The sequence below is a fragment of the Hyperoodon ampullatus genome (assembly GCF_949752795.1).
Source record: "Hyperoodon ampullatus genome assembly, chromosome: 7".
In the NCBI taxonomy this organism is placed as follows: Eukaryota; Metazoa; Chordata; class Mammalia; order Artiodactyla; family Ziphiidae; genus Hyperoodon; species Hyperoodon ampullatus.
This window is the reverse complement of record NC_136920.1, coordinates 11,454,202-11,526,290: the sequence shown is the minus strand read 5'-3', so window position 1 is coordinate 11,526,290 and position 72,089 is coordinate 11,454,202. Positions and strand designations below refer to the sequence as shown.

At 37.5% G+C, this 72,089-nt stretch overlaps 1 protein-coding gene across 1 annotated transcript; it reads left to right on the top strand.

The window, feature by feature from the left end:
• Positions 1 to 26,779: 26,779 nt before the first annotated feature.
• LOC307055245 (organic anion transporter 7) lies at positions 26,780 to 66,696 on the top strand (the record flags this gene model as incomplete). Its single annotated transcript, XM_079707302.1, has 10 exons — positions 26,780 to 27,181; positions 27,867 to 27,970; positions 49,619 to 49,773; positions 49,876 to 50,044; positions 51,196 to 51,319; positions 61,899 to 62,014; positions 62,684 to 62,898; positions 64,508 to 64,616; positions 65,083 to 65,286; positions 66,636 to 66,696. The coding sequence occupies 10 exons, from the start codon at positions 26,780 to 26,782 to the stop codon at positions 66,694 to 66,696; spliced, it is 1,659 nt and encodes a 552-aa protein (XP_079563428.1).
• Between the last annotated feature and the right edge of the window lie 5,393 nt (positions 66,697 to 72,089).

Here is a 72,089-nt window from a genome sequence, read left to right as displayed (position 1 = left end):
CTCAACCTCTTAGAATGGCTGTGATCGAAAAAAATTTATGTTTTAAGGCAGGACAAGAAATTTTAAGCATAGCATATTCCCTGCCCATATTGGACTCTCCTTAGTAGGCAATGTGCTTCTGCATTATACATTAACCAGACCTCCTGAAAGGAGGGAATGCATGCTTGATTTAGCAGGTCATGGTGACCTGCTGATTGCTTGGTATGTGCAGAACTGAACTATGTATCTTTGGTGAACTTGATGTAAAATGTCAGTGTGTCATTTTGATGTAAAATTCTTTGTCTCAAAAATGTATGTGACTGTGCCTTTGACTTCTAACAAACGGGATGGGCTTCAGAATTTTCTGGAAGCCTTTCTCCTGGTTATAATGCTCAGCTTGGCTCGAATAAAATTCTTCATTTCTCCCTTTTGATTGAAGATTGATTAATTTTCATCAGCAGCTATCATCTGAAAATGAGAGATAATAAGTTATGTTCAGTAAAGGGAATACCTGTACACTGTTGATGCTGATGTAAATTGGTACAGCCACTACAGAAAACAGTATGAAGGATCCACAAAAAATCCAAAGGGAATGAAAACAAGGTAATGAAAAGTTAACTGCACTCTCATGTTTATTGCATCATTATTTACAATAGCCAAGATATGGAAGCAACCTAAGTGTCCATCAACTGATGAATGGACAAAGATATGATATATGTATAAAAAATGGAATATAATTCAGCCATGATAAAAATGGAAGTGTTGCTATTTGTGACAGCATGGATGGACCTTGAGGACACTGTGATAAGTGAGATTAAGTTAGACAGAGATTGACAGATTCTGTAGGTAACTTAGATGTCAAATCTAAAAAAGAAAAAAGAAATTCATGGAACAGAGAGTAGGATAGTGGTTATCAGGGGACAGGGGAAATGGGGAAACGTTCAATGTTACAAACTTGCAACTAGTAGATAAAGTCTGGAGATGTAATGCACAGCTAGCGATTATAGTCAACAATACTATTTTATAAATGTCAAACTTGATAAGTTAGATCTTAATTGTTTTCAACACAAAAAATAAATAATAATTTTGTGACATGAATAAAGTGTTAGCTAACACTATGCTGGTAATCATATTGCAATATACAAATGTATCAAATCAACATGTTGTGTACATTAACCTTATACAGCTTATATGTCAATTATATTACAATAAAGAACAAGCAAACAAAAACTTGAAACAATCCAGACGGACTTCCCCAGAAGATTGGTTAAACTAACTTTTGCATATACATTTTATGTACTCACCAATAAAAAGAAAACAAACTATAGATAAACATAGCAACTTGGATGGATATCTGTATAATTTTGCTTAGTGAAAAAAGCCAATTCCAAAAGATTACAAATCAAATTATTTCTTTTTTAAAATTAAAAAATTCTGCTTATTGAGATAAGATTTATATAAAATCGTGTACATTTAAAATGTACAACATAGTGATTAGATATATGTACATGTTGTGAAATAATTACCACAATAATGTATGTTAACACATCCATCACCTCACATAGTTATATTTTTTTTGTTGAGCACTTAAAAAATCTAATTTTTAGGAACTTTCAAATTTACAGTAAAATATTGCTGACTCTAGTCAACATGCTGTACATAACATTCCCAGAACTTATTAAGTGTATAACTGGAAGTTTGTGCCCTTTGAACACATCACTCAATTCTGCTTCCCCTGGCAACCAACCTGGTAATCACTTCCTTGTTTCTAGGAGTTCAGGCTTTTTAGATTCCACATATATGGAAAGTTATACAGTGTTTGTCTTTCTCTTTATGACTTATTTCACTTAGCATAATGCCCTCAAGGAGTCATCCATGTTGTAAGTGGCAGTATTTCTTGAGTTTTCACATGGCTGAATAATATTCTCCATATTATTTATCTATTATATCTGTATCTATTATATTTCATCTATCTATATCTCATAGGTGGTACATACATATATTTTTCGAATTCACTTATTGGTGGATACTTAGGTTGTTTCCATGTCTTGGGTATTATAAATAATGCTGCAATGAACATGGTACTGCAGATATCTCTTTAAGATAGAGATTTCATTCTTTTGGTTAGGTACCCAGAAGTAGGATTGTTGGATCATATTGTGTTTATATTTTTAATATTTGGAGGACCCTCCATACTGTTTTCTTTAGTTGCTGTTCCAATTCACATTGCCATCAGTTGTCTACATGTGTTCTTTTCCTCTACATCTTCACCAGCACTTAACATCTCCCCTCTTTTATACAATAATTGTTCTAACAGGTGTGAGGTAGTATCTCACTGTAGATTTGATTTACATTTCCCTGATGACCAGTGATGTTGAAATCCTTGTCATGCATCTATTGGCCTCTTGAATATCTTCTTTGAAGAAATGTCTGTCCAGGTCCTCTGACCATTTTTAAATCAAATTGTTAGGTGTTTTTTTTTGTAATTTGATATATAGTTTATGTGCAATATTATGTCATTGTCAGGTGTATAGCATAGTGTTTCAGGGATTTTAAAGATTTTTTTCCATTATAGGTTATTACAAGATATTGGGTATAATTCCCTGTACACAGTAAATCCTTGTTGCTTATCTATTTTATGTATAGTAGTTTGTTTCTGTTAATCCCATACCCCTAATTTGTCCCTTTCCACTCCCTCTCCCTTTTGGTAACGATAAATTTGTTTTCTATGTCTGTCAGTCTGTTTCTGTTTTGTATATACATTTGTTTGTATTATTTTTTAGATTCTACTTATGACTGATATCATATAGTATTTGTCTTTCTCTAAGTTACTTCACTAAGCATGATATTTTCTAGATCCATCCATGTTGCTACAAATGGCAATATTTCATTCTTTTTCTTGGCTGAGTAATGTTCCATATATACATATGGAATATATCTTCTTAATCCAGTCATCTGCTCATGGGCATTTGAGTTGCTTCCATGTTTTGGTTATTGTAAATAGTGCTGCTACAAACATTAGTGTGCCTGTATCTTTTCCAATTAGTGTTTTGCTTTTTTGGGGATATATACCCAGGAGTGGAATTGCTGGATCATATAGTAGTTTCTTTTCTAGTTTTTTTTTTTGAGGAATCTCCACACTGTTTTCCATAGTGGGTGCACCAATTTACATTCCCATCGGCAGTGTACAAGGGCTCCTTTTCACCATATCTTCACCAACATTTGTTATTTGTGGTCTTTTTGAGGATAGCCATTCTGACAGCTGTGAGCTAATACCCCACTGTGGTTTTGATTTGCATTTCTCTAGTCATTAGTGATGTTGAGCATCATTTCATTTGCCTGTTAGTCATCCATTTGTCTTCTTTGGAAAAATGTATGTACAGGTCTTCCATTTTTGTTCAGATTGTTTGTTTCTTAAGTGTTACAAGCTGTTTATATATTTTGGATACTAACCCCAAGTCAGCTGCATCAATTGCAAATATTTTCTCCCATTTTATAGGTTGTCTTTTTGGTTTTTGATCGTTTCATTCACTGTGAAAAAAGATTTAAGTTTCATTAGGTCCCATTTGTTTATTTTTTATTTTATTTCCGTTACTCGAGAAGGTAGGCCAAAAAAGATCTTGCTGTGATATATGTCATAGAGTGTTCTGCCTATGTTTTCCTCTAAGAGTTTTATAGTATGTGGCTTTACATTTAGGTATTTAATCCATTTTGAGTTTAGTTTTGTGAACGGTGTTAGGAAGTGTCCTTATTTCATTCTTTTACATGTAGCTGTCCAGTTTTCCCAGCACCACTTATTGGAGAGGCTGTCTTTTCTCCATTGTATATTCTTGCCACCACTGTCAAAGATAAGGTGACCATATTTGCATGGGTTTATCTCTGGGCTTTCTATTCTGTACCATTTGATCTCTATTTCTGTTTTTGAGGCAGTACCATACTGTCTTGATTACTGTAGCTTTATAGTATAGTTTGAAGTTGCAGAGCCTGATTCCTCCAGCTCCGTTTTTCTTTCTCATGATTGCTTTGGCTATTCAGGGTCTTTTCTGTTTCCACACAAATTGTAAAATTTTTTGTCCTAGTTCTGTGAAAAATTCCATTGGTAATTTGATAGGGATTGCACTGAATCTGTAGATTGCTGTGGGTAGTATAGTCATTTTCACAATGTTGATTCTTCCAATCCAAGAGCATGGTATATCTTTCCATCTGTTTGTATTATCTTTGATTTCCTCCATCAGTGTCTTATAGTTTTCTGCACACAGGTCTTTTGCCACATTAGGTAGGTTTATTCCTAGGTATTTTATTCTTTTTGTTGCAATGGGAAATGGAAGTGTTTCTTAATTTCTCTTTCAGATTTTTCACCATTAGTGTATAGGAATGCAAGTTATTTCTGTGCATTAATTTTGTATCCTGCTACTTTACCAAATTCATTGATTAGCTCTAGTAGTTTTCTGGTAGCATCTTTAGGATTCTCTATGTACAGTATCATGTCATCTGCAAACAATCACAGTTTTACTTCTTCTTTTGTGATTTGGATTCCTTTTATTTCTTTTTCTTCTCTGATTGCTGTGGCTAAAACTTCCAAAACTATGTTGAATAATAGTGATGAGAGTGGACAACCTTGTCTTGTTCCTGATCTTAGAGGAAATAGTTTCAATTTTTCACCATTGATAATGATGTTGGCTGTGGGTTTGTCATATATGGCCTTTATTATGTTGATGTAAGTTCCCTCTATCCCTACTCTCTGGAGGGTTATTTATCATAAATCAGTGTTGAATTTTGTCAAAAGCTTTTCCTGCATCTATTGAGATGATCATATCGTTTTCTCCTTCAATTTGTTAATATGGTGTATCACACTGATTGATTTGCATATATTGAAGAATCCTTGCATTCCTGGGATAAACCCCACTTGATCATGGTGTATGATCCTTTTAATGTGCTGTTGGATTCTGTTAGCTAGTATTTTGTTGAGGATTGTTGCATCTATATTCATCAGTGATATTGGCCTGTAGTTTTCTTTGTGACATCTTTGTCTCATTTTGGTATCACGGTGATGGTGGCCTCATAGGATGAGTTTGGGACTGTTCCTCCCTCTGCTATATTTTGGAAGAGTTTGAGAAGGATAGGTGTTAGCTCTTCTCTAAATGTTTGATAGAATTCACCTGTGAAGCCATCTGGTCCTGGGCTTTTGTTTGTTGGAAGATATTTAATCACAGTTTCAATTTCCAGTGCTTGTGATTGGTCTGTTTATATTTTCTGTTTCTTCCTGGTTCAGTCTTAGGAGGTTGTACTTTTCTAAGAATTTGTCTATTTCTTCTAGGTTGTCCATATAGTTACTTGTAGTAGTCTCTCATGATCCTTTGTATTTCTGCAGTGTCAGTTGTTTTTTCTCCTTTCTCATTTCTAATTCTGTTGATTTGAGTCTTCTCCCTTTTTTCCTATAGAGTCTGACTAATGGTTTATCAATTTTGTTTAACTTCTCAAAGAACCAGCTTTTAGTTTTATTGATCTCTGCTATTGTTTCCTTCATTTCTTTGTCATTTATTTCTGATCTGATCTTTATGATTTCTTTCCTTCTGCTAACTTTTGGGAGGGGTTCTGTTTTTTTATTCTTCTTTCTCTAATTGCTTTTGGTGTAAGGTTAAGTTGTTTACTTGAGATTTTTTTGGTTTCTTAAGGTAGGATTGAATTGCAATAAACTTCCCTCTTAGAACTGCTTTTGCTGCATCCCAAAGGTTTAGGGTCATCGTGTTTTCATTGTCATTAGTTTCAAGGTATTTTTTGATTTCCTTTTTGATTTCTTCAGTGATCTTTTGGTTGTATAGTAGCGTATTGTTTAACTTTCATGTGTTTGTATTTTTTGTAGTTTTATCCTCCTAATTGATATCAGTCTCATGGTGTTGTGGTTGGATACAATTTCAGTTATCTTAAATTTACCAAGGTTTGATTTGTGACCCAAGATGTGATCTATCCTGGAGAATGTTCTGTGTACACTTGAGAAGAAAGTGTATTCTGTTGTTTTTGCATGGAATGTCCTATAAATATCAATTAAGTCCATCTGGTCTAATCAGTCATTTAAAGCTTGTGTTTCCTTATTTATTTTCTGTTTGGATGATCTGTCCATTGTTGTAAGTGGGGAGTTAAAGTCACCTACTATTATCCTATTTTTTTCTGAATTTTTGAATTTTATTTTATTTATTTTTTATACAGCAGGTTCTTATTAGTTTTCTATTTTATACATCTTAGTGTATGTATGTCAATCCAAATCTCTCAGTTCATCACATCACCACACACCCCTGCCACTTTCCCAATGGTGTTAAAAAAAATGTAAATTGTGAAATAAAATAATTTAAGAATTAAAAGGCAACCATTAATGAGAAAACTATTCATAATGCTTATAATAAATGACATATTTATTTTAATTTTTAAATTTTATTTTATTTAGTATTTATACAGCAGGTTCTTATTAGTTATCTATTTTATACATATTAGTGCATATATGTCAGTCCCAATCCTCCAATTCATACCCCATACCCCACCCCACCACTTTCCCACCTTGGTCTCTATACATTTGTTCTCTACATCGGTGTCTCTATTTCTGCCTGCAAACTGGTTCATTGGTACCATTTTTCTGGATTCTACATATATGCGTTAATATACTATATTTGTTTTTCCCTTTCTGACTTATTTCACTCTGTATGACAGTTTCCAGGTCCATCCACGTCTTTACAAATGACCCAATTTCGTTCCTTTTTAAGGCTGAGTAATACTCCATTGTATATATGTACCACATCCTCTTTATCCATTCCCCTGATACCAAAACCAGACAAAGATGTCACAAAAAAAGAAAACTAAAGGCCAACATCACTGATGAACATAGATGCAAAAATTCTCAACAAAATACTAGCATATAGAATCCAACAGACATTAAAAGGATCATACACCATGATCAAGTAGGGTTTATGCCAGGAATGCAAGGATCCTTCAATATACATAAATCAATCAATGTGATAAACCATATTAACAAACTGAAGGAGAAAAACCATATGATTATCTCAATAGATGCAGAAAAAGCTTTTGACAAAATTCAAAACCCATTTATGATTTTAAAAAACCCTCCAGAAAGTAGACATAGAGGGAACATACCTCAACATAATAAAGGCAATATATGACAAACCCACAGCCAACATCATTCTCGATGGTGAAAAACTGAAACCATTTCCACTAAGATCAGGAACAAGACACGGGTGCACACTCTCACCACTGTTATTCAACATAGTTTTGAAAGTTTTAGCCACAGAAATCCGAGAAGAAAAAGAAATAAAAGGAATCCTAATAGAGAAAGAAGATGTAAAACTCTCACTGTTTGCAGATGACATGAAACTATAGAGTTTCCTAAAGATGCTACCAGAAATCTACTAGAGCTAATCAATGAGTTTGGTAAAGTAGCAGGATACAAAATTAATGCATAGAAATCTCTTGCATTCCTATACACTAATGGTGAAAAATCTGAAAGAGAAATTAAGGAAACGCTTGCATTTACCATTGCAACAAAAAGAATAAAATACCTAGGAATAAACCAACTTAAGGAGACAAAAGACCTGTATACAGAAAACTATAAGATGCTGATGAAAGAAATTAAAGATGATACAAACAGATGGAGAGATATACAATGTTACTGCATTGGAAGAATCAGCGTTGTGAAAATGACTATACTACCCAAAGCAATCTACAGATTCAATGCAATCCCTATCAAACTACCAATGACATTCTTCACAGTACTAGAACAAAAAAATTCTCAATTAGTATGGAAACACAAAAGACCCCGAATAGCCAAAGCAATGTTGAGAAAGAAAAATGGAGATGGAGGAATCAGGCTCCCTGATTTCAGACTATACTACAAAGCTACAGTAATCAAGACAGTATGGTACTGGCACAAAAACAGAAATATAGATCAATGAAACAGCATAGAAATCCCCAAGATAAACCCACGCATATATGGTCACCTTATCTTTGATAAAGGATGCAAGAATATACAATGGAGGGCTTCCCTGGTGGCGCAGTGGTTGAGAGTCCACCTGCCGATGCAGGGGACATGGGTTTGTGCCCTGATTGGGGAAGTTCCCACATGCCGTGGAGTGGCTGGGCCCGTGAGCTATGGCCACTGAGCCTGTGCATCCGGAGCCTGTGCTCCTCAACGGGCGAGGCCACAATGGTGAGAGGCCTGCATACCACAAAAAAGGAAAAAAAAAAAGAATATACAATGGAGAAAAGACAGCCTCTTCAATAAGTGGTGCTGTGAAAACTGGACAGTTACATGTAAGAGAGTGAAATTAGAACACTCCCTAACACCATACACAAAAATAAACTCAAAATGGTTTAAAGACCTAAATATAAGGCCAGACACTATAAAACTCTTAGAGGAAAACATAGGCAGAACACTCTATGATGTAAATCACAACATGATCCTCTTTGACCCACCTCCTAGAGAAATGGAAATAACAACATAAATTAACAAATGGGCCCCAAAGAAACTTAAAACCTTTTGCAGAGCAAAGGAAAACATAAACAACATGAAAAAACACCCCTCAGAATGGGAGAAAATATTTGTAAATGAAGCAAGTGACAAAGGATTAATCTCCAAAACATACAAGCAGCTGATGCAGCTCAATATGAAAAAAACAAACAACCCAATCCAAAAATGGGCAGAAGACCTAGGTAGACATTTCTCCAAAGAAGATATACAAATTGCCTACAAACACATGAAAGGACGCTCAAAATCACTAATCATTAGAGAAATGGAAATCAAAACTACAATGAGGTATCACATCACTCTGGTCAGAATGGCCATCGTCAAAAAATCTACAAACAAATGCCAGAGAGGGTGTGGAGAAAAGGGAACCCTGTTGCACTGTTGGTGGGAATGTAAATTGATACAGCCACTATGGAGAACATTATGCAGGTTCCTTAAAAACCTAGAAATAGAAGTACCATATGACCCAGCAATCTCACTACTGGGCATATATCCTGAGAAAACCATAATTCAAAAAGATTCATATAGCCCACTGTTTAATGCAGCACTATTTACAATTCCCAGGACATGGAAGCAACCTAAGTGTCCATTGACAGATGATAAAGAAGATGTGGCACATATATACAATGGAATATTACTCAGCCATAAAAAGTAATGAAATTGAGTTATTTGTAGTGAGGTGGATGGACCTAGAGACTGTCATACAGAGTGAAGTAAGTCAGAAAGAGAAAAACAAATACCGTATGCTAACACATGTATATAGAATCTAATAAAAAACGAAAATGTTTCTGAAGAACCTAGGGGCAGGGCAGCAATAAAAACGCAGACGTAGAGAATGGACTTGAGGACACAGGTATGGGGACGGGTGAGCTGGGACAAAGTGAGAGAGTGGCATGGACATATATACACTACCAAATGTAAAATAGACAGCCAGTGGGAAGCAGCTACATGGCACAGGGATATCAGCTTGGTGCTTTGTGTCCACCTAGAGGAGTAGGATAGGGAAGGTGGGAGGGAGATGCAAGAGGGAGGGGATATGGGGACATATGTATACGTATAGCTGATTCACTTTGTTATACAGCAGAAGCTAACACACCATTGTAAAGCAATTATACTCCAATAAAGATGTTAAAAAAAAAAGAAGAGGGTCTCAGCTGTAGGAATGATGTGGTTTTCAGGGGAGACAACAGAAACCAAGTTCAGCTCCTTTGGGGCAAAAATTCACCTAGCCCTGGGTGTGTAACAGCCAAGGATGCCTCCATCCATCTTTCAGAGTGTCAACCTCTCACTTGAACCTCAAAATAAACTGAATTTTGTGGACTGTGTGGATCACCACCACCATGGTTGTGGAGAACAAGCTGGTGATGTTGCAAAAATCAAAAACTGAGTAATTTTGTCTCTGCATCCCCAAAAAAGAACAGAAAATGATTATTTGTTGGAATGTTGGTTGTGCTTTAAAAAAGGAAACTAAATGAAATATAAATGACTGATTCCAAACAGCCAATAAGGAAAGACGAGATGAGATGTTTGGGATCCTGGTGATTGATCTTTGTGCTTCACTGCTGACCTGCTTTAGGCCCTTAATTTCCACCATGTATACTCTTTAGAGATGTGATCTGTGACTGTGTGGTGCAGGTTGGTCTGTTCTCCAGCTTTTTTGCCTTCTCCCTGGTGAAGATAAAATGCAGAATAAAGCTGATCCTAAAACTGAAAACAAAAATGATTGTATTTTGTTAATTATTTTAATCTAAATTCAGTGTAAACAATAAAACACTTGTTTTCTGTTTTTTCCACAGAAAAATCATAAAGCAGTTCACTTCTGTGTGTCTCAAATTCCATTTTCTGGAAATGACTGAAGACCCTGTAGCAGGCTTATTTTAGCTTGTTTAGAGACCATGTACATGCCAAAGTCCAAAGTTGACTTCACAGAAATCACTGAGGCCAAGCACATTCAGAGAGTAAAACTTTAAACAGATTTAATGGTCATCAGATAGAAGTATCTTTGGTAAATTATTTTCTCTGTGACTTTTCTAAAGAAGAAATACCTCCTGATTCCAAAAGGACTGGGGAAATTGCTTCCACTGCTCTGTTGCAGTAGTGAGGTCACAGGAATCATTGATGAGAAACTGGTGTGAGGTCACATAGACTTAGTGTCAATTAGTGAAAGGAAATGTTTTTCTCCCTTTGAAGTTGTAGCTAAAGTCATCCTGAGGATCACCTGTACACAATGGCCTTTGAGGAGCTCCTGGATGAATTTGGTGGCCTGGGGAAATTCCAGATCCTTCAGCTGGTTTTAATTCTTCCTTCTCTCATGATAGTAGTTTGTCATCTACTATTGGAGAATTTCACTGCAGCCATTCCTGGTCATCACTGCTGGGTCCACATCCTTGATAATGGCACTGTCTCTGATAATGACGCTGGGATCTTCAGCCCTGATGTCCTCCTGAGAATCTCCATCCCGTTAGGTTCTAACTTGAAACCAGAGAAATGTCATCATTTCCTCCTCCCCCAGTGGCACCTCCTTCACCTGAATGGGACCTTCCCCAACATGACTGACCTGGACACGGAGCCCTGCGTGGGTGGCTGGGTGTATGACCGAAGTTCCTTCTCCTCCACCATCATGACTGAGGTAAAGTCCCCATTTACCTCTTCTGAGTACATGGTGTGGGTGTTTACAATAGCATAAAATAAACACAGTTCAACTGTTCAGTTACTGAGTAGATAATGTAGCCACCTCTCTTTCATTCTTTTAGGAAAAGTGATTGCTTATCTATTTAATTGCCAAGCACTTATAGCACAATTGGTGACAGTGAAATCAACAAACTAGACATGAATTTTTCTATCACAAAGTTTTAAATTTAATGTGAATGTTGATGGTTGGATAAGTACTTGATATAAATTGTGGAAAATTATTCTTGGTCATTTGCTCTCAACCTAGTTGCAAATTGCAACTATTAGTTTTTTTAAAATTCCATGTCCTGGCTACTTGTCTGAGAAACAAATCGGAATGCATTTCACTCTGGGTGTGAAATCTGGGAATCAGTGTTGAAAAAAAAAACTTCAGTGGGGCTTCCCTGGTGGTGCAGTGGTTGAGAATCTGCCTGCTAATGCAGGGGACACGGGTTTGAGCCCTGGTCTGGGAAGATCCCACATGCCGCGGAGCAACTAGGCCCGTGAGCCACAACTACTGAGCCTGCGCGTCTGGAGCCTGTGCTCTGCAACAAGAGAGGCCGCGATAGTGAGAGGCCCACGCACCACGATGAAGAGTGGCCCCTGCTTGCCACAACTAGAGAAAGCCCTCACACAGAAATGAAGATGCAACACAGCAAAAATAAATAAACTAATTAATAAACTCCTACCCCCAACATCTTCAAAAAAAAAAAACAAAACTGGGCTTCCCTGCTGGCGCACTGGTTGAGAGTCTGCCTGCCGATGCAGGGGACACGGGGTTTGTGCCCCGGTCCGGGAAGATCCCACATGCCGCGGAGCGGCTGGGCCCGTGAGCCGTGGCTGCTGGGTCTGCGCGTCCGGAGCCTGTGCTCCACAACGGGAGAGGCCACAACAGCGAGAGGCCCGCGTACCGCAAAAAACAAAACAAAACAAAACAAACTTCAGTGGTTTCAATGTGTGCAAATATTGAGGTCTACTGAGATAGGCAGTGCTAGGTGAATGTAAAGATTGGCCCCAAGATAACCTAGGAGAGTTAGCTGAGGAATTCTAGAAAATATATGCTTAAGCTGAGACATGAATGATACAGATGAGTAGATGTAGTAAAGGAAGCCAGAGGGTGTGTTCACTGAGGGCTATTGGAGTCAGTGCACATTGAGGGATTCAAGATGATGTGAAGCCCTTCTGTACTGGCTTCCTTCTCTTCCGGTGGCACCTCGTATGTGATCATCAGTCACAGAAACCAGTGGTTCAATCCCGATTCATGGCTGGAATGCTGGTGTGGGGCCTCATATATGGCCATCTCTCAGACGGATGAGTGTCTAGCTCACTGCTGCCCTTCCTCTGTGGTGTTTTCACAGTTTATGATTAACTGTTTCATAAAGAAGTCTTTATTGAGCTCCCCTAGTATATAATTTAAATTGTTGTGGGTTGCCTTGGTTCCCAGGGAGCTATAGATGGAAATGCAGAATTAGACTCATTGTGATAAATGCCATTTTGTTGCCACAGAGCTCTCTGTACTGGAGACAGAAATGACCTCTTTATAAGATCTGGGTGCATTTCAGAACAGCATTTAGAGGCAAGTTGCCATAAACTTCATTTATAAAGATGAGAAGGAGTTGCCAATGGGAAGTAGAAGGAATGCAGGCCTTTGCCATAGCTTCTATATTAAGTACCTTACAGATTCAGTGAGCTAAATGCTGTGGTTTCCTACATCAGTCATCATGTTGAGGTTACCCCCACTGTAATTAGTATTCATTCTATAAAACCTGATGCTTTGTTATTTGGTACTGAAGTTGAATTAAGACATGTTGTGGCTATAATCTGGATGTTTGATTCTGTAAAAAAAAAATCCTCGTTAGAGGTAATACTTGCAAACATGTAAGGTAATTAATCTGTAGACCCCTGGTGTTATAACTTGTGTGTGAGAGGTTTGGGTTATTCTGTGCCTGGCAGTAATCATTTGAAAGTAAGAGGACAACCATGGCAGCCATACATGCAAGTCTCCTGTAGGGGAAGTGAAAGGCTTAAAGTATCCCTTGTTGTCTGTAAGCCTAACATCATTTAATCTTACAGCTGAAAATTGTGGACTCTGAATGTATCACCTCAGTGTAATTCATAAAAGATTTCAGGGTCAGAGTGCTCATATTGGCCAGTCTTCCAACTGAACCCTTTATGATGATTCACAATAAAATGCTGATTGATCTCTTTATATGGGCATAGGGTGATAGATATGTGTGGCTGTGGGTGGAAGTGGGTTATGACAGGTAATGAGTGTGGAAACTTAAGGAAAGAAGACAGAGCCTTATAGCTAAGCTAAAGATTTTAAACTAAAAATAGGTTAAAACTTCTGAACACCATCATGAAAAGGAAAAACAAAGTGGGATTATATCAAACCAAAAAACTTAGCAAAGCAATGATCAACAAAATGAAAAGGAAACCTACAGAATGAGAGAAAATATGTGAAAGTCATATAGCTGATAAAGAGTTACTATCCAAAATTTACAGGGAACTACTAGAACCAATGGCAAAAATCCACAAATAACCTGATTTTTTAAAATGGGCAAAGGAAATCAATAGGTATTTCTCCAAAGGTCACATAGAAATAGTGAACAGGTATATGAAAAGATGCATAACATCTCTAATCATTAGAGAATACAAATGAAAACAATGAGAAGTACCCTTATGCCAGTTCAGAAGGCTAATATATCCAAAACACTGTTTTCAAGAATGTCAAGGGGCTTTGTCTTTATCTTTTTTTCCAGGAGTTTTACTGTTTCAGGGTATTGTGTAAGTCTAATCCATTCTGAGTGAATTTTTTCAATTGTGAATATAGGGGTCAAACTTCATTCTTCTCTATGTGATTATACAGTTTTTTCAATACCATTACTGAAGACACTGTTATTGGCTTCTTTACCACATATGGTATCTGAAGACTTAATTTCTGGGGTCATGATTCTTTTCTATTGGTTTATGGTCTATTTTAATGCCAGTACCATACTGTTTTATTACTATAGCTTTGTAGTATAGTTTGAAATCAAAAGTGTGATGCTTCTAGCTTGGATCTTCTTTGTGAGGATTGCTTTGACTATTTGGGGTCATTGGTGATTTCACATAAATTTTAGGATAGTTTTTCTATTTCTGTGAAAAATGTCATTAGAACTTTGAAAGAGACTGCACTGAATCTATAGATGGTTTTGCATAGTATGGACATTTTATTTTTATTTTATTTTATTTTATTTTCGCGGTACGCGGGCCTCTCGCTGTTGTGGCCTCTCCCGTTGCGGAGCACAAGCTCTGGACGTGCAGGCTCAGTGGCCATGGCTCACAGGCCCAGCTGCTCCACGGCATGTGGTCCGGGAATGAACCCCCATCCCCTGCATCAGCAGGCGGACTCTCAACCACTGCGCCACCAGGGAAGCCCCTGGACATTTTGAAAATACTAATTTTTCTAATATGAACATGGGTCATCTTTCCATTTATTTGTGTCTTACATTCTTTCATCAAAGTCTTGTTGTTTTCAGTGTCCAGATCTTTCATCTCCTTGGTTAAACTTATACTTAATTATTTTATTGTTTTTGATGCTATAGTAAATGGGACTCTTTCTTTTTTTTTTTTTTAACATCTTTACTGGAGTATGATTGCTTTACACTGGTGTGTTAGTTTCTGCTTTATAACAAAGTGAATCAGTTATACATATACATATGTCCCCATATCTCCTCCCTCTTTCATCTCCCTCCCTTCCACCCGCCCTATCCCACCCCTCTAGGTGGTCACAAACCACTGAGCTGATCTCTCTGTGCTATGCGGCTGCTTCCCACTAGCTATCTATTTTACGTTTGGTAGTGTATATATGTCCATGCCACTCTTTCATTTTGTCCCAGCTTACCTTTCCCCCTCCCCATATCCTCAAGTCCATTCTCTAGTAGGTCTGCATCTTTATTCCCATCTTGCCCCTAGGTTCTTCATGACCATTTCTTTTTAGACTCCATATATATGTGTTAACATACGGTATTTGTTTCTCTCTTTCTGACTTACTTCACTCTGTATGACAGTCTCTAGGTCTATCCACCTCATTACAAATAACTCAGTTTCGTTCCTTTTTATGGCTGAGTAAGATTCCATTGTATATATGTGCCACATCTTCTTTATCCATTCATCTGTTGATGGAAACTTTGGTTGATTCCATGTCCTGGCTATTGTAAATAGAGCTGCAATGAACGTTTTGGTACATGACTCCTTTTGAATTGTGGTTTTCTCAGAATATATGCCCAGTAGTGGGATTTCTGGGTCGTATGGTAGTTCTATTTTTAGTTTTCTAAGGAATCTCCATACTGTTCTCCATAGTGGCTGTATCAATTTACATTCCCACCAACAGTGCAAGAGGGTTCCCTTTTCTCCACACCCTCTCCAGCATTTATTGTTTCTAGATTTTTTGATGATGGCCATTCTGACTGGTGTGAGATGATATCTCATTGTAGTTTTGATTTGCATTTCTCTAATGATTAATGATGTTGAGCATTCTTTCATGTGTCTGTTGGCAATCTGTATATCTTCTTTGGAGAAATGCATATTTAGGTCTTCTGCCCATTTTTGGATTGGGTTGTTTGTTTTTTTAATGTTGAGCTGCATGAGCTGCTTCTAAATTTTGGAGATTAATCTTCTGTCAGTTGCTTCATTTGCAAATATTTTCTCCCATTTTGAGAGTTGTCTTTTCATCTCATTTATGGTTTCCTTTTTCATGCAAAAGCTTTTAAGTTTCATTAGGTCCCATTTGTTTATTTTTGTTTTTATTTCCATTTCTCTAGGAGGTAGGTCAAAAAGGATCTTGCTGTGATTTATGTGATAGAGTGTTCTGCCTATGTTTTCCTCTAAGAGTTTGATGGTGTATGGCCTTACATTTAGGTCTTTAATCTATTTTGGGTTTATTTTTGTATATGGTGTTAGGGAGTGTTCTAATTTCATTCTTTTACATGTAGCTGTCCAGTTTTCCCAGCACCACTTATTGAAGAGGTTGTCTTTTGTCCACTGTACATTCTTGCATCCTTTATCAAAGATAAGGTGACCATATGTCTGTTGGTTTATCTCTGGGCTTTCTATCCAGTTCCATTGATCTATATTTCTGTTTTTGTGCCAGTACCATACTGTCTTGATTACTGTAGCTTTGTAGTATAGTCTGAAGTCAGGGACCATCACTCTGATACCAAAACCAGACAAAGATGTCAAAAAGAAAGAAAACTACATGCCAATATCACTGATGAACATAGATGCAAAAATCCTCAACAAAATACTAGGAAAGAGAATCCAACAGCACATAAAAGGATCATACACTGTGATGAAGTGGGGTTTATACCAGGAATCCAAGGATTCTTCAATATATGTAAATCAATCAATGTGATACAGCATATTAACAAACTGAAGGAGAAAAACCATATGATCATCTCAATAGATGCAGAGAAAGCTTTCGACAAAATTCAACATCCATTTATGATAAAAACCCTCCAGAAAGTAGGCTTAGAGGGAACTTTCCTCAACATAATAAAGGCCATATATGACAAACCCACAGCCAACATCGTCCTCAATGGTGAGAAACTGAAACCATTTGCACTAAGAGCAGGAAAAAGACAAGGTTGCCCATTCTCACCACTATTATTTAACATAGTTTTGGAAATTTTAGTCACAGCAATCAGAGAAGAAAAAGAAAGAAAAGGAATCCAAATTGGAAAAGAAGTAAAGCTGTCACTGTTTGCAGATGACATGACACTATACCTAGAGAATCCTAAAGATGCTACCAGAAAACTACTAGAGCTAATTGATGAATTTGTCAAAGTAGCAGGATACAAAATTAATGCACAGAAATCTCTTGCATTCCTATACACTAATGATGAAAAATCTGGAAGTGAAATTAAGAAAACACTCCCAATTACCACTGCAACAAAAAGAATAAAATATCTAGGGATAATCCTTCCTAAGGAGACAAAAGACCAGTATGCAGAAAATTAGAAGACAATAATAAAAGAAATTAAAGATGATACAAATAGATGGAGATATATACCATGTTCTTGGATTAGAAGAATCAACATTGTGAAAATGACTCTACTACCCAAAGCAATCTACAGATTCAATGCAACCACTATCAAACTACCACTGGCATTTTTCACAGTACTAGAACAAAAAATATTTCACAATTTGTATGAAAACACAAAAGACCCCAAATAGTCAAAGCAATCTTGAGAAAGATAAACGGAGCTGGAGGAATCAGATATTTCTTTGTTAGCATGTAGAAATGCATTTGATCTCTATATGTTGATTTTGTATCCTACAAAGTTACTGAATTTGTAGATTAGTTCTAGCAAACTTTTTTGTTTGAGTTGACAGGATTTTCTATGTACAAGTTCATATCATCTGCAACCATAGAGAATATAATTCCTCCTTTCCAGTAAGGATACATTTTACTTCTTTTTCTCACCTGGTAGCTCTGAGTAGGAATTCCAGGATTATGTTGATAGGAGAGGTGTGAGTGGGCCCACTTTTTTCCCCTGAACATAGAGGGAAATATTTCAAAGTGTCACTACTGTGTATGATGTTATCTGAAGACCAGTTGTATATCATCTTTATTATGTTGAGGTATGTTCCTTCTATACCCAGTTAACTGAGCACTTATATTTTTATCACAAATATGTAGACATTAACAACACACTCTTGAACAAACATTACACTGAAGAGGAAATTAAAAGAGGGTTTTAAAAATATCTGAGACAAACAAAAACAAAATCAAAGCACACCATAATTTCTGAGATGTGGCAAGATACTAGTAAAAGTGAATTTTATAGTAAGAAATGTCTATGTTAGAAAGAAAAAATATCTTAAATAAACAATCTAACTTTATACCTCAAAGAAGTAGAAAAAAGAACAAACTAAGCCCAAAGTTAGTAGAAGGAAGTTAACAATCAAGATTACAGCAGCATTAGATGCCCCAACATTCGAATTATAGGGGTCCCAGAAGAAGAAGAGAAAAAGAAAGGAACTGAGAAAATATTTGAAGAGATTATAGTTGAAAACTCCCCTAACATGGGAAAGGAAATAGTTAATCAAGACCAGGAAGCACAGAGAGTCCCATACAGGATAAATCCAAGCAGAAACACGCCAAGACACATATTAATCAAACTATCAAAAATTAAATACAAAGAAAAAATATTAAAAAGCAGCAAGGGAAAAACAACAAATAACACACAAGGGAATCCCCATAAGGTTAACAGCTGATCTTTCAGCAGAAACTCTGCAAGCCAGAAGGGAGTGGCAGGACATATTTAAAGTGATGAAGGAGAAAAACCTACAGCCAAGATTACTCTACCCAGCAAGGATCTCATTGAGATTTGACAGAGAAATTAAAACCTTTAGAGACAAGTGAAAGCTGAGAGAATTCAGCACCACCAAACCAGCTTCACAACAACTGCTAAAGGAACTTCTCTAGGCAGGAAACACAGAGAAAGAAAAGACCTACAATAACAAACCTAAAACAAATAAGAAAATGGTAATAGGAGCATACATATCGATAATTACCTTAAATGTAAAAGGATTAAACGCTCCAACCAAAAGACAGACTGGCTGAATGGATAGAAAAACAAGACCCGTATATATGCTGTCTACAAGAGAACCACTTCAGACCTAGGGACACATACAGACTGAAAGTGAGGGGATGAAAAAAGATATTCCATGCAAATGGAAATCAAAAGAAAGCTGGAGTAGCAATTCTCATATAAGACAAAATAGACTTTAAAACAAAGACTATTACAAGTGACAAAGAAGAACACTACATAATGATCAAGGGATCAAACCAAGAAGAAGATATAACAATTGTAAATATTTATGCATCCAACATAGGAGCACCTCAATACCTAAGACAAATACTAACAGCAAGAAAAGGGGAAATCGACAGTAACACCATGATAGTAGGGGACTTTAACACCCCACTTTCAACAATGGACAGATCATCCAAAATGAAAATAAATAAGGAACACAAGCTTTAAGTGATACATTAAACAAGATGGACTTAATTGATATTTATAGGACATTCCATCCAAAAACAACAGAATACACATTCTTCTCAAGTGCTCATGGAACATTCTCCAGGATAAATCATATCTTGGGTCACAAAATTAGGCATGGTAAAGTTAAGAATATTAAAATCGTATCAAGTATCTTTTCTGACCACAATGCTATGAGACTAGATATCAATTACAGGAAAAAAATCTCTAAAAAATACAAACACATGGAGGCTAAACAATACACTACTTAATAACCAAGAGATCACTGAAGAAATCAAAGAGGAAATCAAAAAATACCTAGAAACAAATGACAATAAAGCAAGATGACCCAAAATCTATGGGATGCAGCAAAAGCAGTTCTAAGTGGGAAGTTTATAGCAATACTATCCTACCTTAAACAACCTAACCTTACATCTAAGCAATTAGAGAAAGAAGAATAAATAAACCCCAAAGTTAGCAGGAGAAAAGAAATCATATAGATCAGATCAGAAATAAATGAAAAAGAAATGAAGGAAACGATAACAAAGATCAATAAAACTAAAAGCTGGTTCTTTGAGAAGATAAACAAAATTGATAAACCATTAGCCAGACTCATCAAGAAAAAAAAGAAGACTCAAATCAACAGAATTAGAAATGAAAAGGAGAAGTAACAACTGAAACCACAGAAATCCAAAGGATCATGAGAGATTACTGCAAGCAACTATTTGCCAATAAAATGGACAACCTGGAAGAAATGGACAAATTCTTAGAAAAGCACAATCTTCTGACACTGAACCAGGAAGAAATAGAAAATATAATCAGACCAATCACAAGCACTGAAATTGAGATTGTGATTAAATATCTTCCAACAAACAAAAGCCCAGGACTAGATGGCTTCACAGGGGAAATCTATCAAACATTTAGAGAAGAGCAAACACCTATCCTTCTCAAACTCTTCCAAAATATAGCAGAGGGAGGAACACTATGAAACTCATTCTATGAGACCACCATCACCCTGATACCAAAACCAGACAAGGATGTCACAAAGAAAGACCACTACGGGCCAATATCACTGATGAACAAACATGCAAAAATCCTCAACAAAATACTAGCAAACGGAATCCAACAGCACATTGAAAGGATCATACACCATGATCAAGTGGGGTTAATCCCAGGAATGCAAAGATTCTTCAATATACACAAATCAATCAATGTGATACATCATATTAACAAACTGAAGGATAAAAACCATATGATTGGAATTCCCTGGTGGCACAGTGGTGGAGAGTCCACCTGCCGAAGCAGAGGACACGGGTTTGTGCCCCTGTCGGGGAAGATCCCACATGCCGCGGAGCGGCTGGGCCCGTGAACCATGGCCACTGAGCCTGCGCATCTGTGGCCTGTGCTCCGCAACAGGAGAGGCCACAACAGTGAGAGGCCTGTGTACCACACACACAAAAAAGCCATATGATCACCTCAGTTGATGCAGGAAAAGCTTTCAACAAAATTCAACACCCATTTATGATAAAAACCCTCCAGAAAGCAGGCATAGAGGGAACTTACCTAAACATAATAAAGGCCACATATGACAAATCCACAGCCAACATCATTCTCGATGGTGAAAAACTGAAACCATTTCCACTAAGATCAGGAAGAAGACAAGGGTGCACACTCTCACCACTATTATTCAACATTGTTTTAGAGTTTTAGCCACAGCAATCAGAGAGGAAAAAGAAATAAAAGGAACCCAAATTGGAAAAGAAGTAAATCTGTCACTGTTTGCAGATGATATGACACTACACATAGAGAATCCTAAAGATGCTAGCAGAAAACTACTAGAGCTAATCAATGAATTTGGTAAAGTTGCAGGATACAAAATTAATGCACAGAAGTCTCTTGCATTCCTATACACTAATGATGAAAAAAGAAATTAAGGAAACACTCCCATTTACCACCGCAACAAAAAGAATAAAATACCTAGGAATAAACCAACTTAAGGAGACAAAAGACCTGTATGCAGAAAACTACAAGATGCTGGTGAAAGAAATTAAAGGTGATGCAAACAGATGTAGAGATATACCATGTGCTTGGATTGGAAGAATCAACATTGTGAAAATGACTATACTATCCAAAGCAATCTACAGATTCAGTGCAATCCCTATCAAACTACCAATGGCATTTTTCACAGAACTAGAATAAAAAATTTCACAATTTGTATGGAAACACAAAAGACTCTGAATAGCCAAAGCAATCTTAAGAAAGAATAACGGAGCTGGAGGAATCAGGTTCCCTGACTTCAGACTATACTACAGAGCTACAGTAATCAAGAAAATGCGGTACAAAAACAGAAATATAGATCAATGGAACAGGATAGAGAGCCCAGAGATAAACCCACGCACATATGGTCACCTTATTTTTAATAAAGGAGGAAAGAATATACAACGGAGAAAAGACAGCTTCTTCAATAAGTGGTGCTGGGAAAACTGGACAGCTACATGTAAAAGAATGAAATTAGAACACTCCCTAACACCATACACAAAAATAAATTCAAAATGGATTGAAGACTTAAATGTAAGGCCAGACACTATCAAACTCTTAGAGGAAAACATAGGCAGCACACTCTATGACATAAAACACACAAGATCCTTTTTGACCCACCTCCTAGAGAAATAGAAATAGGAGCAAACAAAGAAACAAAAAAAATGTGACCTAATGATACGTAAAATCTTTTGGACAGCAAAGGAAAACATAAACAAGATGAAAAGGCAACCCTCAGAATGGGAGAAAATACTTGCAAATGAAGCAACTGATGAACGATTAATCTCCAGAATTTACAAGCAGCTCATGCAGCTCAATATCAAAAAAACAAAAAACCAATCCAAAAATGGGCAGAATACCTACATACACATTTCTCCAAAGGAGATATACAGATGGCCCAGAAGCACATGAAAGAATGCTCAACATCATTAATCATTAGAGAAATGCAAATTAAAACTACAATGACATATCACCTCACACAAGTCAGAATGGCCATCATCAAAAAATCTAGAAACAATAAACGCTGGAGAGGGTGTGGAGAAAAGGGAACCCTCTTGCACTGTTGGTGGGAATGTAAATTGATACAGCCACTATGGAGAACAGTATGGAGGTTCCTTAAAAAATTAAAAATAGAACTATCATACGACCCAGCAATCCCACTACTGGGCATATACCCTGAGTAAACCATAATTCAAAAAGAGTCAATTACCACAATGTTCATTGCAGCTCTATTTACAGTAGCCAGGACATGGAAGCAACCTAAGTGCCCACCAACAGATGACTGGATAAAGAAGATGTGGCACATATATACAGTGGAATATTACTCAGCCATAAAAAGAAATGAAATTGAGTTATTTGTAGTGAGGTGGATGGACCTAGAGTGTGTCATACAGAGTGAAGTAAGTCAGAAAGAGAAAAACAAATATCATATGCTAACACATATATATGGAATCTAAGAAACAAACAAACAAAATGGTCATGAAGAACCTAGGGGCAAGACGGGAATAAAGACACAGACCTATTAGAGAATGGACTTGAGGATACGGGGAGAGGAAGGGTAAGATGGGACAAAGTGAGAGGGTGGCATGGACATATGTACACTACCAAATGTAAAATCGATAGCTAGTGGGAAGCAGCTGCATAGCACAGGAAGATCAGCTCGGTGCTTTGTGACCATCTAGAGGGGTGGGATAGGGAGGGTGGGAAGGAGGGAGATGCAAGAGGGAAGAGATATGGAGATATATGTATATGTCTAACGGATTCACTTTGTTATAAAGCAGAAACCAACACACCATGGTAAAGCAGTTATATTCCAATAAAGATGTTTAAAAAAAAAAGAATCTAAGGTCAGGACAGGAATGAAGATGCAGACGTAGAGAATGGACTTGAGGACATGAGGAGGGGGGAGGGTAAGCTGGGATGAAGTGAGAGAGTGGCATGGACATATATACACTACACTGTCTGTAAAACAGACAGCTAGTGGGAAGCAGCCGCATAGCACAGGGAGATCAGCTCGGTGCTTTGTGACCACTTAGAGGGGTGGGATAGGGAGGGTGGGAGGGAGATGCAAGAGGGAGGAGATATGGGGATATATGTATACGTAAAGCTGATTCACTTTGTTATACAGCAGAAACTAACACACCATTGTAAAGCAATTATACTCCAATAAAGTCATTAAAAAAAAAAGACTGTTACAAGAGACAAAAGACAGTACATAATGATCAAGGCATCAGTCCAAGAAAAAGTTATAACAATTGTAAATATATGTGCACCCAACATAGGAGCAAGTAAATATATAAGGCAAATGCCACAGCAATCAGAGAAGGCAAAGAAATAAAAGGAATCCACATTGGAAAGAAAGAATTAAAACTGTCAGTGTTTGCAGATGACATGAAACTATACATAGAACATCCTAAAGGTACTACCAGAAAACTACTAGAGGTCATCAATGAATTCAGTAAATTTGCAGGATACAAAATTAATACAGAGAAATCTATTGCATTCGTATACACTAACAATGAAAGATCAGAAAGAGAAATGAAGGAAACAATCCCATTTACCATTGCATCAAAAAGAATAAAATACCTAGAAATAAACCTATTTAAGGAGGCAAAATATCTGTACTCTGAAAACTGTAAGATGCTGATGAAAGAAATTGAAGATGACATAAACAGATGGAAAGATATATGAATGTTCTGTACTGGAAGAATCAATATTGTCAAAATGACTATACTACCCAAGGCAATCTACAGACTCAATGCAATCCCTGTCAAATTACCAATAGTATTTTTCACAGAACTAGAACAAAAAAATCTTAAAATTTGTATGGATACATGAAAGAACACCAATAGCGAAAGCAATCTTGAGAGAGAAAAACGGAGCTGGAAGAATCAGGCTCTCTGACTTCAGACTACACTACAGATGTACAATAATCAAAACAGTATGGTATTGGCACAAAAACAGAAATAGAGATCAAGGGAACAGGATAGAAAAGCCCAGAAGTAAACCTACGCACCTATAGTCAATTAGTCTATGACAAAGGAAGCAAGAATATACAATGAAGAAAAGACAGTCTCTTCAATAAGTGGTGCTTGGAAAACTGGACAGCTCCATGTAAAAAAATGAAATTAGAATGTTCTCTAACACCTTACACAAAAATAAACTCAAAATGGATTAAAGACCTAAATGTAAGATCAAATACAATAAAACTCCTAGAAGAAAACATAGAACACTCTTTGACATAAATCACAGCAATATTTTTTGGATCCACCTCCTAGAGTAATGAAAATAAAAACAAAAATAAACAAATGGAATCTAATTAAACTGAAAAGCTTTTGCACAGCAAGGGAAACCATAAAAAAAAAAAAACCCGAAAAGACAACTCACAGAATGGAAGAAAATATTTGCAAATGAAGTGACCAACAAGAGATTAATCTCCAAAATATACAAACAGCTCATGTGGCTCAATATCAAAAAGGCAAACAACCCAATCAAAAAGTGGGCAAAAGATCTAAATAGACATTTCTCCAAAGAAGACATACAGATGGCCAAAAACACATGAAAAGATGTACAACATCACTAATTATTAGAGAAATGCAAACTACAATGAGATTTACAATAGCCAGGACATGGAAGCAACCTAAATGTCCATCAAGAGAGGAATGGATAAAGAAGATGTAGTACATATATATGGTGGAATATTACTCAGCTGTAAGAAAGAATGAAATAATGTCATTTGCAGCAACATGGATGTACCTGGAGATTATCATACTAAGTAAATCAGAAAGAGAAAGACAAATATAATATGATATCTCTTATATATAGAATCTTTTTTAAAATGATACAAACGAACTCATTTACAAAACAGAAACAGTTTCACAGACTTAGAAAACGAACTTATGGTTACCAAAGGGGAAAGGTGGGGGGAGGGATAAATTGGGAATTTGGGATTGACATTTATGCACTGCTATATTTAAAATAGATAACCAACAAGGACCTACTGTATAGCACAGGGAACTTTGCCCAGTATTCTGTAATAACCTAAATGGGAAAAGAATTTGAAAAAGGATAGATATATGTATATGTATAACTGAATCACTTTACTGTACACCTGAAACTAACACAACATTGTTAATCCACTATACTCCAATATAAAGTAAAAAATAAATATATATGTAGAAAAATAATAAAGTCAAATTAATTGCCAAAAAAAGAATTAATTAGTCATAAAAAGGAATGAAAGAATGGCATATGTTACAACATAGGTGAAACTTGAATACATTATGTTAAGTGAAAAAAAAACCAGAAAGAAGCCAGATACAAAGGCCCACATATTTTATAACGTGATTTCTATGAAATACATAAATTAGGCAAATCCATAGAGACAGACGTAGATTAGTGGTTGCTAAGAGTTAGGGGTAAAGTGGGGAAGGGGGTGTGACTCCTCGTGGGTACAGGTTTCTTTTGTGATGACAAAAATGTTCTGTAATGAGAGCATAGTCATGGATGCACAACTGTGAACAAATAAAATCCATGTAAGTGTATATTTTAAAGAGAATTATGTGTTATATGAATTATACCACAATAAGGCTTCAAAAGATTTTTTAATGGAAGATTTAGTGCTAACAAAGGTGACATTTTTCCTATATTGCTCTTCAGTTCTTCCATAGCCCATTGTGCATTTGCCATATATATGTTTTATAATATCAGATTGTAGTTATTTACATACCTCTCCCTTACTCGCCATAGTCTTACACTTAAAGACCTTGTCTAACACAATGCTGTATTCCTAGAACAGAACAGGTCCTCACAAATGTTATCCGAATGAATCTATAAGCCTGTAAAAAATAAACTTCTCTATGCACTTATCAATGACTTAACCCTCTGCCCTCCATCACTACCCACCCTGACCCCATTTTGAGTAATTTATTTTCAATGTGAAATCATGGTTTGATTTGACTTTAAGCAGAATAATGTCATTTACCAAAAGAAAAATATTGTATCATATTTCACTTGCTTTAAATTAATTCAGGACTATTTTCATTAACTCTTTTAATCAAAAGTCAGTACTAAAAAGCAAAGCACTTACTTTCAGTACTTTTCACAGAAAAACAAAACACGTTTCACTTTCGAGTCTGACAAATGACATGTTCTGAAAGGGACTGCAAACCATGTAGCAGGTTTATTTTATTTTATTTACAGATGTGTAGCTCAAAGTCCAGTGTCACTTTGGGACACTGCTGACAAAAAGAATTTTCACAAAGTAGACCTTTAAACAGTTTTATCAATTGCTGGAAGCATCTCAGCAAAATATTTCTCTGTGACTTTAGAGAAGACAGTTACCGACCTGATTCCCAAAGAAGTTGGAGAAATAGCTTCCATGGCCTTGCTGTGAAGGTGAGACAGGGCCCATTGAGCTAACACTGAGATCAGGATCAATACACACTTAGTGTGTGACATAGTGAAAGGAAACTTTTTCTCCCTTTGAACTTCTCTAAATAGTCATTTTGCCTCCCCTTGGGGATCACTGCTCAGCTCAATGGCCTTTCAGGACCTCCTGGATCAAGTTGGAGGCCTGGGGAGATTCCAGATCCTTCAGATGGTTTTCCTTTGTATCTCCAGCCTCATAGTGTACCCTCATATTCTATTGGAGAACTTCACTGCAGCTGTTCCTGGTCATCGCTGCTGGGTTCACATCCTTGACAATGACACTGACTCTGCTAATGGCACTGGGACCCTCAGCCAAGACACCCTCCTGAGAATCTCCATCCCACTGGACTCAAACCTGAGGCCAGAGAAGTGTCGTCGCTTCCTCCTCCCCCAGTGGCAGCTCCTTCACCTGAACGGGACCTTCCCCAACATGAGTGACCTGGACACAGAACCCTGTGTGGATGGCTGGGTGTATGACCAAAGCTCCTTCTCCTCCACTGTCGTGACTGAGGTAAGAGGCCCCATGTACATCTTATGAGTGCATGGTCTGGGTGTTTAAGGGTAACAGAGTAATGAACAAGCTTCTAGAATTTTTATCACTATTAGGTGCTCATTCTTCATTCTTTCAGCAAATATTAATTACTTCTTTACTGAATGCCAGACACCTATATATTTAATGAGTCTAATGAACTCAAAAATAGATGTGACCTTGCTATTATATGGCTTTTATTATTTAAAAGACCAAAGGTTAAGCAAGTAATTTATGTGATGTGTTTAAAAGGTCAGTAATGCTCAGCCTGGCTTGAAAATTAGAAATATCATGGATATTGATCAAAACCTCCAAGCACCGTACCCCAGAGTAACCATATGAGAAAATCTGTAATGAAATTCTGGCATCAGTAAATTTTTAAATCTCCTCAAATGAATGCACTCTGTGGCCAAGTTTGAGGATCACTTATTATGGAATTTAAAAAGGCATAAATATAAGCAACAGGTTTAGAGAAGGCTTCCTAAAGGAAGTTATGTTTAAGCTGATACCTGAATGATAAAAGTCAACTAAAGTAAAAAAGGAAGCTGGAGAGGAAAACAGGGCTGAAATAAAGAAATGTGTAAATCATTTAAACTGTTTCAATCAGGTTTCCACTGAGGGGTTATAAGTTGTGGAGCTCTCCTTTGATGGTTTCCTTCTCTTCCAGTGGGACCTGGTATGTGAATCTCAGTCACTAAAATCAATGGCCAAATTCTTATTCATGGCTGGAATGCTGGTGGGAAGCATCATATATGGCCATTTATCAGACAGGTGAGTGTCTCTGGATCACAGCTCTCTTTACTCAGGTATTTTCATGAACTCATGAATCATTCTTCCATTAAGAAACACTTATGATTACTGTAGCTTTGTAGTATAGTCTGAAGTGAGGGAGCCTGATTCCTCCAGCTCCATTTTTCGTTCTCAAGATTTCCTTGGCTATTCGGGGTCTTTTGCGTTTCCATACAAATTGTGAAATATTTTATTCTAGTTCTGTGAAAAATGCCAGTGGTAGTTTGATAGTGATTGCATTGAATCTGTAGATTGCTTTGGGTAGTAGAGTCATTTTCACAATGTTCATTCTTCCAATCCAAGAACATGGTATATCTCTCCATCTATTTGTATCATCATTAATTTCTTTCATCAGTGTCTTATAATTTTCTGCATACAGGTCTTTTGTCTCCTTAGGTAGGTTTATGCCTAGATATTTTATTCTTTTTGCTGCAATGGTAAATTGGAGTGTTTTCTTAATTTCAGTTTCAGATTTTTCATCATTAGTGTATAGGAATGCCAGAGATTTCCATGCATTAATTTTGTATCCTGCAACTTTACCAAATTCATTGATTAGCTCTAGTAGTTTTCTGGTAGCATCTTTAGGATTCTCTATGTATAGTATCATGTCAGTATGATACTGGCACAAAAACAGAAATATAGATCAATGGAACAGGATAGAAAGCCCAGAGATAAACCCACGCACCTATGGTCACCTTATCTTTGATAAAGGAGGCAAGAATATGCAGTGGAGAAAAGACAGCCTCTTCAATAAGTGGTGCTGGGAAAACTGGACTTTTACATACTGTAAAAGTATGAAATTAGAACACTCCCTAACACCATATACAAAAATAAACTCAGAATGGATTAAAGCCCTAAATCTAAGGCCAGACACTATCAAACTCTTAGAGGAAAACATAGGCAGAACACTCTATGACATAAATCACAGCAAGATCCTTTTGGACCCACCTCCTAGAGAAATGGAAATAAAAACAAAAATAAACTAATGGGACCTAATGAAACTTAAAAGCTTTTGCACAGCAAAGGAAACCATAAACAAGACCAAAAGACAACCCTCAGAATGGGAGAAAATATTTGAAAATGAAGCAACTGACAAAGGATTAATCTGCAAAATTTACAAGCAGATCACGCAGCTCAATATCAAAAAACAAACAACCCAATCCAAAAATGGGCAGAAGACCTAAATAGACATTTCTCCAAAGAAGATATACAGATTGGCAACAAACACATGAAAGAATGCTCAACATCATTAATCATTAGAGAAATGCAAATCAAAACTACAATGAGATATCATCTCACACCAGTCAGAATGGCCATCATCAAAAAATCTAGAAACAATAAATGCTGGAGAGGGTGTGGAGAAAAGGGAACCCTCTTGCAGTGTTGGTGGGTATGTAAAGTGATACAGCCACTATGGAGAACAGTATGGAGGTTCCTCAAAAAACTAAAAATAGAACTACCATACCAGCAGGCAATCCCACTACTGGGCATATACCCTGAGAAAATCATAATTCAAAAAGAGTCATGTACCAAAATTTTCATTGCAGCTCTATTTACAATAGCCAGGACATGGAAGCAACCTAAGTGTCCATCAACAGATGAATGGATAAAGAAGATATGGCACATATATACAATGGAATATTACTCAGCCATAAAAAGAAACGAAATTGAGTTATTTGTCGTGAGGTGGATGGACCTAGAGTCTGTCATACAGAGTGAAGTCAGAAAGAGAAAAACAAATACCGTATGCTAACACATATATATGGAATCTAAGAAAAAAAAAGATCATGAAGAACCTAGGGGTAAGACGGGAATAAAGACACAGACCTACTAAATAAAGACACAGACTTGAGGATATGGGGAGGGGGAAGGGTAAACTGGGACAAAGTGAAAGAGTGGCATGGACATATATACACTACAAACGTAAAATAGATAGCTAGTGGGAAGCAGCCGCATAGCACAGGGAGATCAGCTCGCTGCTTTGTGACCACCTAGAGGGGTGGGATAGGGAGGCTGGGAGGGAGGGAGATGCAAGAGGGAAGATATATGGGAACATATGTATAGGTATAACTGATTCACTTTGTTATAAAGCAGAAACTAACTCACCATTGTAAAGCAATTGTACTCCAATAAAGATGTTTAAAAAAGAAAAAAAAAAAGAAACACTTATGGCACATTACACTGCCCTGGGGCTTCCTTGCTCCCCAGGGATCTAGAAACACAAATAAATGGAGAATTACAGTCCATGTGGTGAGGGCTATTTTATCAGCTGTGAGCAGTGTATGGGATACAGAAACAACATCTCCATCAGACATGGGAGCGTTTTAGGATGAGGTTTAGAACAGAGGTGCCACAACATATGGTTTATAAAGATGAGAAAGAGGTACCTATGGGAACAGAGAGGAAGATGTTTCACATCATGAGATTCAACCTGTTCAATGATACAGTATGGAAAACAGTGTTGCATGCCTTAGCCAGGGGACTGTGTTCAGTCCCTCTTAGCTGAATGCTTGTGGATTTTCAGAGCATGGTCATCATGTCCCTGTTTCTCTAGTGTGATGGGTAGACATTCCTAAGAAACCTGTGTTATACATAGCAAAGTGTCTTGGTGGTGTATTCCAATGACCTTGATTTTTATTTTTGCTGAAACATTACTTTAAAGTTAAAATTTTCAACCATGTAGGTAATTAATCTAATGATAACTTCTGTCACCATTTGTGGTATTAGAAACTGGAATACCCTGCGCCTGACCATACCACTTCTGAATTAGACAGCCAACCTTTGCCACCACCCAAGCCTGTCTCCACTAAAGGGTATGGGGAATTAAGGTGCCCCTTACCACTACTAGCATAATGCCATCTGTTATCTCAGGTGAAAACTGTGAATTCTGAATTTATGACCTTATAAATGGTAACTTATAAAAGTGTTCAGAGTCAGAATGTTCATTTCTAACAGTTCTATAACACAGAACTACTCATCTTGCAGAAATAAAAATAAAACAATATATCTGTGCTGATTGATTTTTGAAAAAGTTTCCAAGACCATTCAATGGGTAAAATATGGCCCATTTAACAAATGGTACTGTGACAATTGGATATCCACATGCAAAAGAATGTGAATAAACCTAAAACCATAATAAATATTAACACAAAATGGATTAGCAACTTAAATATAAGATCTAAAACCATAAAACTCAGGAAAAAACAGGTGTAAATCTACATGTCTTTGGGTTTGGCAATGTATTCTTAGATATAACATCAAAAGCCTGAGTAACAAAAGAAAATATATACAGATAGGACTTCATCAAAATTAAAAACTTTTGCACATCAAAGGACATTTCAAGAAAGTGAAAAGATAACCTATCTGATGGGAGAAAATATTTGTAAATCATATATAAAGAATAGGTAGGCAAATAGACCAATGGAATAGGGCTTAATATCTAGACTATACAAAGAACTCCTACAACTCAACAACAAAAAGACAAAAAACTCAATTTTTAAATGGGCAAAGGACTTGAATATACATTTATTTTATGAAGTTATACAAATAGTGCATAAGTACATAAAAAGATGCTCAACATGATGTCATTTAAAAAATGCAAGTCAAAAACCACAATAAAATGCCACTTCACACCTACTAGGATGGCTATAATTCAAAAAAAAAAAAAGGAAAATAACATGTATTCACAAAGATATAGAGAAATTAGAATCTTGTACATTACTGATGGGGAGGTAAAATGGTGCCACCACTATGACAAATACTTTGGGAGTTCTTCAAAAAGCTAAATTTAGGGAAACCACATGACCCAGCATTCCATTGCTAGGTATAAAACAGAAAGAATTGAAAACAGGAACTCAAACAAATAGCTTATACAACAATGTCATTGCAGCATTATTCATAATAGTCAGAAAATGAAAACAACCCAAGTATCCATCAACAGATGAATGGATAAAATGTGATATGTAATACCCTGAGAAAACCATAATTCAAAAAGAGACATGTACCAAAATGTTCATTGTAGCTCTATTCACAATAGCCCGGAGCTGGAAACAACCTAAGTGTCCATCATTGGATGAATGGATAAAGAAGATGTGGCACATATATACAATGGAATATTACTCAGCCATAAAAAGAAACGAAACTGAGCTATTTGTAATGAGATGGATAGACCTAGAGTCTGTCATAGAGAGTGAAGTAAGTCAGAAAGAGAAAGACAAATACCGTATGCTAACACATATATATGGAATTAAAAAAAAATGTCATGAAGAACCTAGGGGTAAAACGGGAATAAAGACACAGACCTACTTGAGAATGGACTTGAGGATATGGGGAGGGGGAAGGGTAAGCTGTGACAAAGCGAAAGAGAGGCATGGACATATATACACTACCAAACGTAAGGTAGATAGATAGTGGGAAGCAGCCGCAGAGCACAGGGAGATCAGCTCGGTGCTTTGTGACTGCCTGGAGGGGTGGGATGGGGAGGGTGGGAGGGAGGGAGATGCATGAGGGAAGGGATGTGGGAACAGATGTATATGTATGACTGATTCACTTTGTTATAAAGCAGAAACTAATAAAAAAAAAAGTGTATGGGGAATGACAAAAAAAAAAGTGATATGTACATACAGTGGAAATTGTTCAGCCATAAAGGAAATAAAGTTCTGAATCATACTAAAACCATGAAAACATGTAAAGTAAAATAAGAAAAAACAAGACAAATATTTATGATTCCACTTATATAAAATATGTAGAATAGGAAAATTCATAGAGAATAATGTAGAATATAGGTACCAGAAGATGGGGAGAAAGAGGAATGGAGAGTTATTGCTTAATGGGTACAAAGTTTCTGTTGAGGATTTTGAAAAATGTTGGCAGTAGCTAGTGACGATGGTTGCACAACATTGTAAATGTAATTAATACCAGTGAGTGATCTATACAGTCAAAAGCGGTTAAAATAGCAAATCATATTTTATATATTATACTGCAATTAAAAAGAGACTTAATCAAGAGCATGAGAAGACAAACCACAGACTTGGAAAAAATACTTGCAAAAGACACCTGAAAAAGTATTGTTATCCAAAATATACAAAGAACGCTTAACAAAAGGAAAATGAACATTCCAATTTAAAAATGATCAGAAAACTTGAAAGACACCCCACCAAAGAAATTATACAGATGGTAAATAAGCACATGAAAAGATGCTCCACAACATATGTCATTAGGGAAATGCAAACTAAAACAATGATATACTACTGCACACCTATTAGAATGGCAAAAAAACAAAACACTGACAACACCAAATGCTGACAAAGATGAGGAGCAAAAGAAACTCTCTCTCATTCATTGCTGATGGGAATGCAAAATGTTACAGCCACTTTTGAAGACATTTTGTCAGTTTCTTACAAAATTAAGCACACTCTTGGCAAATAATCTAACAATCAAGTTCCTTGGTACCTTCTCAAAGGAGTTGAAAAGCTATGTCCACACAAAAACCTACCTGTGCATGTTCATAGCAGCTTTATTCATAATTGCCAAAACTTGAAAGCAACCAACATGTCCTTTAGTAGATGAACGCATAAATAAATTGTGTTACATCAATTGTGTTACATCAAACCATAGAATCTTATTCAATGCTAAAATAAATGAGCTATCAAGCCATGAAAAGACATGGAGGAACCTAAGATATGTATCACAAAGTGAAAAAAGCTAATCTGAAAAGGCTACATATTGTGTGATTCCAACTATATAACATTCTGGAAAAGTCAAAACTATGGAAACAGTAAAAGGATAAGTAGTTGGTAGGGGGGGAAATAAACGAATAAGCAGTGCACAGAGGTATTTTAGGGCAGTGAAACTACTCTTTATGATACTGTAATGGTGGGCACATGTCATTATACATTTGTCAAAACCCATAAAATGTACAACACCAAGAGTGTATCCTAATGTAAATTACGAACATTGGGGGATAATGACATATAATTGTAGGTTCATCAATCGTATCAAATGGATCTTTGATATTTAAAATCCTTGTTGGTTAGTTCCAAAATTTGTCTCATCTCAGGAGAAGATTTGAAAGATTTCCATTCTCTTGGGAATGAGTTCCATTTTCTTGGTTCTTCACAAATCAAGATATTTTGAATTATACCTTGAATATTATAAATATTAAGTTGTGAAGATTCTATTTTCCATTATTATTCATCAGTAATATTGATTTCTTCATTTTAGCAAGTAATTTTCATGCCTGAAATTAAACTAAAAACTGTTTCTTATGCAGCAGCTCTGACCTCAGCTTAGATCTTTGTCCTTAGTTGAACTTATTCTGCAGGTGTATGTTTCAGGGGCCATCTGGGGGATGTATGGTAGACACAATTTTGGGATCCCCTCTTTACCACTTTCCCTTGCTGGAACCCCCACTTTTTTCATTGTTCCCAGTTTCCCACCATCTGTGCCCTGATTCTCCAGATTGCAGGATGGCAGTTTTTTTTTCATGCACCTCATTCACTTTACTGTGAGGACTGCACCTTATTCCAGGCTAAGAGCCATGGAAACAGGATGTTCTTTATTTGCTCTCCATCTCCTCTTTTTTTTTTTTTTTTTTTCCGGTATGCGGGCCTCTCACTGTTGTGGCCTCTCCCGTTGCGGAGCACAGGCTACGGACGCGCAGTCTCAGCGGCCATGGCTCACGGGCCCAGCCGCTCCGCGGCATGTGGGATCTTCCCGGACCGGGGCACGAACCCGTGTCCCCTGCATCGGCAGGCGGACTCTCAACCACTGCGCCACCAGGGAAGCCCTCTCCATCTGCTCTTATCTGAGAGAGTATACACTCCCCATTACAGTCTATCTGCTTTTGTTCACTCTCACCTATGTTCCAGTAGTTCCTTTTTGTGAATGTACCTGCATTATATTTCTTTTCTGAGGGAATGGAGGGCAAATAGTAGGGTTTAAGGCCTTTATTCCCGGAACCAGAAATGTATACATCAGAGGCTTTTAAGAGGAGTATTATAATAAAATATTTTAAACCTAATTCTTGAATCTCCATTGATAATTAACTAAGAGAGCCAGAATCATGTTGGAGAAGACATTTTAAAAGTCTGTCAAAATAGGCCTTAGGAAAGATGGTGGGAACTTGAATTAGGAAGATGTCCACAGAAATGGTAACAAATATCTGGATTTGGGTCATAATTTGAGGACAATGCAGTAGAACTTCCTGATGCTTTCAGATTTTTAAGGAGGTAATGGTGTGGCAGAGGGTCGAGGAAGATATCTATGTGTCCAGGCTGAAGAAATGGATGAATGCTGATACTATTTAGTGAGATGAAGGAGGATAGGGAATGAGGACATATAGAGGAGAAAGTCAAGACTGCTGTTTTGGGGGAGGTGGCCAAGATAATTGGAGTAGGAAGACCCTGAGCTCACTTTCTCCCTGGGGCACACCAAAATTACAGCTATTTACATAGCAACTATTGATAAGAAAGACCAGAATCTAGCAGGAAAAAATCTTTTACAACTAAAGATATAAAGAAGGAACCAACCACAACAAGACAGGGAGGAAGGGTAGAGATTCAGTATAGTCAATACCTATACCCCCAGGTGGGTGACCCACAAACAGGGAGGATAATTACAATTGCTGAGGTTCTCCCCAAGAAACAAGGGGCCCAAACTTTACATTGATCTCCCCAGCCTTGGGGTCCTGCATTAGGAAGATGAGCCCCCAGAAGGTTTGGCTCTGAAGGCAAGCAGAGCTTAATTTCAGGGGAACCAGAGGGCTGTGGGAAATAGAGACTCCACTATTAAAGGGCTCACACAAAATCTCACATGCTCTCCGATGCAGTGCAGAAAGAGAAATTTGAAAGGAGCCTGGGTCAGACCCACTTGCTGATCTTAGGGAGCCTCCCAGAGATGCAGGTAGTAACTGGAACTCACCCTGGGGACACAGACACTGGCATCAGCCATTTGGGGAGCTCATTCTACAATGTGGACACTGCTGCTGGCTAGTGTCATTTTGGAATCCTCCCTCTCCCAGGACCTGGCCCTGCTCACCAGCTTGTCAACACCAGTACTGAGATGCCTCAGGCCAAGCAACTAGCCATGTAGGGACACAGCCCCACCCACCAGCAAGAGAGCAGCCTTAAGATCCCCTGAGGCCACAGCCACCCCAGCACACATCCCTTTCCACCAGAGGACCCAGGACCCAGCCACACACACCAGTGTGCCATCACTAGCCACAGGACACCCAGGGCCCTGCAACCAGAGAATCTGGAACCCACCATATGGCCAGCTTCACCCACCAGATGGCCAGCACTAGCTCTGGGCCAGCCACACACATGGCAGTGGACAGGCATCAACTCCAGGACCCACTGAGCCCCAGCCCTGCCCACCAGCAGGCAAACTCCAGCCCCAGGACCATGGCAGCTCCACTGCTCACCATGTCAGGACCCAGCCCATTCACCAGCAGGCTAACACCAGCTCCAAGACACCTTGGACCCCTCAGCCAGCTGCCCCAGGATCCAGCCCCACTCACCAACAGGCCAGAATCAGATTTAGAATAACACAGACCTCACAACCAGGTATGTCAGGAACTGACCCAAACGACGAGCAGGTCAACACTAGATCTGGAACACTGGTCACAAAAGCAGCCACCCCAGAACACACCCACCAGAGGGTCATCACTAGCCCTGGGATAATGCAAGACTCTGCATCAGCCTCCTTATAACCGAGCCCAGCCAACCAGCAGCCAGCAGCCTCTGCACAAGGCAGGGCCTGGCAACCAACTGGGCTGGGGACCAGAAACTCCTATGAGACTGCCCACAGTTGGCATCCACAACAACAGAAGGACCCATGCAGCCCACATAGGGGGCACCTCTAGAGCATATAGCTCTGGTGACCAAAGGGAGTTGCACCGCTGGCATGGATAGGACAACTCCTACAAAAGGCCACTTCTTCAGGTCAGGAAACATAACCAACCTACCAAATGTATAGAAATAAAAACAGCAAATTATAAATAGAGCTAGCACATATATATGGAATCTAAAAAAAAAAAGTTCTGAAGAAACTAGGGACAGGACAGGAATAAAGATGCAGGCAAAGAGAATGGACTTGAGGACACGGGGAGGGAGAAGAGTAAGCTGGGATGAAGTGAGAGAGTGGCATGGACATATATACACTACACTGTCTGTAAAACAGACAGCTAGTGGGAAGCAGCCGCATAGCACAGGGAGATCAGCTCGGTGCTTTGTGACCACTTAGAGGGGTGGGATAGGGAGGGTGGGAGGGAGTTGCAAGAAGGAGGAGATATGGGGATATATGTATATGTATAGCTGATTCACCTTGTTATACAGCAGAAACTAACACACAATTGTAAAGCAATTATACTCCAATAAAGATGTTTTTAAAAAACCCCAGCAAATTAGGCAAAATGAGGAAACAGAGGAAAGACATTCCAAATGAAGGAACAAGATAGACCCCAGAAGAGCTAAGTGAACTGGAGATAGCCAATCTACCCAATAAAGAATTCAAAGTAATGATTATAATGATGATCAAAGAAATCGAGAGAAGATTGGATGAACAGAATGAAAAGTTAAAAGCTTTTAACAAAGAGTTAGAAAATATAAAGAAGAACCAAACAGAGATGAAGAATTCAATAACTGAAATGAAAAATACACTAGAAGGAATCAGTAGAGTAAGTGATAAAGAGGAAAAGATCAGCAAACTGGAAGACGGGGTAGTGGAAATCACTAAACCTGAACAAAAGAAAAAGAAAAAAACAATAAAAAGAAATAAGTACAGTTTAAGAGACCTCTGGGGCAACATCGAGTGGGCTAACATTCACATTATAAGGATCTCAAAAGGAGAAGGGAGAGAGAAAGGGGCAGAGAACATATGTGAAGACATAATAGCTGAAAACTTTCCTAACCTGGGAAAGAAAACAGACAGCCTGGTCCAGGAAGTACAAAGAGTACAAAACAGAATTAACCCAAGAGGACCACACCAAGACACATTGTAATTAAAATGGCAAAAATTAAAGATAAAGAGAGAATATTAAAAGCAGCAAAGGAAAGGAACAAGTTATGTACAAGGGAACTCCCATAAGTCTACCAGCTATCTTTTCAGCAGAAACTCAGCAGGCCAGAAGGGAGTGGCACAAAATATTTAAGCTGATGACAGGAAAAAACTTTTGACCAAGAATACTCTACCCAGCTAGGCGTTCATTCAGATTTAATGGAGAAACCAAAAGTTTCACAGACAAGCAAAAGCTAAAAGAGTTCAGCACCACCAAACCAGATTTACGAGAAATGTTAAAGGGAAGTTTTCAAGTGAAAAAGAAAAGACCACAATTAGAAAAAAGAAAATTGTAATAAAAAGGGAAGATGGTGGAGTAGAAGGACATGGGCTCACTCCCTCTTGAGAGCACCAGGATCACAACTAACTGCTGAACAATCATCGACAGGAAGACACTGAAACTCACCAAAAAAATACCCTACATCCAAGACAAAGGAGAAGCCACAATGAGTTGGTAGGAGGGGTGCAATCACAATAAAATCAAATCCCATAACCTCGGGGCGGGTGACTCACAAACTAGAGAACAATTATACCACACAAGTCCACCCACTGGAGTGAAGGTTCTGAGCCCCACATAAGGCTTCCCAACCTGGGGGTCCGGCAATGGGAGGAGGAATTCCCAGAGAATCAGACTTTGAAGGCTAGCAGGATTTGATTGCAGGACTTTGACAGGACTGGGAGAAACAGAGACTCCACTCTTGGAGAGCACACACAAAGTAGTGTGCACATGAAGACCCAGGGGGAAAGAGCAGTGACCCCACAGGAGACTGAACTAGACCTACCTACTAGTGCTGAAGGGTCTGCTGCAGAGGCCAGGGGTTGCTGTGGCTCACCACGGGAACAAGGACACTGGTGGCAAAAGTTCTGGGAAGTACTCCTTGACATCAGCCTTCCCGGACTCTGCAATTAACCACACCAAAGAGCCTGTAACCTCCAGTGCTGGGATGCCTCAGGCCAAACAACGAGCAGGGAGGGAACTCAGGCCCACCCATCGGCAGACAAGCATATTAAAGTATTACTGAGCTCTGCCCACCAGAGCAACACCCAGCTCTACCCACCACCAGTTCCTCCCATCAGGAAGTTTCCATAAGCATCTTAGATGGCCTCATCCACCAGAGGGCAGAGAGCAGAAGCAAGAAAAACTACAATCCTGCATCTTGTGAAATGAAAACCACAATCACAGAAAGATAGACAAAATGAAAAGGTAGAGGGCTATGTACCAGATGAAGGAACAAGTTAAAATCCCAGAAAAACAACTAAATGAAGTGGAGATAGCCAACCTTCCAGAAAAAGAATTCAGAATAATGATAGTGAAGATGATCTAGGACATCGGGAAAAGAATGGATGCAAGGATCAAGAAGATGCAAGAAATGTTTAACAAAGACCTAGAAGAATTTAAAAACAAACAGAGATGAACAATACAATAACTGAAAGAAAAATACACTAGAAGGAATCAATAGCAGAAAAACTGAGGCAGAAGAACGGATACGTGACCTGGAAGACAGAATGGTGGAAATCACTGCCATGAAACAGAATAAAGAAAAAAGAATGAAAAGAAATAAGATAGTCTAAGAGACCTCTGGGATAACACTAAATGCACCAACATTTGCATCATAGGGGTCCCAGAAGGAGAAGAGAGAGAGAAAGGACACGAGAAAATATTTGAAGAGATTATAGTCGAAAAATTCCCTAACATGGGAATGGAAATAGCCACCCAAGTCCAGGAAGCACAGAGAGTCCCAGGCAGGATAAACCCAAGGGGAAACATGCCAAGACACATGGTAATCAAACTGATAAAATTTAAAGACAAAGAAAAATTATTAAAAGCAACAAGGGGAAAAGGACAAATAACATACAAGGGAACTCACATAAGGTTAACAGCTGATTTCTCAGCAGAGACTCTACAAGCCAGAAGGGAGTGGCATGATATATTTAAAGTGATGAAAGGGAAGAACCTACAATCAAGATTATTCTACCCAGCAAGGATCTCATTCAGATTTGATGGAGAAATCAAAAGCTTTACAGACAAGCAAAAGCTAAGAGAATTCAGCACCACCAAACCACCTCTACAACAAATGCTAAAGGAACTTCTCTAAGTGGGAAACACAAGAGAAGAAAAGGACCTACAAAAACAAACCCAAAACAATTAAGAAAATGGTCACAGGAACATACATATCAATAATTACCTTAAACGTGAATGGATTAAATGCTCCAACCAAAAGACACAGGCTCTCTGAATGGATACAAAAACAAGACCCATATATATGCTGTCTACAAGAGAACCACTTCAGACCTAGGGACACATACAGACTGAAAGTGAGGGGATGGAAAAAGATATTCCATGCAAATGGAAATCAAAAGAAAGCTGGAGAAGCAATACTCATATAAAATAAAATAGACTTTAAAATAAAGAATGTTACAAGAGACAAGGAAGGACACTACATAATGATTAAGGGATCAATCCAAGAAGATGATATAACAATTATAAATATATAGGCGCCCAACATAGGAGCACCTCAATACATAAGGCAAATGCTAACAGCTATAAAAGAGGAAAATTTACACCAATGGACAGATCATCCATACAGAAAATTAATAAGGAAACAGAAGCTTTAAATGACACAGTAGACCAGATAGATTTCATTGATATTTATAGGACATTCCATCTGAAAACAGCAGATTACACTTTCTTCTCAACTGCACACAGAACGTTCTCCAGGATAGATCACATCTTGTGTCACAAATCAATCCTTGGTAAATTTAAGAAAACTGAAATCATATCAAGCATCTTTTCCGACCACAATACTATGAGATAAGAAATAAATTATGAGGAAAAAAACCTTAAAAAACACAAACACATGGAGGCTAAACAATATGTTACTAAATAACCAAGAGATCACTGAAGAAATCAGAGGAAATCAAAAAATATCTAGAGAAAAATGACAATGAAAACACGACAATCCAAAACCTATGGGAAGCAGCAAAAGCAGTTCTAAGAGGGAAGTTTATAGCAATACAATCCTACCTCACAAAACAAGAAAAATCTCAAATAAACGATCTAACCTTACACCTAAAGGATCTAAAGAAAGAAGAACAAACAAAACCCAAAGTTAGCAGAAGGAAAGAAATAATAAAGATCAGAGCAGAAATAAATAAAATAGAAGCAAAGAAAACAATAGCAAAAATCTTCTTTGAGAAGATAAGCAAAATTGATAAACCTTTAGCCAGACTCATCAAGAAAAAGAGAGAACTCAAATCAATAAAATTAGAAATGAAAAAGGAGATGTTACAATGGACACCACAGAAATGCAAAGCATCATAAGAGACTACTACAAGCAACTCTATGCCAATAAAATGGACAACCTGGTAGAAATTGACAAATTCTTAGAAAGGTATGACCTTCCAAGACTGCACAAGGAAGAAATAGAAAATACAAACAGACCAATCACAAATAATGAAATCGAAACTGTGATTAAAAATCTTCCAACAAACAAAAGTCCATGACCAGATGGCTTCACAGGTGAATTCTATCAAACATTTAGAGAAGAGCTAAAACCCATCCTCCTCAAACTTTATCAAAAAATTGCAGGGGTTTCCCTGGTGGCACAGTTGTAGAGAGTCCGCTTGCCAATGCGGGGGACGCGGGTTCATGCCCCAGTCCAGGAAGATCCCACATGCCACAGAGCAGCTGGGCCTGTGAGCCATGGCCACTGAGCCTGCACGTCCAGAGCCTGTGCGCCACAATGGGAGGGCCCACAACAGTGAGAGGCCCGCGTACTTCAAAAAAAAATGCAGAGGAAGGAACACTCCCAAACTCATTCTATGGGGCCAACACCACCCTGATACCAAAACCAGGCAAAGATACTACAAAAAAAGAAAATTACAGACCAATATCACTAACGAATATAGATGCAAAAATCCTCAACAAAATACTAGCAAACAGAATCCAACAACACATGAAAAGGATCATACACCATGATCAAGTGAGATTTATCACAGGGATACAAGGATTGTTCAATATACACAAATCAATCAATGTGATACACCATATTAACAAACTGATGAATAAAAACCATATGCTCATCTCAATAGATGCAGAAAAAGCTTTTGACAACATTCAACACCGTTTTATGATAAAAAACTCTCCAGAAAGTGGGCATAGAGGGAACCTACCTCAACATAATAAAGGTCATATATGACGAACCCACAGCAAACATCATTCTCGTTGGTGAAAAACTGAAAGCATTTCCTCTAAGATTAGGAACAAGACAAGGATGTCCACTCTCACCACTATTATTCAACATAGTTTCGGAAGTCCTAGCCACAGCAATCCAAGAAAAAGAAACAAAAGGAATACAAATTGCAAAAGAAGAAGTAAAACTGTCAGTGTTTGCAGATGACATGATACTATACATACAAAATCTTAAAGATGCCACCAGAAAACTACTAGAGCTAATCAATGAATTTGGTAAAGTTGCAGAATACAAAATTAATGCACAGAAATCTCTTGCATTCCTATACACTATCAACGAAAGATCAGAAAGAGAAATTAAGGAAATAATTCCATTCACCATTGCATCAAAAAAGAATAAAATACCTAGGAATAAACCTGCCTAAAGAGATGAAAGACTTGTATGCAGAAAACTATAAGACACTGATGACAGAAATTAAAGATGACACAAGCAGATGGAGAGACATACCATGTTCTTGGATTGGAAGAAACAATATTGTGAAAATGACTATACTACCCCAAGCAATCTACAGATCCAATGCAATCCCTATCAAATTACCAGTGGCATTTTTTACAGAACTAAAACAAAAAATCTTAAAATTTATATGGAAACACAACAGACCCTGAATAGCCAAAGCAATCTTGAGGGAAAACAACACAGAGCTGGAGGAATCAGATGCCCTGACTTCAGACTATACTTCAAAGCTACAGTGATCAAGACAATATGGTACTGGCACAAAAACAGAAATATAGATCAATGGAACAAGATAAAAAGCCCAGAGATAAATCCATGCAGCTATGGTCAACTAATCTATGACAAAAGAGGCAAAGATATACAATGGAGAAAAGGCAGTCTCTTCAATAAGTGGTGCTGGGAAAACTGGACAGCTACATGTAAAAGAATGAAATCAGAACACTCCTTAACAACATACACAAAAATAAACTCAAAATGGATTAAAGACCTAAATGTGAGGCTAGACACTATAAAACTCTTAGAGGAAACCATAGGAAGAACACTCTTCGACATAAATCACAGCAAGATCTTTTTGATCCACCTCCTAGAGTAATGGAAATAAAAAAAATAAACAAATAAGACCTAATGAAACTTAAAAGCTTTTGCACAGCAAAGCAAACTTTAAACAAGACGCAAAGGCAACCCTCAGAATGGGAGAAAATATATGCAAATGAATCGATGGACAAAGGATTGATCTCCAAAATATATAAACAGCTCACACAGCTCAACATTAAAAAAACAAACAACCCAATCCAAAAATGGACAGAAGACCTAAATAGAAATTTCTCCAAAGAAGACATACAGATGGCCAAGAGGCACATGAAAAGCTGCTCAGCATCACTAATTATTAGAGAAATGCAAATCAAAACTACAATGAGTTATCACCTCACACTGGTTAGAATGGGCATCATCAGAAAATGTACAGACAACAAATGCTGGAGAAGGTATGGAGAAAAGGGAACCCTCTTGCACTGTTGGTGGGAATGTAAATTGATACAGCCACTATGGAGAACAGTATGGAGGTTCCTTAAAAAACTAAAAGTGGAACTACCATATGACCCAACAATCCCACTACTGGGCATATACCGAGAGGAAACCATAATTCAAAAAGACACATGTATCCCAATGTTCACTGCAGCACTATTTACAATAGCCAAGTCATGGAAGCAACCAAAGTGTCCACTGACAGGCAAACAGATAAAGAAGATGTGGTACATATATACAATGGAATATTACTCAGACATAAAAAGGAACAGAATTGGGTTATTTGTAGAGATGTTGATGGACCTAGAGACTGTCATACAGAGTGAAGTAATTCAGAAAGAGAAAATAAAATATCATATATTAACACATATATGTGGCATCTAGAAAAATGGTACAGATGAACTGGGTCGCAAGGCAGAAATAGAGACACAGATGTAGACAACAAACATATGGACACCAAGGGGGAAAAGTGAGGCGGGGGGCTGGATGAATTGGGAGATTTTGATTGACATATAAACACTAATATGTATAAAATAGATAACTAATAAGAACCTGCTGTATAAAAAATATAAAATAGAATTCAAAAAATAATAAACAAGAAAATTGTGAAAGGAAAAATCTCATTGGTTAAGGCATATATACAGTAAAGATAGTAAATGAACCAGGTATAAAGCTAAAGGTTAAAAGAAAATTTGTTAAATCATATCTATGTGCATTAAGTATTTAAAGGATTCAAAAAACAAAAAGATGTAAAATATGATGTCAAAAACAATAATTGTTGGGGCAGGGGAGTAATAATGCAGGGTTGTTAAAATGCATTTAACTTAAGAGATCAGCAGCTTAAAATAATCACACATATAGAGAGACTGATATATATATATATACCTCATGGTAACCAGAAACCAAAAACCTATAATAGATACACTCCCCACCCCTGAAAAAAAGAGAAATGAATCCAAAGATAACAATAAAGATAGTAAAATCTATCACAGGTAAAATCAAATCACAAGTGAAGAGAACAAAAGAGAAGAAAGGAACAAAAAAGAACTATAAAAACAATTAACAAAATGACAATTAGTACATACCTAATGATAATTATTAAAAATGTAAATAGACTAAATGCTCCAATTGAAAGACATAGTGTTGCTGAATGGATACACACACCTAAAAACAGACCCCTATATATGCTGCCTACAAGAGACTTACTTCATATCTAGAGACACATACAGGCTGAAAATGAAGGAATGGAGAAAGTTATTCCATACAAATGGAAATCAAAAGAAAGCCAGAATAGCAATACTTATATTAGACAAAAGAGACTTTAAAACAAAGACTGTAACAAGAGGCAAAGAGGGCCATTGCATAATGATCAAGGGCTCAATTCAGAAAGAAGATATAAAAATTATATATATATATGTGTGTGTGTGTGTGTGTGTGTGTGTGTGTGTGTGTGTAAAACATAGGAGCACCTAAATACATAAAGGAAATATTTACAGACATAAAGGGAGAAATCAACATGGCACAATAATACTACGGGACTTCAACACCTCAATTACACCAATGGAGACATCTTCCAGACAGAAAATCAAGAAGGGCTTTAAATGACATATTAAATCAGTTGGAGTTAATAGATATATATAGAATATCCCATCAAAAAGCAGCAGAATGCACATTCTTTTCAAGTACTCATGGAACATTCCCCAGGATAAGTCATATGATAGGGCACAAAACAAGTCTCAGTAAATTTAAGAAAATTGAAATCATATCAAGCATCTTTTCTGACCACAATGCTGTGAGACTAGAAATCCAATACAAGAAAAAAACTGCAAAAACCACAAGAATGTGGAGGTTAAACAAATGCTACTAAATAACCAATCGTTCACTAAATAAATCAAAGAAGAAATTTAAAAATACGTAGAGACAAATGAAAATGAAAACACAACAATCTGAAATCTATGGGATACAACAAAAGCAGTACTAAGAGGGAGTTTTATACAAGCTTACCTCAGAAAACAAGAAAAATCTCAAATAAACAATCTAAACATATACCTAAAGGAACAAGAAAAAGAAGAACAAACAAAACCCAAAGTTAGTAGAAAGAAAAAAATCATAAATATCAGAGCAGAAATCAATAATACATTAAAAGTATCACAAACCATGATCAAGTGGGACTTATCCCAGGGATGCAAGAATGGTTCAATATCTGTAAACCAATCAATGTGATACACCACATTAACAAACTGAAGAATAAAAATCATATGATGATCTCAATAGATGCAGAAAAACCTTGACAAATTCAACATCCATTTATGATAAAAAAGAAACCTCTCAACAAAGAGGGAACATACCTCAACACAATAAAGGCCATATGTGACAGGCCCATAGCTAAGTAGCATCATACTCAATGGTGAAAAATTGAAAGCATTTCTAGTAATATCAGGATGAAGACAAGGATGCCCACTCTCACCAATTTTATTCACTTTTATTTACATAGATTTGGAAGTCCTAGTCACAACAACCAGTTGAAAAAAGAAATAAAAGTAATCCAAATTGGAAAGGAAGAAGTAAAACTGTCACTGTTTGTAAATGACAAGACACTATACACAGAAAATCCTAAAGATGCTACCAAAAAACTACTAGAACTCATCAATGAACTTGGCAAAAGTTGCAGGATATAAAATTAATACAGTAAGTTGCAAACTTTCAAAGATGCGAATGTGCCCAGTGAAAGGACGAAGAGAGAGAAGAGGAAGAAAAAGTAACTGAAGAACCAAAGAGATTCATGATGCAGGAAATGGCAAGGGGATTTTCTTTCTTTGAGGAGGCACTGTTAGTTTTTGAGACACAGAACCAAAATGTAGAACAGTACATGAAGTTTGCAGCAGCCATTCAGAATGCAATCCAGTGCTACTGTGTCATCTATGATGAGAAAAAAAAAAGATCTATTACCAAGACATCACTGGACTGTTTTTTCAAGAGAGTAGATAGAATTGAATCTAGCAAGGAACCAGAAGCTGTGCCATCAACGTCACCCATGAGTGCAATTGCAGCTTGCACTCAGTCTCCTATTGCTGATGATCTTTCAGCTCTACCATCTCCCACCTCTCCTCCCTCCTCCAGTCAGTAACTCTTCTTGCCTGTTCACTTGATGCCAGCTCCTGTATGCCAGCTGTTGTACTGTACTACTGTACTTTTCAAGGTACTGTACTATAAGATTAAAAATGTTTTCTTTATTTTTGTGTTTGTTTTTATGCATTATTTGTTCAAAAAGTATTATAAACCTATTACAGTACAGTACTGTACTGTACAGCTGATTGTGTTAGTTGGGTACCTAGGCTAACTTTGTTGGACTTACCAACTAATTGGACTTATGAATGTGCTCTCAGAACGGAACTCTTTCATATGTAGGGAACTTACTGTATACAGAAATCTGTTGCATTTCTATACACTAACCAAGAAACTATCAGAAAGAAAAATTAAGAAAACCATCCCATTTACAATTGCAACAAAAAGAATAAGATTCCTAAGGATAAGTCCAACTGAGGGAGTAAAAGACCTGTACTTGGAAAATTATAAGGCACTGATAAAAGAAACTGAAGACAACAAAACAAATGGAAAGATAAATTGTCCTCAAGGATTGGAAGAATAAATATTGTTAAAATGACCATACTGCCCAAGGAAATCTCCAAATTCAATGCACTCCTTGTCAAAATACCAATGGTATTTCTCATAGAACTAGTAAAAATAATTCTAAAATTTGTATGGAAACATGAAAGACCCCAAACAGCCAAAACAATCCTGAGATAAAAGAACAAAGCTGGAGTATCGTGCTCTCTGGTTTCAAACTATACTACAAAGCTACAGTAATCAAAACAGTATGATACTGGCTCAAAAACAGACACATAGATCAATGGAACACACGAGAAAACCCAGAAATAAACCCACATTTATATAGGCAATTAGTCTCATCAAAGGAGGCAAGAACATACAATGGAAAAAGACAGCCTCTTCAATAAATGGTGTTGAGAAAACTGGACAGCTACACACGGAAGAATCAAACTAGACCACTCTCTCACACCAAGCACAAAAATAAATTTAAAATGAATTAAAGACTTATATGTAAGGCCTGAAACCATAAAACTTCTAGAAGAAAACATAAGCAGCACACTCTTTGACATGGGTCTTAGTAATTTTGAGGGGTGGGGGGTATGTCTCCTCAGGCAAGGGAAACAAAAGTAAAAATAAACAAATGGGACTACATCAAACTAAAAAGCTTTTACACAGGGAAGGAGTCTATCAACAAAATGAAAGGCTACTACTTAATGGGAGAAGATACATACAATAAGGGGATAATATCCAAAATATACTGGAATTCATAGAATTCAATATCAAAAAAGCAAACAACCTAATTAAAAAGTGGGCAGAGGATCTGAATAAACATTTTTCCAAGGAAGACGTACAGATAGCCAACAGACACATGAAAAGATGCTCAGCATCAGTAATCATCAGAGAAATGCAAATCAAAACCACAATGAGAAACCACCTCACATCTTTCAGAATGGTTATTATCAAAAAGACAATAAATTGGTGAGGATGTGGAGACAAGGGAATGCTTATGTACTCTTGGTGGGAATGTAAATTGGTGCAGCCACTATGGAAAACAGTATGGAGATTCCTCAAAAATTAAAAATAGAACTACCATATGACCCACAAGTTCCACTCCTAGATATTTATCTGAAGAAAACAAAAGCAATAATTCAAAAAAATATATACACTCCTAAGTTCATTGCAGCATTATTTACAATAGCCAAGATATAGAAGCAACCTAAGTGCCCATCAACAGATTAATGGATAAAGAAGATATGTTTTATACATATAAAACATATGAAAGAATGAAATCTTGCCATTTTCAACAACATGGATGGACCTAGTGGGTATTATGCTAAGTGAAATAATTCAGACAGAGAAAGACAAATACCGATTTCACTTAAATGTGGAATCTAAAAAAGAAAACAGTGAACAAACATAACAAAACAGAAGCAGTTATAGATACAGAGAACAAACAAACAGGTAGTTTACCAGAGGGGACAGGTGTGTGGGGAAAGAAATAGGTGAGGGAGATTAAGAGGTATAAACTTCCAGGTGCAAAATAAATGAGTCAAGGGTATGAAATGTACAGTGTGGGGATATAGTCAACAACAATGTAATATCTTTGTATGGTGAAAGACGACTTATCGTGGTGATCATTTTGAAATGTATAGAAATATGGAATTACTATGTTGTGTAACAGAAACTAACACAGTGTTGTAGGTCAATTATACTCCAAAAACAAACTCATAGAAAAAGAGATCAGATTTGTGGTTACCAGAGTCGGGCATGAGGGGAGGGGGAACTGGATGAAGGCAGTCAAAAGGTAGAAACTTCCTGTTATAAGATAATAAGTACTAGTGATGTAATGTATAACATGATAAATATAATTAACACTGCTGTGTGTTATATATGAAAGCTGTTAGGACGGTAAATCCTAAGAGTTCTCATCACAAGGAAAATTTTTTTCTATTTCTTTTATTTTGTATCTATATGAGATGATGAATGTTCACTAAGCACTGTGATAATCATTTCATGATGTATGTAAGGCAAATCATTATGCTGTACACCTTAAACTTGTCCAGTGCTCTATGTCAATTATATCTCAATAAAACTGGGGGAAAAAAGAAAAACAAAATAATTTAAAATAAAATAAAAATAACAAAACATCCCCTAAATTTCAAAGTGTGTCTTCTTTTTGTTCATTTCTACAACAGGTTGTTACTATTACTATATCTAACCTGTTTCCATTTCTCAGGTTTGGGAGGAGGTTAATGCTCAGATGGTGTTTGCTCCAGCTCGCCATTACTGACACCTGTGCAGCCTTTGCTCCCACCTTCCTCATTTACTGCTCCCTACGCTTCTTGGCTGGGTTTTCTACCATGAGCATCCTGACAAATATTTCTGTGCTTAGTAAGTCAAAATTTTGGGTGTTTGCCATTTTCCAAGCCTTAACTTTGACTTTGAAATTCTAACTTTGTTTGAAGTCAAAATCCTGTTTGTGTTTTCTTTCAGTTGTAGAATGGACAGTGCCCCGATTCCAAGTCATGGGAATGACCATGTCAATCTGTGCTGCTTGCATAGGACAGATCACCCTAGGAGGACTAGCTTTTGCCATTCGAGACTGGCACACCCTTCAGCTGGTGTTTTCTGTACCATTATTTGTCTTCTTTCTTTCCTCAAGGTATAAGCTTTCTTACTTCCTTTGTCTTAGAGGATCCTAGATGCAAGGTACCTGAAATTAGGATGCAAGAATTCTGGTTGGTCTTAGTCAACACTTGAGCACATGCTCTACTAATCTGTGCCCTATGTACAATTAAAGAAGCAGAACGAGTAGGGTTGCCAGATAATATCAAGGGCATTCAGTTAAACTTGAATTTTAGATAAAGCAATAAACTTTTTGTATAGTATGCCAAATATTGTATGGAGCATAGTTACACTAAAAATTATTAATTGTTTATATGAAATTTCTATTTACCTAAGAATTCTGTATTTTCATTTACTAACCAGATAAAATACAGTGTCTCATTAAAGTAAAAATTCAAATAAACAGCAAATACTCTTTAGTGTATGTCCAAAAAATTGCATGGGACATAGTCATACTCAAGAATTACCCATATTCACTGTTCATCTGAATTCAAATTTAACTAAACACAGTGGGTTTTCTTGTTGGTTTTTTTAAATTTATTTATTTATTTATTTATTTTTGGCCGCCTTGGGTCTTCATTGCTGCGTGCGGGCTCTCTCCAGTTGTGGCGAGTGGGGGCTACCCCTCGCTGCAGTGCGCGGGCTTCGCATCGCAGTGGCCCCTGTTGTTGCAGAGCACAGGCTCCAAGGCGCACGGGCTCCAAGGCGCACGGGCTTCAGTAGTTGTGGCACGCAGGCTTAGCAGCTGTGGCTCGTGGGCTCTAGAGCTCAGGCTCAGTAGCTGTGGCGCACGGGCTTAGTTGCTCCGCGGCATGTGGGATGCTCCCGGACCAGGGCTCGAACCTGTGTCCCCTGCATTGGCAGGTGGATTCCCAACCACTGCGCCACCAGGGAAGCCCAAACACAGTGTTTTATTTGCTAAAACTGATAATATCTTGCTGAATAATGGGGGGAGGGCACTATGACTCCAACTCTATATTCCCGGCAGTGAAGGTGTACTGCATGGAGAGGTCATCTTCACAGCTTCCTAGTTATGGTACAAAAGAACATAAGTTTGTATTTCCTGGTATAACAGAACAAGAGATAGGTATTAAATGGGAGGGGAGAGGCATTTCAGGAAAAAGCCTCTGTGAAAAAAAAAATGGGCAAATGAAAGTTGATGGCACCCCTGTCCTCTTCTTTGATCAGGTGGCTGGCAGAGTCTGCTCGGTGGCTGATTATCACCAACAAACCAGAGGAGGGCTTAAAGGAACTTAGAAAAGCTGCTCACAAGAATGGAAGGAAGAATGCTGGAGACGCTCTAACCATGGAGGTGAACAGGAGAGGGAGTTGGTTATGGAATATAGGAAAGACATGACCTGACATATACACTAGTCGGTGTCCATAAAGTGAATAAAGGGTGGGAACCCTGGTGTGGTTTGGGATCTTCTTACCTCATCGTCCTGGTCTTCAATAGCTGTCAACATGGGTTGAGTGAACATTAGGATGCTGATGCCGAAAGGACTGGATGCAGATATTTTACTCAACAGAGGCAGATAACGCATATATGTGGAATCTAGAAAAATGGTACAATATTTATGATTGTAAAGGTTGTTATTGTTCTCACTTTGTATTAGAGAAAGTAACAAAAACTAATCCATTTCTTTCCAATTAACATTTCAAAGGCTTTTTTTTCAGGATAGTAAGGCAAGTTGAAGGGCGGCTTAGTGACCACGCAGAATAGAGCATAAGGAGGCTTATTTGTCAAGTCAATCATATATGCTTCCATTCATGGTATATTTACTGAAAGGGCATTCTGTTCTATATAGGAAATATGGTAATGACCACAATAGTCCAAATCCCTGTTTTGTGGAGTTTACATTCTACTTATTACAAGGTCCAAGAACATGACTGAGTGGAAATGCTTCAGAGAGATCTTTCTCTTTTTTTATTTTCCACCCCAGGTATGGAAGGCAGATGCTGCTGTATGTCATAAAGTAGACCATTCATCATGTCATGAATGTATAAATTATTTATTGAAAAATTATAATGTAGTAGGCATGGTGCTTGGTCATGCATAGCAGTATGAGTCAGAATTCCATTTTTCACAGAGCTTTAATATTAAAAGGAGAAATTTTAACATACATTTTAAAATAACTTTTATTGTGTTCAAAATGCATAGAATGAAATCTAAAATTTTAACTGTACAATACAGTATTGTTAACTATAAGTACAATGAGCTCTAGGACTTTTTCATCTTGCATGACTAAAACTATACCCATTAAACAACAATTTCTCAATTCCCTTGTCCCCAGTCCCTGGTCACCACCATTCTTCTTATTCTATTATTTTAATATTTTAGATACCTCATATAAGTGGAATCATGCAGTATTTATCCTTCTATGAGAACTATTTATCCTTTTGTGACTGACTTACTTCACGTAGCAAAATTTTCAAGATTCATCTATGATATATCATATGGCAGGATTTCCTCATCTTTATGGTTGAATAATATCCTATGGTATGAATATACTATATTTTCTTTATCCATTCATCCATTGATGGGCATTTAGGTTGTTTCCATATGTGAATAGTGTGGCAATGAATATGAGTATGAAAATATCTCTTCAATATCCTGTGTAAAAGTCTTTTGGCTACATAACCATAATTGATATTGCCAGATCATATGGTATTTCTGTTGTTAACTTTTTTGTTTGCAACGATAAGAGAATGAAAGGAATGCTAATAGAGACAAGGAGAAATCATCTGCCCTCATTTAACAGGAAAAAGAGAGTGCTAGGAGCTAGACAGCCAAAGAGAAGCAATAAAACATTTCTGCAAATAAGTTCAATTACACGTGTGATAGATTTTTTAAAAAACACTTTATTGAGGTATGATTAACATACAAAGAGCTGTACATATTTAATGTACAACTTGATGTATTTGCAGATGAGTATACATCTAAATATCATCACCACAGTTTATGTAATAAACATATCCATTACCTCCTAAAACTCTCTCTGCCCTTCATTCATTATTTTTTTGTGATAACACTCAACATAAGATCTACCCTCACAGCAAATTTAAGTATATGGTACAGTATTATAACCCTAGACACTAGACTGTAAAGTAGATCCCTAGGATTGATTTATCTTGCACAACTGAAACTTTGTACTCTATGACAAATATTTCCCCATTTCTCTCATCCCCCAGCACCTGGCAAACACCATTCTACTCTCTGCTTCTTCGAGTTTCACTCTTTTAGATTCCTCGTATAAGTGGTATCATGTAGTATTTGTTCTTTTGCACATGGATTATTTTACTTAGCATAATGACCTCTAGGTTCATTATGCTGTGGAAAAGGGTGGAATTTCCTTCTTTACATTGCTGAATAATATGCCATTTTACCTATATATGTGTATACACACACACACACACACATATATATTTTCTATTCATCCATGGATGGAAATTTAGGTTGTTTCCATATCTTAGCTATTGTGAATAATGATCCAGTGGACATGTGAGTGCAGATATCTCTTCAAGATCTTGATTTTAATTCCTTTGGATATACACCCAGAAGAGGGATTACAGGATAATATACTAGTTCTATTTTTAATTTTTTGAGCAAACTCCATACTGCCTTCATAGTGGCTACACCATTTCACATTCCTAACAGCAGTGTACAAGGGTACCCTTTTCTCCACATCTTCACCAGCACTAATTACTTTTTTTTATAATTGCCATGCTAACTGGTGTGAAGTGATAACTCGTAATTTTGATTTGCCTTTCCCTAACAACCAGTGGTGTTAAGCACTTTTTCATGTACCTCTTGGCCACTTGTATGCTGTCTTTGCAGAAATGTGTATTCAGTTCGTATGCCAATTTTTTAATTAAGTTATTTGGCTTTTTTACTATTGAGTTGTACGAGTTTCCTATGTATTTTGGATATTAACCCTCTATAAGACATATGGCTTGCAAATATTTTCTCCCATTCTGTAGGTGCTTTTTCATTTTGTCAATTATTTCCTAGCTGTGTAGAAGCTTTTCAGTTTGATGTATTTAGTACGATTTGTCTATTTCTGCTCATGGCCTGTGCTTTTGGTGTCACATCCAAAAAATTATTGTTAAGACCAATATCAACAAACTTTTCTCCTATGTTTTCTTTAGGAATTTTACAGTTTAGATCTTACATTTTAGTCTTTAATCCATTTGTGTTGATTTTGTGTATAGTGTAAGTTTCCAGTTTCATTCCTTTGCATGTGGATATCCAGTTTTCCCAACACCATTTATTGACAATATCCTGTCCCCATTGTGAATTCTTGGCACAACTGTCAGAAATCAATTGTCTGTATATGCATGAGTTTATTGCTGGGCTCCCTATTCTGTTCCATTGGTCTATATGCCTGTTTTTGTGCCAGTATCACACTTTTGGTTACTGTGGCTTCGTAATATATTTTGAAATCAGAATATGTGATGCTTCCAGCTTTGTTTCTGTTCAAAAATGCTTTGACTGTGGGGACCTTCTGTGTTTCCATATGATTTTAGGATTGTTTTTTCTATTTCTGTAAAGAATGCCATTGAGATTTTGACAGGGATTTATTGAATCTGCATATTGCTTTGTGTTGTATGGACATCTTAACAGTATTAATTTATTTGTTTAATCCATGAACATGATGTCTCTCAATTTTCTAGTATCTGCATTAATTTCTTTCTTCAGGGATTATAGTTTTCAGTATACAATTCTTTCACCTCCTTGGTTAAGTTTATCCCTTAATACTTTATTATTTTGATGCTACTGCAAACAGGATTGTTTTCTTAATTTTATTTTTAGACAGTTTATGGCTGGCGTATAAAAATATAACTGATTTATATGTTAATTTTGTATCCTGTAACTTTACTGAATTCATTTATTAGTTCTAACAATTTTTTGGATATGTATTAGGGTTTTCTACAAATTAGATCATGTTGCCTTTAAACAGACAATTTTACTTCTTCCTTTCTGATTTGAATGCCTTTTATTATTTTTTTTCTTACCTAATTGCTCTGGCCAGGACTTCCAGTCCTACACTGAAGTGTGATCCTTGTCTTGTTCCAGATCTTAAGGGAAAAGCTTTCAGTTTTTCTCCATAGAGTATGATGTTAGCTGTGGGCTTTACATACATGGCCTTTAATGTAAGTTCCTTCAATACCTAATTTGTTGAGAATTTTTACCATGGAAGTGCATTGAATTTTGTCAAATGTGTTTTCTGCATTTATTGAGGTGATCACACAATCTTTAGCCTTCATTCTGTTAATTTGGTGTATCACATTGATTTGCTTATATTGAACCATCCTTGCATCCCAGGAATAAAGCCCACTGGGTAATGGTGCACGATCCTTTCAATATGCTGTTGAATTTGGTTTGCTAATATCTTGATGATTTTTTCAACTATGTTCTTCAGGAATATTGGCCTGCATTTTTCTTTTCTTTTCTTTTCTTATGGTGTCTTTGTCTCACTTTGGTATCAGGATCATATTGGTCTGACAAAATGAGTTTAGAACTGTCCTTGTCTTCTATTTTTTGAAAGAGTTTGAGAGGATTGGTATTAATTAATTAATATCTAATTAATTAATCTTCAAATGTTTGGTAGAATTCACCTGTAAAGCTCTATGGTGTTAAGCTTTTGTTTCTGGAATTTTTAAAATTACTGCCACATACTCTTTATTAGTTATTGGCCTATTGAGGCTTTCTGTTTCTTCTTGATTCAATCTTTGTGGGTTATATGTCATATCTTTGTGTTGCAGTGATCCTTTTATCATTATAAATTACTTTCTTTGTCTCTTGTGACAGTATTTGATTAAAGTCTATTTTATCTGTACAAGTTGACTATCCCTGCTCTGTTTTGGTTATCATTTGCATGGAATGTCTTTTTTAATCCATTCACTTTATGTCTACTGTGTTTTTAAATCTAAAGTGACTGTCTTACAGATAGCATAAAATTGGATCTTTTTTTTAAAATTCATTCAGCCACCCTATATCTTTTGATGGATGAGTTTAATCCATTTGCATTTAAAGTAATTATTGATAGGTAAGTACTTACAATTGATAAATTGTTTTCTCTCTGTTTTATTGTTCTTTTTTCCTCTCTTCTATTGCTATCTTCCCTTGTGATTTGATTTTTTATAGTGATATACAATACTTTGATTCTTTTTTGTTTTTATTTTGTATATCTACTGTAGGTCTTCTCTTTGTTGTTTCCATGAGACTTGCATAAAGCTTCTTAGAGTTATAACAGTCTATTTTAAGCTGATAACAACTTAAATTCTATTATGAGCAAAAACTATACTTTTACTTTCCCTAAACACATGTTTGATGTTATTAATGCCAGAATTCACTTCTCTCAAATCATGTATCTATTAATAATTTTTGTGGTTCTAGTTATTCTTAACAGTTTTGTCTTTTAACTTTTATACTAGTGTTAAAGAAATTTACATGCCACCATTACGGTATTAGATTATTCTGTATTTGTCTTATATTTACTTTAACCATAGAGATTTTTACTTTCATATGCTTTCGTGTTGCTGCTTAGTATCCTTTTCATTTCAACTTCCTTTAGCCCTTCCTGTAAAGCACGTCTATTAGTGACAAATTCCCTCAGTTTTTCTCTGGGAAAGTTTTTATCTTCCTCATTTTTAAAGGACATTTTTGCTGGGTACTCCATTCTTGGTTGGCAGGTTTTTCTCTCAGTACTTTGAATATATTATTCCACTCTTTCCTTTCTTACAGAATTTCTGCTGAGAAATCCACTGATGGTCTTATGGGAGTTTTGTTGAGTGTGGTGAGTCACTTTTCTCTTGATGCTTTCAAAATTCTCTCTTATTTTTCACTTTTGAGTATTTAGTTATAATATGTTTACATGTAGACCTCTTTAGGGTCTACCTACTGGGAGTCCTTTGTGCTTCGTGAATCTGAATATCCACCACTCTCCCCAGATAAGGGAAGTTTTCATCCATTATTTCTTTAAATGAGGTTTCTTGTCCTTTCTCTCTCTCTTCTCCTTATGTGATTCCTATAATGTGTATACTGATTTTTTTATATTGTTCCATAAGTTCCTTAGTCTGTCTTCACTCTTTTCCATTCTGTTTTCTTTCTGTTCCTCTGACTATATAATTTCAAATGGCCTGTCTTTGAATTCATAGGTCCTTTATTTTGTTTGATCAAATATGCTGTTGAAGCTCTTAATTGAATTTTTTAGTTCATTTATTATATGCTTCAGCTCCAGAATTTCTGTTTGGTTCTTTTTTATGGTTTCTGTCTCTTTTTGAACTCCTTATATTCTTTATGTGTTGTTTTCCTTATTTCATTTTGTTGTCTTTCTGGGTTCTCTTGCAGCTCACTAGCTTCTTTATGATTATTGTTAAATATTTGTAGGCAGTTTGTAGATCTACACTTCTTAAGAATTGGATACTAGTGCTTTATTTTGTTCTTTTGGTGACGTCATGTTTTCCTGATTCTTTGTGATCCTTGCAGCCTTGTATTGGTGTCTGTGCATATGAAGAAGGAGTTATTTCTTCCAATCTTTACAGTCTGGTTTTGTCAGGGAAGCTCTTCACCAGTCACTGGAAATTCTGGGCAGGCCATTGGCAGAGACTACAGGTGGGCCAGTTAGCAGGGTTCATTAGTTGTCCTACTGCCTCGGTCCACATATGGCTGTGCCTTCAGCCAGGGTCTGCAGGTGAGAGGGTCCATTGCTAGCATCCATGGAGAGGCAGAACTTGTTCTGGGGTCTGTGGCCAGGCCTGGTGCCATTGTCTGTGGACAGGCTAGATGTCAGGGTCCACAGGTGCTGTTGTTGGTAGGCAAGTCTCTTTTCAGGGTCCCTGGATGGGCCTGCTGCTGGTCATGGTCCAAAAGCAGGTCTGGTGATGGGATCCACAGGCAGGCATGTTGCTGGGGTCCTGAGAAGGGTGGCATGGTGCCTGGGGTTATTACATAGAGGCAGTGGCCCTGAGAGGCCCTGAGAAGATAAAGAACCATTGGCATAGTCCTTTTTTTAAAGAAATTTTGAAATTTAGGTGGAGCTCTATGGCACTCTGAGACTGTGTCAATATATACCTGATTTATAGGAAATTATTTTGGGCCAACTAATATCTTGGAAGTATCTTTAGTTCCAAGACCTCACCTAGTATTTTGTCTACCAGGTTGGCCCAATCCAAAGAATTAAAACTTAAATCTTACAGAAAAGTTATCTGCCAGGTCAATAACAAAAATAAGTGTTACGAGCTGGAAGAAAGAAAGGAACAATGCATTATCAGGGTAAACGGCAAATGACGATCACCTCAGTGCCAAGAAGAAGAAAGACAACATTGTAAAAGAGGAACAAATGAAATTTGGTTTAGGAACTGGATTCTATGTATGAATGAGTGCCCAAAATTGCCTTAATTTCATTTTTTAAATTTTGTAAAGATTATTCAGAAATTTGTGGTCTTAGTCATGTTTAACCTCCATCTGACAGATTGCCAAACACATTCTCTCCAGACAATCCTTCTTACTTAAAGCTGTTCCCCTTCATGTCAATAACAATCCATTGATTAATCCAGTTTTGGCTGTCTTGGAGTCCAGTAAATGATAAACATTTCCTCTGCTTAAATCACACCCAACTGAGGGATAGTTAATGTGCTCAGAAAGATGACAATAAAAAATTATGTTTTTCACAACAGTGAAAACTGAAATAGAAGTGTCTAATTCAAGCAACAATAAGTTTGCTAACACTTCAACCCACAACTGAACTTATTCACAAGTGCCAGGTTTTTCCACAGATGCAGAGCCTACATTGCTAAATATAAGGTGTGACCCAGGCAGCAAATCTGAATGAATTTTCATTCTAAAGGCATTCTGGGTCACTGAAGCATATCCATTGCATTCTCCTAGTTTACCAGTCAAATACCTCAGTTCTCCAGGGGCAGTGAGGGTAGGTATAAAGTGGTCTGTAGTATTACTCTTTCAAAGTCTTTCTTCTTGGAAACATGAAGATTATGAAGAAAGTGCCCCTACCCCAAGCCACCAGTGTGTCTCAGGCAACTTCTTTTTGGTCAGTTCTTATTTCAGTCATCCTTTGGCAGATTCATTTTTCCATCTTTTCCTTCTTTATCTTTTAATAAGTTGTCCTCCTCCCCTGCTCATTTCATTCTACTGGTTCTGGTATTTCAATGCAATTGTGGTCTTATCTACCTTCCTTCCTGCTCTAAACTCTGTACATTCCAAATTCTGATACTCTCCTCTCACTTCTGCTCTGTCCAATTTCCTCCTCCTATTCCTGTGTGACATGTACAGTCTTTTCCAGTCTTCTTTTCTATTGTCCTAATTGTTTCAGACCCAGTAGAAACACAAGAACCATGCTCCACAGTAGCCCAGCCTGAAATACACTTCAGGCTGTATAAGAAATACAGTTTCTTAAAGGATCCCAAGGTGCACTGTCCAATCAAACCATTAAAAAGTATTCAATTGAAACTCGATTCTCACAAACTCAATGACGGCACACTTATGTGATGGTAAATGACATGGCAACTATGAGAGACCAACACAAATTTCTCCCCTGAATCCTCTGCAGGTTTCTCTTACATCCATAAAACTTCAGAGTTTTCCCAACTATTCTACATTAAGAGACGTTTCTTTCTGAATATCATAAATTGTAATTTTGAAGAAATAAATGTCCATTTTCTCCATTTCTGATCTCATTGACAAACATCTTCTCAAAGCTCTCCAAATCAATGTTTTATACCTATATTGGTTCTTGAATTTCAGATCTTTCAGCTTCTAAATGCATTCTACCTTCAGCCAGTTTCTTCCACCCTCCCTGTCTTCCCTTTTTCTTTTTGTCTTCCTCTTTCTCTTCCAAATTTATTTCAGGACTATTTGATGACAGATCCTGTGACAGTCGCGGAGGGGAAAAGTCTACAGTTTCTACCTTCAGAAAGATCACACTCAACAAGTAAAATGAGCTGATAAAGTCTCTTTGAATTAAAGCAAGGGTGGAATGTGACTGTCAAGGAGGGACATATAATCTGAACTGCAGATATGTGGGCAATGAATGCATATTGGAAGTAGTTACATCTGAAATGGGTCTTACAGGTTAAGGTAGAACTATCCAGGTTTAAACCAGGCAGAGAGATGATTAAATTTGCAGTTGAGAGCAGTCCAAATGACTTACAGAGGGGTCAAGCCACTGGTGTGCTGGTAAATGTTTAACACTTAACATTACAAGAGGAAAAGAAGCATAGATCTCAGATTTGTGGTAATTATCAATTTCCATGGTGTGACTATTACCACCACAGTGAGTTTCATGCCACCAACAAGATGGCAACTGCTTTACAAACTATCTAAAACTTTAACAACGGGCTTTTGTGAATTTTTACACACTGATTCCAGAACGCTACTGGGCAAGGGTTCAGTCGAGGGCTGTTTCATGCTTTTTACCCCAAGATAGTGTTATGAGTGGTACAAAGCATTTTTTAAGCAAGAAAATGAAGATCAGAGAGAAAAGTACCTTTTAAAAAGTGAAGATACATCAGGCTCCCATTTGAATATGGGCCTCTTTTCCCCTGAATAAGGATTTTACCAGGTAGGAGGAGCTCCATGAGTTCCTGTAAGTGATCTGGCATCGCCCCCCAAATACATCTGTTAACACTATTCACATCTCTTCTTGCTCACCAAAAATGAACGGCCAGTGTAAAATAACCACACCATATTGCAAACTTTAACTTTGATATTGGATGTAATTTAAGGCTAGTCTTGCAGGCATTGCATCCCTCATCTGGTCCAAGTTTAAAGTATTATTTGAGCACATTCTTACATTATCATCCATGACAATGGCCTGTGGTCATGGGATTCTGGTGTTAGATGCAATCCTGACTCCTCTCTTCTAAAAGTGTAAGTCCAATATTTCACTATTTAGGCTTGTTCTTTAAATGAAAGGACATTCTTGCATGTGTAGGTCCTCAGTTAGGGTGGCCTTTCATTTCTCTGAATTCCTCATGGAATTATTCCAATGGACTTCATGGTACGTGTTCATTTGTAGAGGTGGGATAAGAATTAAGACTATATTGTTTGAATAACTAATAAGTAAGTATCTGAGGTATGCTAGATATAATTCCTTATGCATATTTTTAGCCTCATGTATGGACCAGGAAATCCTTGTGAGGGAAATGCTATTATTTTTCTCCACCTATTCTCCTCCTACTCTGATTCTTCTACTTATTCTTCTTTTTAATGACAAGTAAATTGAGTTTTAGAAATATTTAATTACCTTCCTCAAGGTATATACCTAGCACGTTGCAGGGCTATTAAGTAACTCCAGATTATAACCAACTCTGGGTTTAAATCATTCTATACCAAGATCTCTCCTAATTTCATCCTCAGTTTTAATTCTAGGCATCTCATTCATGGAGGCACAACATGCCAGGATTTCCCCCAAAGTGACTGAGAAAAGAACCAAAATAAAGATTCTCAGGAAATGTTCTTTTTCCTGAGATAAACAGTTTCTCTGCAAAGGACAGCCAGCTGATAACCAAGCTTAGTTCTCAGGTCTTTCATGCCCATCTGGCACAAATGGAGCTTTGGAACGTAATCCAAGCAACTCTGCATTTGATTCCCTTTCTAATCTGAGTATCTAAGGTACACTCCCTTTCTGATGCCCTGTAGTCCTCTCGAATCTTGTGTTTGAATATTTTTGTTGCTACGTCATTTCCTTCAGTCCTCTTTAACTCTGTAATTCTCTAGTCATACCACTTTTACTCCTGTCATTATGTCCTCAGTGGCTATATTTTCCAGTAGACAGAAAGGGACATCATCTATCTTGTCGTCTGTTGAGGGCCTCACAGTGCTTCCCATTGTGTGACAACTGAACAGTCTGTTGTTGTTGTTGTTGAAGGTTGTGAGATCCATCCTGCAGGAAGAGCTGGAGGCTGCACAGACCAAACCTTCTGTGTTTGACTTGTTCCGCACACCCAGCCTGCGTAAGAACATCTGTCTCCTGTCCTTTGTGAGGTGGGCTTCTCAGAGTGCATGAGGGACGTTAAAATAATGGAGACATGAATCTATCCCATACCAAAGGATACAACATGTTGTGGGAACAGATTTGAGATAAAATACAGAGGAAGCCATAATGATAATTACTGTGTTTAGAGTAGTCAACGGGTTATGAAAATACTGACCCAGAGCTATTTATACAATGGAGAGTTTTGTTTATCATTTCACCCTACCAATCTCATCACTGGAAACTGAGACTGAGAACTTCAGTCATGGTACAGACATTGGCTTTAACTTTCTTCACTTGTTTGTTTCCATTTTAATGGAGGTAAAATTACAAGCAGTAAAGTGCACAAAAATATACAGCTCAATGAACATTTCCATATGTAAATATGCAACCATCACCCAGATAAAGATATAGAAAAAAACTCTAAAACACTAGAAGGCTCCATCATGCATCCTCCACAAAAAACACTCCAAACTCTCCCCCAAAGCTTAACAATAATTAGGAGCTCCAATTTTAGAATTTTAAAATCATCACCTTGCGAGGAATTATTCTATAAAATATACCATGTTTTTATACTTTAAAACCAACCACTGGCTGCCTGGCTAATATTTATTATCATCATTTGTAAGACAAAGGCTCTAAACCTTATGATAAGTGTCTTTCGTTTTTGTTCACCACAGATTTGCAAACTTCATGTCCTTTTTTGGCCTGATTCTCCACCTCCAGTACATGGGGAGCAATGTTTTCCTGTTCCAGGTTCTTTTTGGTGCAGTCAACCTCCCAGCCAATTATGTTGCATTTTTGGCACTGAATCACCTGGGCCGTCAAGTAAGCCAGACGCTTTTCATGTTTCTCCTTGGAGTCTCCATTCTGGCCATCACATTTGTGCCTCAAGGTGAGAAGAGAGCACAGGTTGAAATAAGAAAATGTCTTACCTCAGAGATTTGAAGACAGGATCTGAAGGCAGAAGGAAGTGAAGACTAGGGTTTTAAGGATTTTCCAAAACCACTCTGAGGATTTAGGATAGATTCTGTCATTAAGTGGCTGAGAAATAGTCAAAGGTCAGTAAAAGTCAGTTCAGACATATGGTTGTCTTCATCATATCTGAGAAGTATTTGGTAATTGGTGCCATTTATTCCTGACAGTTCCTCTGGGAAAGCAATTGATCACTTTCTCTTTGGCCAATCACCCTTGTAACTGTAAATGACAGTATTATGTCACTATATTTAATTGTATCTCATGTGAGGACACAACTGTCACTTCCTCTGTCTGGTCTCTTTCTTATTACTACAGTTTCAGTGAAAATTTACTCCCTGATTCTATGTATCCACTCTTGTGTCTGGAATTAGGTCGCCATAACTGCAACCCTAGTCCCAGGGTGTCATCTTGACTCTAAGGTATTTTTAATCCTTTGTCTTCAAGCATAGAAGGTACAGAGGGTAGGAAAAAGGCATTAAGCTGTTAACAGCCTCTCTTAAAATCAATTTTACAAAATTGAATGACCATATGTAATCAATAGGGGAACCCATGTGGTCACCATGCTTCAGCTAACTCCCAGTGCAGTGATGCACTTTACAGGATCCCATCTTGAATAACAGCATCAACGCAAATTTGCTGCCTTACAACAGAGCCCACTCCCATGTTGTAACGCTTTCATGATTTTTTTAATGGAATAAAAAACTGACTTTCTGAAACTTCCTTTCAGAGGTTTCCAAAGTCTAACTATATTTTCCCTAAAACAGATCCTTATTCTTGAATCTTCAAATATTATTCTAGATCAAGCACTTCTCCAGCTTATCCATTAATATGAGCCCCATTCTTTTATTACTCTCTACTGAATTACTAGCCCCATGTCAATATTGTGTAAACACCCAGGTTTTGAACTCCTGGAGGATATTGATGAGTCTTACGTCCATCGGTAATTGCTCATATGACAGTCCTATGTTATACATGAAAGGCAGAGGAGACACTGGTCAGAGTAAATGAAAGCAAACTCTTGCTGGGCTTTTGTTCCCCTCTCCATCTTTGGCAAATTTCTGAAATCTCTGATATGTAGGAAGAGTTGATGCAATAACTCAGGTTTTTAATTTCTTATTTAAGTTGTAATATACAGATGTCACATTTCTCAGCTATTAGGCTGTGCACATTCTCTGCCCCTGTGCGCTTTCTCTACCAGGTATTTAACACATGCAAATGTCTCCAACTGTCTTTTTCTTTTTTCTTTTTTTTAAAATATTTATTTATTTACTTAATTATTTGGCTGCACCGCGTCTTAGTTGCAGCACGCGGGACCTTCATTGCCGTGTGCGGGATCTTCAGTTGCGGCATGTGGGATCTAGTTCCCTGACCAGGGATCGAACCCAGGACCCCTGCATTGGGATCGTGGAGTCTTAGCCGCTGGACCGCCAGGGATGTCCCGCAACTGTGTCTTTTTCAGTTATAATTTGGTGGATGGTGATTTCTTCAGCTCAGATTTCCTGAGTCTCACTTGTCTTCTTCCCCAGAAATACAGACCTTGCGTGTGGCTTTGTCAACTTTGGGAATAGCAGTTTCTTCTATGGCTCTCATGTGCTCTTTTGTCCATGGAAATGAACTAGTCCCCACCGTTATCAGGTACACAATCTCATGGAAGCTCTATCAGCGTCAAAACAGACCTTTCCCAGCTAATCAAGACTTATAGTGGAAAGAAAACTAATCTGATTCATTATCAAAAGCATTGATTATAATAGTATTAATAATAACAAAAATTATAGCCAAAATTTTTGTTAAAATCTCACTTTTGTCAGGCATGGGTTAGGCCCTTTAATGTATCATCTCCCATAATCTGCTGAACGATTAAAGGGTAGGTGCTGTTGGTAAGAGTATTTTTTAAATAATGAAAACATGTCTTAATGCACTTGTGCACTTGAAAAATTTGTGAGCAAATAAGAGCATATTTTAAATGTAAGAGTACGTCATCAGCCTTCATGTATCTAAATATTGCTGAGGTGTCTCCCATAATCAAAGCAAAATAATAAATCACAAATTACTTGTATGGATTTATACCAGATTATTTTTGTATTGTTGTTTGCACTCCAAGGGTAACAGCCTCAGGATTCATGGGAATTGCTTCTAATATTGGGGCAGCCCTGGCTCCCCTCTTGATGATCCTAACGGTATATTCTCCCCACCTACCCTGGATCATCTATGGAGTCTGCTCTATCGTCGCTGGCCTTGTTGTTCCACTCCTTCCTGAAACCAGGAATAAGCCTCTGCCTGACTCCATCCAGGATGTGGAAAAGGAGTGAGTAAACCGCTGGCTCTCCCTTAGGGTTGCTGTGTGATATAGGTTCGTGCTGAGGAGGGCAAGGCACCATGCAGGGTCATTGTCCCCAGGAGAAGGCTTACACCTAGACTACTCCAGGTGGTCAGTGCCTTTGGTTTAGCTACAGCCTCATCCCTCCTCACAGTGACCTCAGACTCCCCCAAGCCTCCCTAGATCACACAGACCAACACCAGTAGGCACCAGTAGGTTTAGTGATGAAGAAGCCAAAATCAATGCCCTAGTGTGACATACATACCCTTGAAAGTGTTTCACAAACATGCACAGATCCAAACACCAGATTCTCATCCCTCAGATCCTGGCAGTCCTCAGCCCAGTGAGGGCAGTAACCTCCTGAGATTGCTGGTGTCTGTAGGTCTGTGACCTGCCCTGGTCGCTGAAGATCTGAGGGAGATCAGTGAGAGGACAAGAGCCCCTTCCACAGATGACAATATATCTCAGGGGAAGGAGTCCTATTGTGCTGCCTGTAAGATTCAGACCATCTGGTTTTCACTGGGAATTAAAGTGTTAAGAAAAGAGAGGGGGCTTCCCTGGTGGCGCAGTGGTTGGGAGTCCGCCTGCCGGTGCAGGGGACGCGGGTTCGTGCACCGGTACTGGGGGGTCCCGCATGCTGCGGAGCGGCTGGGCCCGGGAGCCATGGCCACCGGGCCTGCGCGTCCGGAGCCTGTGCTCCGCGGCGTGGGGGGCCACGGCGGTGAGAGGTCCGCGTACCGCAAAAAAAAAAGAAAGAAAAGAGAGGAAAAGGGTGGTAGTTATTGGTATTTTTAAGTGATCAAGAATTTGAAAGGGTTTAAAAACTTTTATACACTTCCCTTGCCTCTTCCAAAGACCCCGTTAGCCTATACCATGGTGTCCAAGGGTGAGTGCTGAAACTATCAAAGCTGCCTCTCTAGATTCTGCCCTGGGAGCTTGGCTTTTTTCTTCACAAAATTTACTCAAATTCTCAGGGCAGGTGTCATGGTTGTTTTTTGTTTTTTGTTTTTTGTTTTTGCGGTACGCGGGCCTCTCACTGTTGTGGCCTCTCCCGTTGCGGAGCACAGGCTCCGGACGCGCAGGCTCAGCGGCCATGGCTCACAGGCCTAGCCGCTCCGCGGCATGTGGGATCCTCGCGGACCGGGGCACGAACCCGTGTCCCTTGCATCGGCAGGCGGACTCTCAACCACTGCGCCACCACGGAAGCCCAGGTGTCATGGTTTTTATCAAAACTCGTGGACCAAGAATCAGCTTGCTCTAAAGAATACAAGACATAGATGTTTTTCCATGTTTTTTAAAATTTTGTTCGTTTGTTGTTTTCATTGTATTTGTCCTAGGAGAAAAGGCTCAAGAAAAGCAAAGCAGGAAGATACTTCCATGAAAGTGACACAGTTTTAAAGGATTCCAGGAACTAATTGCTAATCAAAGAGCAAGATAAACAAGAAAAATTAGGATCATTCCCAGATATTGGCAAAATTTGGAAAACAAATAAATAAAAAGATATAAAGGAAAAATGAACCCCATTTACAATTGCAGTTCTAAATAACTATATATAAAATGCCTATGACTAATCATAATAAGAAGTTTGAGGAAAGTCATAATACTTTTAAAGGGATCATAATAAAATATGTGTATAATTGTAGAACCCTAGCATGTTTCTGGAAAGAAAGATAGAATAGTATTTAAAACATTGATTCGGCTGTAATTAATGACTGAGTAATTGATGTAATAATTACTTTGGGGACAATTTGAAAAAGTTCCAAATATATCTACAAATTAATTATAGACAAGATCCAGAAAAATGAATTTTATGGAGGGAAGGTGGTGCAAGTATTTGGGGTAGCATACGCTGAAATGAAATGCAGATGCATTTACAAATCAAAAGAAGTCCAGAATGAGATGGTGGTGTGTAGAACACTTAAAATTTGATAATTTGGGCATCATAAATCACTGGTAGAAAAAAATGATTATGTAATAAATATCATTAACTAACTTTAGAAATAAATGACTAATAATTTGATTTCATTCTCTAAACCAAAAAAATATATATTCCATATGGTTAAAATGACAAATAGAACAATTAAGCCATGTTATTAATAGAAAACGTGGGTACAAAATCTTGGGATTAAGAAAATGTTCTGATAAGTAAAGCAAATGCCAACGATTTAAATATAGGTAGATTTGACTAAATACTCATTTAAAACCTCTATTGGACAAAACTCTAAAAACTTATGGGAGAAGTCTAGAAAAAATATTCACCAAAATGATAAAAGCTGTTAACTTTTAGTGGTGTACCTTTATGAGATTTTACTTTCTTCTTTGTAAGTTTCTGTACTCTAAGTTTTAAAAGGATAATGCAACATTCTAAAATATTATAAGATACTATCAAAAATAAACTGCAAAAGACAAATTAACAATTTTCAAAATGATTATATATTAATATGTAGGATTCTAATAAATATTCATGAAAAGAATACATAATTCAATATTAGATGGTCAAAAGGCAAGAGCATATAATTTTCAAAAGAAAAAAATCCTGACTAATAAATTTATGAAAAACTGTACAAAACCACTGGAATTTAAAGACATACAAGCTAAGTAAAATACCAACTTTTATTTTCCGAAGAATGTAAATGGAAACTTGTTAATTGATGGTGGAGTTATAAAATAACGTATGCCATACAACTGCGTAAAACAGAATGGTGTCATTATAAAGAGCTTTAAAAATCTTTCATTGATTCAGCAACCATTTATTCAGCATATAATAGTTACCAAGCAGTATGATAGGAACCTTGGATACAAAGAGGAAATGAAAAAAATTTTATAAAAACAGATATAGCAGATATTAGTCTATGTGTACTGGTGTGGCATCACATTTTTATTTTCTATGGGCAAAGAAAATTTATTTTAAAGTCCTCATTCCCTCCAAGCTGGTAGAAAATTGCAAATCAGTTACTTTGGGAAATTATTTCCACAAGTCTTCCACACCAGAGCTATCCAGATTCCAGGAGTATATACGGTTACAAGCAGGAGCTGCACTGGTTATCAGTTACCTGTTCAAAGAGGTTACTACTGGACCAGTGGATACTCAAGTGCAGCAATTCTGCCATTCACACCACAATGAAATGTTGGAATCTGGGGCTTCTCATCTGATAGCTCAGCTCCTTTTACAGCCACAGTGGAAGGGGTCTTCTGTTTCCATAGAGTGTTGCCAGGGCTCAGGACTGGGTTCCTGCTCCCCCAGAACCTAGAAGCACTCCTCCATCCTCAGACTTCCTAGACACTCAACTTCTTTCTCTTATTAGCTCTTCCACACATACCTTCTAGTTATCTCATGGGCTTTAGTTTTTGAAACACAATCAAGTCAATCAGTCTTACAGTCTTCTTTTTTTTAATTTCAGGTCTTTTTAAAATAAATTTATTTTTTTATGTTTATTTATTTATTTTTTGCTGCATTGGGTCTTCATTGCTGTGAAAGGGCTTTCTCTAGCTGCAGCGAGTGGGGGCTCCTCTTTGTTTGGTGCACACACTTCTTATTGCGGTGGCTTCTCTTGTTGCGGAGCTCAGGCTCTAGGTGCGCGGGCTTCAGTAGTTGTGGCTTGTGGGGTTAGTTGTTCCACGGTATGTGGGATCTTCCTGGACCAGGGCTTGAACCTGTGTCCCCTGCATTGGCAGGTGGATTCTTAACCACTGCACCACCAGGGAAGCCCCAGTCTTACATCTTCTTTTGCCTTTTCCCTGCCAAATGACTTCCAAGGGATCAAGAAGCACAGAAATTACCACTTGCAGAAAGTGGGAATGAGAGAAAGGAGATACCAAGGAATTATCAATAATGAATGTCATTGGTTTATCTGATCTTCTTCCTAATGAAATGTTTGATATCCCATCATGAGAAAGACTAGACAGCATCTATTGTGCCTCACCCCAAAGGCTAGCTGCCAGTCCATAAAATCTGATGCTGCATGGCAGATAAAGTCCCACAGGTCCTCATGGGTCTTTGATGTTACACCAGCAGTTGTGGCCCAGCAGATGCTCTGTGATACAGAGAGTAGAGTGAGGTATATTTTGGTGGAGAAGTATAGTAAGCACAAGTATAGAAAATTGTGGTGAGAGGGTTGGGGAATTTTCCTTTCAGTGTGACACAGAGTTGCAGGGTCATTCTTCAAAAACGTCCAATCTGCCATTGTTCTGCAACAGGATAATCAGTGAACATGTTTTGTTTACTCTGTATTTTGTAGTATTTCTTAAAAGGATTTTTATAAAAGGAAAAACCGAATTCAGATAACTAATGACATTTAAAATCAAGTGAGGAAATGTTATATGGCAAATCTTGCCTCCTAATTATAATATTAGAGCTTCTTCCTGGACATAGACACAGACTACCCACTAACAGAGGCCTTGTCAACCATACCCTTTTGAACCATGAGGCTGTATATAATTTTTGACAATCGTTATATAAAATCTGATTCTATTAATTATTCAGAAATAGTATCATGGAATCTAGTCAACGGTTCCTAAAGAAGGGTAGTACATAAAGCAAGTGCAGCTATTAGTAGGACAGCAGGTGATTTATGTAATGACAAGGCATGAAAATCTCTGCTGAAAGAGGCTTCCATTGGTACCCTCTCTAAGTTATTACCCTTTATTATTCTCAAAGTTATTATGACATCACTGAGTGGAATATAGTCTTGTAGTGAACCTGAGAAAAGGAAATGTGTGAAAACTAGAGACCTGCAATTGCACTCATGCAATTTAGTAAAGCTGGGGTTTGTTTGTTTTTGTTTTTTACCATCCTATCATCTTTCTTTTCAGAAAACTCAAAGATACATTGGTTGATCCCTGTTTCCCAGAATCTATTTTCTCCAGAGTCCATAAGCTGCTGTTGATCACAAGACAGAGACTAAGTGGCTTAGTCACCATAAGCCATTGTCTGTATAGCATGTTCTATAGGAGCTGAAAACTCTTATACAAGGATATCTCAACTAAAGAGCTGCTTTTTGTCATTTATCAATGTGTTTCACTTCCTAGATATAGCAGATATTGTTCCATTTTAGACAACCTATGGCAATGATAAATAAAGCATACCATCCCTATGGGCAAGATAGATGGGCTACAACAAGAGTATGACTTAATGCACACAACTATTCCTTGGACTGGTCCTTGGTCAAAGTGATGTACATCCTTCAATGTTACACTCCTGAGGGACTGCCCATACACAATAACTCGTCCCTGTGGCATTAACTTGGCTCATTCTGTGACTTGATACCAGACATTTCTGAAGGGCTCTTCCATCTCTACCTCCCCCCATAGATTGCCTGGGCACTCTGTTGCAACAGTACTGGTTCAACATTTAGCTGTAACCAGTCATGCCTTCCTCAAACTTATAGATTGTAGTTCTAATAAACCTCCTGCATGAAAATTAATGGCTAAGAGGGTTTTTTATCCCAAAACACCAGACGCAAAACAAAGACTAATCTGTTGATTTACCTTCACTGAAGTATCCCAAGAGTGTTGGGGCTCCCCAAGAACACATTTGAGTTTCATGATTGACTGGAAGGAGTAACAGAATTCTGAAAAGCTGTTATAGTATGCTTATGGTTTATTACAGTGAAAAGAAAAATTAAAATCAGAAAAGGAAAAATGCCTTAGGTGGAATCCAGAAGAAATCAAGCACAAGCTTCCTGTTGTTCTTTCCTGTTTGGAGTTACATACACTGCTTAATTCTACCAGCAACACGTGTGTGGTATATGACAAGATGTATGAAGAAATTCCAGCTACAGAAACTCACCCAAGCCTAGGTGTCTAGGGTTTTTATTGGGTGTCTGTCTTGTAAGTTGGACAGCCCCAAGTGACTGCCCTTAACTACTCAGTTCTAGTCCCCCAAGAGGTCAGACTGATATAAAATGACCCATGGCCCCAGGTTAACAAAAGCACTCATTCACCATAAATCAGATTCATAGCTCAACTATCTGTCATAGCTCAAGTCCCAAATATACAAATAAACCCTTATCAAATCAAATATTCAAAAGACTTATAGGTTGTCTCCCAGGAGAGAGAAAAAGGCCAGTCCTTTCCTCAGATTGAGCAGGTTTTGAACATCCTAAGCCATTGAGTTAAAGTCTTTACTGCACACCAAGAGACCATGAATACTGTTTCTTCATTGTGGGCTAAAATTGTATTAGGTCAGGAAATGTTATGATTTTCATTCTGATTTCATTATGATGATAGAAATAGATTTAGTAGATAGAATTGACCAAATTTGACATTGAATTTTGAGTGAATGACAATAAAGAGTTAAGGGAAGGGCTTCCCTGGTGGCGCAGTGGTTGAGAGTCCGCCTGCCGATGCAAGGGACACGGGTTAGTGCCCCGGTCCGGGAAGATCCCACATGCCGTGGAGCGGCTGGGCCCGTGAGCCATGGCTACTGAGCCTGCGTGTCCAGAAACTGTGCTCTGCAACAGGAGAGGCCACAGCAGTGGGAGGCCCGCGTACCGAAAAAGAGTTAAGGGAAAACCAGGTATTTTATTTGGATTACTGTATGGATGAGGGTAAAATTTACAGAGATATCAGGAGAAGCAAGCAATAATAAGTAAAAGAATATCTGAAGTAGACAATATCTAAAATAGATTTTCTAGCTATTCCTAATGTCTCTTTTGCTGGTTATATTTCCTCCATGCTCCATTTTCAAACCACAACTCCAAGAGCTCATCCTTAGTCTGTCAAGATCACATCAAAAGATCAGGGCCTTAACTAATTCAGATAGTACAGATAAAACAAACCATTTTTATTTA